Source organism: Silene latifolia, chromosome 5, assembly GCF_048544455.1.
Source record: "Silene latifolia isolate original U9 population chromosome 5, ASM4854445v1, whole genome shotgun sequence".
Taxonomy (NCBI): domain Eukaryota; kingdom Viridiplantae; phylum Streptophyta; class Magnoliopsida; order Caryophyllales; family Caryophyllaceae; genus Silene; species Silene latifolia.
The window spans coordinates 10,239,851-10,311,939 of record NC_133530.1 but is presented as its reverse complement, the minus strand read 5'-3'; positions in this window follow the sequence as shown (position 1 = coordinate 10,311,939).

The window sequence follows — 72,089 nt, the reverse complement described above, 5'->3', positions numbered from 1 at the left end:
GGGCTAAACTAAAAGTTTACATTACAAAATGTGCATTTCATTTAGTTTAAATGATAACCCGACCTTTAGGCCCATTTTACGAGGTCATAACGAGTTTTTTTGGGTCAGGCCTATTTCACATAAAGTTCTAGATCTCTTTCTTAGCTTTCCAACGCCACCGAAATCACCTTAATCCGAGTCTTGTAGAGAAAGTTATGCCTAAAATACGACAGGCTGTCAAACGCGTTTTCTACGCGCAAAGGAACCTACCCGGGAAAGGACGCCGCAGGTGCTGCGCCTCTTCCAAGGGACGCAGCACCTGCTGCGCCTTTTCCCAGGGCTTTCTTTTTGTCCAAGTTTCCGCGTTTAACCTAAGTCGGTTGTTTTCGGATCTTTCCTTCCGTATCCTAGTCTTACCATAATTCCTCCGCGTGATTAGTATAAATAGGAGCCTTCGTTCCTCATATTTCTCACGCGAGTGTCCGCCCTTCTCTTCTCCCTTTGCATTCTAGACTTCGTTCTTACTAATTGGCGCCTACGTGCTTGAACTTTCGACCACGTAAGCTCGGATCCTTCCGGGTACCAGCCTCTCCGTTGCATGACCGACCAATTTGACCAACTACACTCAATCAATCTTAATTAATCAATCGTTTTCCTCTTACGAGGGCACTCTCTTTGCATTCGCGTCGAGCATTCACTAATCGATCTTCTTAGTCCTTCTCGTTCCGTCAACATGTAAGTCTGAGGGTGTAAATCTCTCTTTTATTTATTGTATTTTATTTATCGTATCACCAATTGTAAGATTTATGTCGAAAATACCGATTAAAACCGATTTCTAAAACCGTCTTTAAAACTCTGTTTTTGCGGATTTCCAAAGAGATGACGTCGAGAAAAGACGCAGCAACTGCTGCGCCTCTTCGAAGGAGCGCAGCACCTGCTGCGCCTCTTCGTGAGGCTGCCGCAGTTCCTGCTTCTTTTCTTCGTCCTCCGTCCTCTGTAATTCGTATCAAAATTGCTCCTTTTGTTTTGTTCTTTAATTCTTCATCACGGTAATTTATAAATCATATGTAAATTGTATATAATTCATCATTTACGCTTAATTAGTCATCAAGTCCGACTTAAATCCCTTGTAATCAATATTCGCGGGTTTTCGTCATTAATATTCAATTCGAGTTTTAGAGATTCAATTCGTTCATATTGAGTTTCTGGAATTCGTTGTTGATAAATTTGCATCTGTTTATTTATTGTTAGTCACTAATGCGTCATCAATTCATCATGTTTAGTCTAATTCGTTTAGTTTATTAGTTTTTTTCATTCATTAACATCGACCCTTCACATAATTAACCCGTCTTATTTCCGTCTCATCCATGTTCTACTGTTTTTATGACTTTAATCATATGTAAATAATTCATTAAATCACTTCCATCCGAGTCTATGAATTAATCAATCCCTTAAATTAACAAATAACATTAACGGTATGCAGTTCCGGCTTCACAGCCAGAACTCACCCTTGGAACAGACGCAGCAACTGCTGCGCCTCTTCCAAAGGGCGCAGTGCCTGCTGCGCCTGTTCCAGGGTGATTTCTGTCCCTGAACTCCTATTCTGCCTTGACCTAGTTTAATTAGCTACGTATCAACTAATATCCGTATTATCGCTAATTCCTGTTCGTATTTCTTTATTTTTTATTTTCTTATTTCTTTTCCCAAATCATCCGTTTTAAAGGTATTTCCGACATAAATCGCCTTTTCCAATGTAATTATTGTAGTTTATATTTTTATTATTGTATTTTGTATCATTTGTATGTTTTTTCATATGTAAATCAACATTAAAATCCAACTTCGACATCAATTGTTTGCTAACTTAATTGTCAACCGACTTAGTATTAATTCTCACATGTTAGGATTAATCTATGGATGTTGCATTGCATGCATTATAGCCGACGATATATCGAGTACGAATAACTTCCCTAATCATTAGTAGAGGCCGCTATCGAGGCGGGCGGGATTAGGTGTTCGATCAAAAGAGCTTCCTAATACGTACCCTCACCCCTTACTCCAGATCTCCGTGAGCACCCGTGTTCATTGGCATCCACGAGAGTCATTCTAGACATAGAATGCTAAGGGTAACGATTGCTTAGTGTTCATGTCACTACTTTGTGTCTTGACATGACACGAGGTATTCGAACGGTTCCAATTTCCCATAAAAATTGGTGGCGACTCCATACAAAATGCAAACGCTTGTTTTCGCTCCTTACCAAGCGCCCCCGTGGGCGGCCCGCTGTCCACAAGAGTCACTCGATTATATGCTCTAGAACTCGAGATATAGCCATCTGAACGAGGCTACAATATCGTGAAATGCTTCTTTGCTTGTTAAACTCGTACGCACCCTTGCTTTTGCTATATTTAGGCCTTGAAACGCGCACCAAGCTCATTCCTCGAGTCAATACTCCATGTCAAATGCAATGCTAAGTACTTAGGGACGGATTCGGCTTATTTTCCACTGAAATCTTCATATTCCTACAAAATCACAAGAAAAGGAAGAAATACACGAAACAAGGGAAATAGTAGCATAAACTACTCAATTGAGCTCTGAAATGCGTGTAAAATAGGGTGTAAAACATCATATAAATGACACGCATCAAACTTCCCCAAACCAAACCCTTGCTTGTCCCCAAGCAAGAACTAGACTCGATCCTAAAACCTAATGGAACGAGTTCAATCTCAGAGCGAAATGCAAACTGTCAAGCCTAAACCAATTTAATGCAATAACCAACAATCAATTAGCAATGTGAATCATGCAAACGAGTTATAAAGTCGTTAAAAACTGCTGAACCGTCAACTGTAGAGACTTATCAAATTGGACTCTCACGGGTCGCTCAAATCACTCAAATAAACACAAGGTGAATAATGTATAGATAGAAAAAATTCATTTTGTAGTGACACTCACCTAACTACGACCTATAAGAACATGCCTGCAGTCTAATATGAAAATAATCTCTACAACCGTACATATGCATAACCAAACAAATGACCATGACACATGCTGAGGTAAATATGGATATGTGAGGTAATGGGTAAGAAGGGCAAAACAATTATGGAAATGTGGAGGTATAGGCGGCCAAGCTAGTACCCAAATAAAACCATATGACAACATCCACTTCCCTACTCAAAATCAACAATAAAATCGGTGCTAATAGCAAGCACAAATCTCACAAATTCCATAAATAGTCAACTCCCCATAAGATACAAATGCAACATGGGAGCAAAAATCGCCATTAAATAAAGACTTTGAATTAGGCGATTTTTTCTTTTCTCGGACTTCAGTCGATCGACCAATGAGTCCAGTCGATCGACCATGTATCGAAATTGTTTCTCTTTTTTTTTTCGAATCATTTTTCTTTTCTTTTTTTTTTTTCTTTTTAACCTTCTCAATTCTTTTTCCTGCTTCATTCTTTTTCCAACATCATCTCAATGAGAGCATATAACCAAACCGCAATAGACATATTCCCAAAAACTAAGACTACTAGCTTGACGATGGCAGGCTAAATATAGGATGTAGTTAAGGGACAAAAGGCTAAATTTTGCTATGAGAGGCTCATGGGTAAAATGAATAAAGGGAAACCTCTACCACATATGTCAACAAACCACAAACCGAATGCATGCAGGTATTAAGCAGATTAAGTTCATATTTATGCAAATTAATGTAACATATCTCATAAGGAGTACAACTCACATCCTAGATAAACTGGTCATAGATGTCACCAGTTATAAGGCTCTAAATCTCAGGAAGTGATGTAGTTTGCCAAAAATCTGAGTCAAGTCTCAAGTTCAGCAAGAAATTAATGAAAACTCGTAGATATGCATATATGATTCTACTAATAACATGTCAATTAGCAAGGCTTAGGCATAAACAGCTGCAAATGCAATGTCATCATTGAAAAACTACCGTTCCGACTCGACCTAAATGCTAAAATAAACGTGCAATTTTTTGAAATTTTTTTTGAAATTTTTCGATTTTTTGAAATTTCTGTATATATAAGGGAAATAAACAAATGCAAACTGAAATGCAATAAACGTGAAACAAAAAATGCAATAAAACATGTGAATGCAATGCAAAACCCTTCCCCAAACCAAATCACACAATGTCCCCATTGTGCAAAATCATGTATAAAGAAGCAAAAGGAAATGGGATTTTGCATAATAAAAACTAAAATTGACATAAAGAAGGACTCGGAAACTCACAAGACTTTAAGCGCAGCAAAAGGAAACCTCCCCAAACCAGCGTGAGCTAGGAGGTTTCAGTAGCCAGCAGTGCTACCAATAAGTACCTGAAAAGACAAACAATACCTCACATAAAACGAGAAAACAATGTTGAAGCGCAAAATTATGTGCAAGAATAAGGAAAACAGAAGAAATCAGAAATTAAGCGGAGAATAAAGTGAAGGGAATACTCCCTTGACTTCGCAAATCGACCAAACACAGCAGGGGAATGATCGAAAACAGGTACAACAACTCTGGGCGGTCGATCGACCACATCACCCAGTCGATCGACCAAGGTGAACAGGAACAGAAGCTCCTGGATTTCGCAGCTCAGTCGATCGACCATACTGACCAGTCGATCGACTGAGAAACCTGCTGTAACTTTCTGATTTCTTCGAATTAGCTCAATAACGTGAGCTAATATGGTCCATATACCTGCAAAAGCACATAATAACGCGCCCAAAAATTGCGCCAAACCCAAAGTAACAGTCTAAAGTTTATAAAAATCCTAAGCAAACCAAACTAAGCGAAGCTTCGCGCACACGAAAAACGATAAATAGTCTAAAAGCAATAAATTGTCTTAAAAAGGTCTAAGAAACGAATCAACGGAAACTGCGGAAAATTTCCGACCAAGGCTTCTGTCTACATGAAGTAGCTTCCGCAGTGCTCATCTCAGAAGCTGGACTCCATTGTACTCCGACTGGGATGCTCAATGGATCATCTCTAGCATCTTCCCAAGCATGGCCATCATCTTCTAGCTCCTTACACCCGAGATCCGACTCCGAAATTTTGACGGGCTCCTTCTTCTTGGGCTCCTCATCTGGCTCCTCGTCCGTGCTATAACTAAGACATCCTAGACCGCCTCTCTGAATAATGGAATCCTTCTCTGCTGGAGCAGTGAGCGGTTCTTCCTTCCCCAAACCAGTTCCTGCAACATTCAAAACAAGAGAATTGTCCTCCATATTGCTCCCAATCTGGGGCGGAGGTGTCATAAGAGGAATTGGTACAGGTAAGGAAGTGGGAATGTCAGAAAGCACAAAATAAAATTTCTTTTCAGAAATCATATTACAGCTCATGGGCCACATGTGGTCTTTCCTCCTAGGGGACTGGGCAAACATAATAGAGTGCTTCCCTACCTTAAATCTCAAAGTTCTTTCCCCTACATCAATTATTGCACCAGCAGTGTGCAAAAAAGGTCTTCCCAAAATAATTGGGGTGTTGACATCTTATGGAATATCCAAAACAACAAAGTCAACAGGAAAAAAGAACTTTTCAATTTGAACAAGCACATTCTCTAAGACCCCTACTGGCTGAACTGCAGAACGGTCAGCCATTTGCTCAGTCATGTCAGTAACAGTGAATCTAGTTAATTTCAACTTCTTAGCCAGACTCAAAGGCATAACACTGACACTAGCCCCTAGATCACATAATGCCTTCTCAATTGAGAAGGTACCAATACTACATGGGACAGAAAAACTACCTGGGTCAGACAGTTTATGAGTAGCAGTGTGAGTTAAATACGAACTAAACTCTTCAGTTAAATGCACTGATTCCACAACATTCAAAGACCTTTTCTTAGCTAGCAATTGTCTCATAAATTTCATATATGCAGGTACTTGATTAACTAACTCTAAGAAAGGAATTTGCACGTTAAGACTACGCACGACATCTTTAAATTTGTCGAATGTTACCTCATCTTTGGTCGGCACTAGTCTTTCTGGATAGGGGCTGTCAGAAGTAGCTTTGCCCTCTCCTCTAGGTCTCTCATACCGACATCAGTGGACTTAGGCTGAAAATCCACTACCTTGTCTTTGTTGTAACTTGACTCTTCTTCAGACCGTCTCAGATATGAACCATTAATCGACATTGGGCCATACTTCGGAACCGGGACTGACCCATCAACACTCGGGTCTTGCCATAATATTGTCGGAGTTGTCGTACCCCGAAACAAGTGATCCCTCAAATTATTGGGCATTGGAGGACGAAAACAATCACTTTCAGCAACGATGTCAGTCGATCGACCATGAATGTCAGTCGATCGACTGACCTCTAAAGGAACAGAAGTTGTGTCTCTAGGCGGACTGGTCGATCGACTGGGTATGTCAGTCGATCGACTGACATACCTGTTGATCGTCTTTTTCTTGCCCTTTTTCTTCTTCCCTTTTTCAGCAGGTTTCTCGGGTCCATCGAGAGCAGACCCGCTCCTCGGCGTCATTGCATGTACGGTCTCAATACGCTGATTCAGAGAGTGGAAATGACTCGGTATCTCAGCTGCATTCTTGTCTAATGTAGCAATTTGAGATATCAGCTTCGTGATTAAGGCCTGATTCGCCGCATTGCTTTTCTGTACCTCCACCATAAGCACCTGCACTAGACTCGTCAACTCTGCAACTTCATTTTCAACTCTTGCTGTGACGGAGTGGATGGTGGTGGGGCTTCATAAGGAGGCACATATGGTTGATGCGGTGAAGTAGGAGCGCCATTATGCGGTGTAGAAAATAATAAAAGGGAAGCTAAGACGATTGGTTCACTGCAGCTGCGACGACGGTATCTAAGTAAGTCTGATAAATCACGATAGGTGGGCAAATAAGAAGTCCTCTCGGTCCATTCTTAACTAGTGGCGCCTCTCAGCCTATACTACTGGTCCCTAGGTCTCACTAATACTAGCTCTCGCTCTGAAAAGTGATTCCTAATACCTAAATTACTTATCTTTCGATCTTAGCAATTTAGTCGTCTCAATTTATTAATCTATTTTCCCTCCCCTATCTCTCGATCTTGTGGGTCGGTCAAATACTAAGCATTTAACAAGTCTCCTCTCGGTCTCGTTGTCAAATATTGCAATTAAAACATTGAAACGGTGCTAATCTATCGTGCGTCAGTCGATCGACCACTATAGGCAGTCGATCGACCAACAGGTCCAGTCGATCGTCTGACTAATCCAGTCGATCGACCAAAGGCCGACATCAGGTTTACTAATCTACGTCGTCTTCGCTACATATCCCCTCGCATCTTAGGACGGGGTATTTAGCTACTCATAATAATTCTAACTACAACTACGAAAGCAATTAAATTAGTAAACGAAAGCATGATTAAAACGATTTAACAGTAAATTCGCAATAAAGAAAATTACGGCTTTAGGGAACTAATCTAGAAATTCTAACTACGAAGATAATAAACTTAAAGAATGAAATTATGATTGAGAAATACCGAAACTGAAAGCTGAAAGGAAATCCAGATGCAAAATAGTGAACTTTATTGAGAAACTAAAGTATTTGAATGTAAACTATGCTAAACTTGAGAACTCATGTCTCTCCTCCAAAAACTGATAATTATTCTGAAAACATAGGTTAGTTATATAGGAATATCACGCACTCTTATTCCTAAACCTAAGAATACATTGGGCTTTCTAATTCTCGATCTTTTAATTTGCGCATCAGCTCGCGTGGTGGTCGATCGACCACTGAGGCGATCGATCGACCAAAGGTCTTGTCTAATTGCATTCGACGATTCTGACGCGCACCGATTTTAAAACTGCTGCCATTTCTTCGTTACTTGGTCAAATCAGGCATCCTACGCGGCGTTGGAAATCTAAGAGGATAATATTTCACCTCCAATTAGAGTCACTCGATTATATGCTCTAGAACTCGAGATATAGCCATCTGAACGAGACTGCAATATCGTGAAATGCTTCTTTGCTTGTTAAACGCGTACGCACCCTTGCTTTTGCTATCTTTAGGCCTTGAAACGCGCACCAAGCTCATTCCTCGAGTCAATACTCCATGTCAAATGCAATTCTAAGTACTTAGGGACGGATTCGGCTTATTTTCCACTGAAATCTTCATATTCCTACAAAATCACAAGAAAAAGGAAGAAATACACGAAACAAGGGAAATAGTAGCATAAACTACTCAATTGAGCTCTGAAATGCGTGTAAAATAGGGTGTAAAACATCATATAAATGACACGCATCAGTTGTTGTGTGTCGTTGTATGTTAGCGGAGGCTCCTTTTATAGGAAAATCAGAGGGCAAAACAGAATCAAAAACGTGCTCCTATTAAGCAGCATACAGGTCGAAAAACCAGGAGCATGACTCTCTCCCACTCAACAGTCAGTTTGGCCGACTAGCTGTTACACACAAATGAACTTAGACAGTTTATATTTACACAACTCGGCTCTGGTCTAAAAAGATAGGCACGGCCCGCCGCAGGCGATTGCCAAATCCCAAACCCCAAATCCCGAATCACAAATCCGAATCCGGGCACGAGCATGGCGCGCGCGCGTGTGCGAGCTGAATTAAGCTCCTCGCAAAGCCTCTACAAATGGCTCCCTTTACCCACTAGTGATAGTGTAAGGTAGGAGGAGTTATATAAACACATAAAACTCCCTTTTCCTCACCAATGTGGGACAATTGGAAAAAATAAAAATGGCTCAAGATGCCCCTATTTCCAACAATCTCCCACTAGGGGCGCCGGAGACAAAGAAGAAAAACTCTGGGTAAAGGAAGGATTGGATACTTAGGTATCAATATCTTTCGATTTGAATTGACACTTTAGTGAAATGCGGAAATAACTTACATACAACGATAGAATATATTGCGATTTGAATTCCTAGCTGAGCTTCGGTCGATACCCCCCACAACACATATCATACCTTCACAATAAAGATCGGCCCGCGATTTCAAAGTGCAACGCGCTCCTTTAGAGCTATGCGTTTACCTTGGTACTAGTAGATGTGTTCACAAGACTTCTCATAGTCTTCGGATCACACCTACGTAGGTGGCTCAAGTGCTTATCAATAGCACTTATTGCATAAGCAATTAAGGACATATGTCCAACCTTGTGTATGATTCATCAAGTGCGTCTCAAAAGCACCACCATTTAAGGCTATGAATCATATAACGCTATGGGAATATAAACTTTAGGCCTAGTCACTCTTGACTTAAGGACTTAAGCCCCATTCCCCTCTCAATCCCTTAGTGAAGGGATCAGCCAGTTTGCTTTCGGACTTCACATAGTCCAAAGCGATCACTCCATTATCAAGGAGTTATCTAACTGCAGCGTGCCTGATTCGAATGTGTCGTTTCTTCACTAGATACTATTCTTAGTAGCACCAATAGATGCTTGTGAGTCACAGTGTAAGGAGGCCGGAATTTGTTGTCTTCCCTACACTGGTATATCTGCCAATAGGTTTTTCAACCCATCAGCCTCTTGTCCTGCCAACTCATGAGCTATGAACTCCGACTCCATAATAGAGTGTGCAATACAAGTCTGTTTAGAAGACTTCCACGATATAGCACCTCCACCCATGGTGAAGACATAACCACTAGTAAAATAGATCTCATCGTTACCTGAAACCCAATTTGCATCATAATATCCTTCTAACACAGCAGGAAATTTACTATATCGCCAACATAAATCAGATGTTCCTTTTAGGTACTTTAGTAAACGCCGAAGAGCATTCCAATGTTCACTAATCGGGTTATGTGTATAACGACTCAGTCTACTAACTGCATATGCAATATCTGGTCGAGTATAGTTCATAAGAAACATCACACTACCTAGGATTTTAGCATACTCTTCTTGGGATACACTCTTACCCAAGTTTTTACATAAATGTATGCTGGCATAGTAAGGTGTCCTAGCAGGCACATCATCAAAGCAGTTAAGCTTTTTCATCACTTTTTCCACATAGTGAGATTGACTTAAAGAAATTTCATTTTAGTTTCGAATAACCTTAACTCCTAGGATTACATCAGCTTCTCCTAAGTCCTTCATCTCAAATTGTGAGGACAAAAATTCTTTGGTTTTAATTATTACCTCCAAATTATTACCAAGTATTAATATGTCATCAACATAAAGGCATATAAGCACACAATCAGATTCTATTACTTTTGAATAAACACATGAATCAGAATTGTTAACCATATAGCCATTACTTACCAAAGTGTTGTTAAATTTCTCATACCACTGTTTAGGTGCTTGTTTTAGACCATATAGTGATTTATTCAGTTTACACACCTTATTCTCTTGACCCTTTACCAGAAACCCTTCAGATTACGACATATAAATCTCTTCCCTTAGCTCACCATTCAAAAAGGCAGCTTTGACATCCATCTGATGTATAAAAAGGTTATGAATAGCAGCTAAGGCGACAAGAGTTCCTAATAGTCGAAATTTTGGTCACAGGTGAATAAGTATCAAAATAATCAATATCTTTCTTTTGTGTAAAACCTCTAACCACAAGTCTAGCTTTGAACCTTTCTATTGTATCGTCATGTCTCATTTTCTTTTTAAAGATCCATTTACTCGTAATGGGTTTACTACCTTTAGGTAAATCAGTCAACTCCCAAGTCTCATTAGGCACAATATAATCAAGTTCACTTTTAATAGCATCTTTCCAAAAGTTAGCATCAATGGATTTCATTGCGTTACTATACGTTTTTGGGTCATCTTCTATTAAAAAAGCTGAAACAAACTCATCACTAGCACAAACAGTGTATCCATGTTCAGACAGCAAAGTTGAAACAAAATCAGCTCCAAAGTTCTTTGGACATCTAGGTCTCTTAGTCCTTCTAGGTTCAGCAATATGATCAATAGAAGTGCTACTACTAGCATGTGAAAATATATCATTAGATGTAAAAGGTAAACTAGGAGGTGAATCAACATTCTTCTGTAATGGAAAAACATGCTAAAAAAACACAACATCTCTAGCCTCAGATATAGAAAGATAACTCAAAGACATGAATCTATAAGCAGAACTATTTTGAGCATAACCTATAAAAACACAATTATAGGTCTTTGGTCCAACGGTAGATCTCCTAAAGTCAGGTAAACCCACTTTATCCAAACACCCCCCATACCCTAAGGTAACTCAGGTTAGGAGGATAGCCCTTCCAAATATCGTAGGGTGTCTTGTCAATTTTCTGATGAGGTACACAATTAAGAATGTGACAAGCAGAAAGTATTGCTTCCCCCCACATATCGTCAGACATGCCAGAACTTAAAACCATAGCATTCATCATCTCTTTCCAGGTTCTATTTTTACGTTTAGCTACACCGTTAGACTGAGGTAAGTAAGGTGGACTAGTCTCATGTATTAAACCGTTAGCAGCACAAAAGTCGGCTAGATAACTAGACTTATACTCGCCACCTCTATCAGACCTTACCCTTTTGATTTTTCTGTCGAGTTGATTTTCGACTTCATGTTTAAAGTTTATAAACGATTGTTCTGCTTCATCTTTAGTCTTAAGCAAATATACTCGGGTGTACCTTGAACAGTCATCCATAAAGGTGACATAATAATTCTTTCCACCTTTGCTTGCAACATTTTTGAAGTCAGCTAGGTCTGTGTGAATTAACTCAAGATGACTCGTATTCCTAGTTGTAACAGGTTTACTAGGTTTCTTTGTGAATTTAGCCTCAACACAGCTAGCACATTTAGAAAATTCTTGACTTGATAAACATGGAATTAAACTCATGGTTCTAAGTTTTTTTTAATATAGTCAACATTCACATGACCTAATCTACTATGCCAAACATCAATAGACTCAGTGATATAAGCAGAAGTAGATGCAACATTATTAAAAACTAAATCAGTGTTCAATACAAAAAGAACCCCAGAAAGATAACCCTTGCCCACAAATTCCCCATTACGCGACATTACAATCTTGTCAGCCTCAAAAACAAGTTTCAAACCAGCTTTGTTCAATAAGGCAAAAGACACGAGGTTTTAACGCAATGAGGGTATAAATAAAACATTAGTGAGAGCAAGTGTTTTCCCCGGGGTGGGTTTGAGAAAGATCTTGCCTTTGCCTGTGATCATTGCAGATGAAGAATTACCCATGTAGACACATTCCCCATCAGCTTCCTCCTCGAACTCCACAAATAATCCCTTATCAGCACATAGATGTCTGGAAACGCTAGTATCCCAAACCTATTCAGCAACATTACCCACCAGATTAGCTTCCACAACCACAGCAGCAATGACATCATCAGTCACATCAACATTGGCTTCAGCAGTTTTTCTTTCAGTGCACTGGTAGGCTTTGTGACCAGTTTTCCCACAGACGTAGCAAACAATAGGACCCTTTGGTTTCTGAATCTTAGCAACTAGTTTGGTATGCTTCCCTAGACCATTCTTCTTAGCAGGACCCTGGTTCTTACCCTGACCAACCTTGGCCTTACCCTTACCCTTGAACTTCTCAGTATTCGGACCACCAGACTCAATCAGATTAGCTTTAACAACAGCAACAGAAGCATTTACAGATTGACTAATAGGTTTTTGTTTTAGGCGATTTGCCTCTTCAGTCCTCATGTGTCCTACCAGTTCTTGGAGGGACAAGTCTTTTTTCTTATGCTTAAGGTGGTTCCTATAGTCATACCAGGAAGGAGGGAATTTTTTCAAAGAATACATTAGCCATAAAACGTCATTTAATTTCATACCCCCATTAACAACATCAACACATAAATTCTTATAGACATGCACTTGTTCCATAATAGGTTCCCCGTCAACCATATGAAATTCCAGCCACTTACCCACAACATATTTCGTTTTCCCGCATCATCACCCCATACTTAGCCTTTAAGGACTCCATATCGGTTTGGCATACTTATGAACCATAAAAAGGTAAAACAGGTATCGTCATGTTTTTAGAAGCGGCATCCTACCGTTTTATTGTCCTTATCAAATTTCTTAATAGTCTCTTCATTTGACTTAACGATAGAAATAACAGGAGGAGTCTCCTCAACAGACGCATGTAGTCGCTTCCTTAATGGGAGCGGAGAGTTACTAAACAAAGATATAATCGATTTCTAGTTGCTCAAAAAACATCATAAGTTTTTGTGACCAGCGTTTATAGTTATTACCGTCTAGTTGTTCAAGCTTAGTAAAATCAGGAAGGGTTTTTGATAAGACAGACGACATTGTTATAACAACATCAATAGTTTTCAAATTGTTATTCGGAAAGTGCAGTAACATATAAAGAAGATCAGAAATACCGAACGAGATTAGTAGTGTCGTGGAAGAGAACCAATGCCTTGAAAACTATTTCTGGTACGACCGTGGTGGCAATCAGCAAATGATCGGTAGTTCCCCAAGGATTACAATACTGCTGCATTCCAGACTCGCCCACTCGAGACTGGAGAAGCCTGGAACGAACTTAATCTTTATCCAGAAATATTGAGAGAAGAAAAGAAGAGAAATGGAGAAGAGGCAGTGAAGTGTTATTGTGTGTTGTTGTATGCTGAACTGAGCCTCCTTTTATAGGAAAATCAGAGGGCGAAACAGAAGCAAAAACATGCTCCTATTAAGCAAAGATATCTGGTCAAAAACCAGGAGCATGACTTTCTCCTACTCAACGGTCGTTTTTGATGATACATTTATTACACACAAATGAACTTAGATAGTTCATATTTACACAAATCGACTCTGGTCCAAAAACATAGGCACAACCCACCACAGGCAATTGCCAAATCCCGAATCCCGAATCCCGATCCGGGCACGGGCACGGCGCGCGCGTGTGCGAGCTGAATTAAGCATCACGGAAAGCCTTTACAAAAGGCTCCCTTTACCCACTAGTGATAGTGTAAGATAGGAGGAGTTATATAAACACATAAAACTCCCTTCTCCTCACCAATGTGGGACAATTGGAAAAAATAGAAATGGCTCAAGATGCCCCTATTTCCAACATGAACTGCACCTGTTCTCACTCATTTTTAGTCATATCAAATTACTTTTTGCTTCTGTTTTTTTGATAAATTTTGAATATTTGGAGTCTAAGGATTCCAGAACATCTTTCGAATTCATATTTGAGTAAGAAACGAAGTCACAATCTTCGTTTGAAAATCGCTGCACGAAGTGCCTTTTACGCGAGAAAAATTGTTTTGTTTTTTGAAATTGTTTTCGTTAAATTGTTTCGATTTTTGTTTTACGATCGTCGAAGACGCTCCTTCTATGCAAAACTTGCATACTGGATCCCAAGTGGTGTCTAAGTTTACATGTAATTTGAGGGTGCACAAAATCCCGTCTCTTCCCTTCTCTTTTTGCTCGTGTTTGTCATGGCCTAAGGGCCTTTTTTATCGTCTTTTAATTATCGTCTCATGTTAGTTAATATGTTTCGTAGTTATTATGTTAATAATGGTTTAGTTGTTGTTTAGAATAAATATTATGCTAATCATGTTCGTTTTTCATTTTACGACGATAACATGTTTATTAGAATAATCGCATGTTTAAATTATAAAATGGAGCAATTTGTTAGTTGTATGACGATAACATGTATTAAATTAATTAAAATTAAATTTTAGTTAGTTGAATTCATTTTCACCTGTTTAATATTTTGTTTTAATTTTAATTATGAAATAGTTAAGATTAATTCACATGTTAGACTTGTTTTATTTGATTTATGATGCATGTATGTTATTTGTATCGTTTATCATTGATAAATCGCAACTTGACCAAATTAATGTGTAGAAAGCATGTTAAATGAATTAGACATTCATAGGTCATACAAAACCCGACATAGGACGATTCAAATGAATTTCTTTAAAGAATTTAATGAATTCATATTTTCTTATGACGATTTCTCGCTAGTTCAATTGCGCATGATTAGTATCCGATTCATTGTACTCGATGACTAGAATAGTCAATTTTGACCTACCCTTAGGCCGTGTGTATGGCCGTGTGTTATCTCGGCCTTTGTGCCATTTTGGTTCGATTTGTTTCATTTTATTTAATTATTGCGGTTTTATTTCAATTGTTATTGTAATTTAATCGTTGTAATTATTGTAATTTATTTCAAGTAATATTTTTTTTACTTTAAAATATGGGTCAAGTTAGTCCTTTATATTGAGTCAAAATGGTTTTACAAAACCTTTGTTTTAATTGGTTAAATTGAAGTATTTAATCAATTAAATTGAAGTGAATGCGCAAAACGATGATGAGGCCAAGGACGAAGTCTATGTGAGCCGTGGCCTCACCATATGGCACGAATTCCAATGCCTAAGTAGGATATTTTGTGTCGTGTGTCGCATGTCAGTTTTATCAATTGTATTTAGATCGAGTTGCATCTTTAATTCAATTGTTTGCAAATCGAGTCGACGAGAATCGTCTGGGTTGTAATAGCTAGTTCCCCAACGGCTTCCCATTCCCATCTAAGCCATGTTTGTGAATGCTTGTTAGTATAGTTCAAATCAACCTCAGATGCTAAATCAGTTGGACAAAGTAGATTAGATGCATTAAACGATTAGAAAACAAGCTCACATGATAGGTTTAAAATGGTGTTTTGCATTCTCTTACAACAAATCGTAGTCTTGTCCAATTAACCATCATAGTCCCAAGTAGAGGCCGTTATTGCAACGGGCGGGGGTTGTTGTTTTTATAACGAACTTCCCATCACGTACTTTCAACAACGAACTCAAATATCGTTTTCGAAATGGTTTCCAAATTTCCTTAAATTTGGTGGCGACTCCAAACGATTTTCAAACCTGTAGATATACCGATTTCCCATGTCCACATTTTTGCGATTACGGGGAGTTATAACTTGAAAATGAAAATGATGGCTAATAGGACTAACACTATGATTCGTTTTGCATACATGCATTACCCATTTGAGACTTTAGGAGGACCATCTCACCCATTGGGTCGATTTCAATGGTTAGGAGGTGACGTCCACTATGCCGATTTAAATATCAAGATGGTACCACCGAGATATTTAAGTACTTGCTCTTACCATATTGCACACTTCTGCTTATGAGAGGCTTAACTTTCTTTGATAAGGTGGATCATTGGCATAGACCCAATTAGAGGACCGACCGAGACTTAGATGAGTCTAGGTTCATGCACGATTAATATGTGAATGCTTATGTGCTATCTGATCATCCTTCATGCTTTTTCGAAAATTTCAAGCTGTTTTGTCAAACCGTTTTTTTTTTTCGAAAACCGTCTTCAAATCAAGCATATTTTCAAACTCGGAATGCAGCCGAAATAGATATAGGTTTTTTTTTTTACCAAAATGAGCTTTTTATAGCCGACGTGCTGCCCATTTAAAATCTCATTTTCAAATCAATTCCGAAATGATTTCTCACCTTTCCCGAGCACAGAATATATTTCGAGTCAAGTGTAGTCATGTCTTGGGTTTAAGTGAACCGTGTCAAATACACGACCCTAGCGGGTCAGCCAAGTCACCTCTTGGGTCCAAGTCAAGCGTCTCGACCATTTGGTCAAAGTCAAGCCACCAAAACGTCCAATTTAGGGCACCTTGGGCATTTTCCACGAGCCCATGTACCATGTTTAGTCCAAGTACGGGTTAGTCACTCCGAGTCGATGTCAAGTCTAAGTCAAGAAGTTAGTTGAGTCGAGTCATAACCCTTGTTAGGTCTAGACCCCTCTCCCATGTGACCCCTTACAAGTGAGCCATTTAGCTCATTTTCTGGGTCTAGTTCTGTCTTTGAGTCAAAGTTCCAAGTATATGAGTCGAGTCATAGTTCATGTAGGGTCGAAAGCCCGAGTGATGCACCTCATTCAGATTTGATCCCTCACAGATGAACCATGTGGTTCATTTCCTGGGTCTTAGTCAGTCATCAAGTTCACATGTTAAGCCTAACCCAAGTCCATCCAAGTTCATGTCAAGCCAGTTTGAGTTGAAGACCCAAACCCATTCAAATGAACCTTTCACAAATGAACCACCATGTTCGTTTCAAGTCCACCCACGTTACGTCGAGGTCAATTTGAGTGGGAGACCCAAATCAAACACCAATTGCATTAGATCTTTCACATATGAACCACAATGGTCATTTTCATATCCAATCCGGTCCAGTCCATTTTCATCCCGAGTCGATAGTTTGAGTGAAACCTCTGTCGATTTATAAATAGCGTCGAAACTCTGTTGATTTCTGAACCAGAGTCACGTAGTTTTCTCCCAAAGTTAAAACCGAGTTGCAAAAGTGGGCCAATTTTTTGAAATCGAGCATCTGAGTCGACTCTTAAAAAGAGAAAAGTTCAAAACCGAGGTTGATGATTATGAGTCGGAATTTACATTCGAGTCTTAGTCCGAGTCGAGTCTAAGGTTTGTTTTTTCCTACAACATATCAAACTCCTTCTAGTATCAATGAAATTGATCCTGTTTCCAATCCCGTTTCCATTATCAAATCAATGAAAATGCACAACGCACTCGAAGGGTGCCCTTGGGTAGAAAAATGTATTTCGTTGTAATGGTAGGGTACTTTAGGATCCCCGTGTATGTTTCCTTTACCTATTCCATGTCTGACGGTAGAAAACCTCAATCAGAATCAGTGCTTATGACAAGCTCGTAGATGATTCTATGACAAACCTAGACTAGTTCCTTGTTTCCCATATCGATGACGGAAGGTAAATCCATTCCCCAACAAAATCATCCCATGTCGAAGAGAGAAGAGACCAACCCGTTCTAACAAGGAATTGTTAGTTCTGACCCAATTCAATTGGCGAAGCCCAGTTTTCGAGGTATATCCATTTGTGACTAGGAGAATAAGTAGAAGACCATTTTCAAAGAGAGAAAAAAAAGATGAAAAAGAATGAAAAGATGAGAAAAAGAAGAAAGGACGAAAAAGAAAAAAAAGCAAAAAAAAAAAAAAAGAAAAGAGAAGAAAAAAAAAGAAAAAGAAAAATGAAAAACTGTCGAAGTTACAGCAAGTTGTGGCAGATGTCGAAATTACATAAATGAGTAGTCAAAGATGTCAAAGTTGTAGAAATGAGTAGTCGAAGATGTCGAAACTACAGAAATGAGTAGTCAAAGATGTCAAAGTTACAAGAATGAATAGTCGAAGATGGCGAAATTACAGAAATAAGTGTTCGAGAATGTCGAAATTACAGAACTCAGACGCCGATGTCGAAGTTAGAGAAGCCAATAATCGTGTGCGCGAGCGGCCGAAAAGTACCATAAGGCTCGTGGTTGAATGTCGAAGTTACAAAAGTCAAGAGTCGATATGTGAAGCAGAAACCAAGTAGTCAAAATTAAGGGGGCGAAGCCAAAATAGTAAGTTAGTGCCATTCGTAACCTTTCTACCCCTAAGTCCTTCTCGAGACAGTTGCAAGGGAATAGTCAGGGATTTTGAGGATTCATCTAGCTTGTTTCATTACACCCAAGCCTTTAGGGTCCAGACATGAAAATTTGAACCCACATCGTTTTCCTACCCATTTGCACTCGGGTTTCATCAAACCCGAGACACCATTTCCAACCACATTAGCAGCCATAGCCCTCGGCCTTAGCACCACAAAACAAACCTTCAGAATGATGGTTAGCCATTCAAACTTGTTATTACCAAGCTCCACATCCCAAAAGATCCAAGGCTTTTACACCTAACCCCAGACACGGGATTTGACGGTACCTTACAGGCTAGAACAGGACACGACATGATATCTTAGGTGAAACCTTCGAATCTGTACACACAAACAAGATGTCAAGTTTATGCACCACAGATCGAACTACGTCGGATTTGATTTAGCTCCACGCGAATACATAGGCAGTTCTTCGGAATAAGGGATTCAACCCACCCATCATCCAAGTTGTCATCTTACGGTTTCTTATGGGTCTTGACCAAGTCCAAATGAAGCTACCTATATTTAAGTTAGTCTTACACTCGTTTTAGGGTTGGATAAGAATCTAGATTAAGGTGAGTTGATAGTTGGTCCACGTTTCAACAAAGACTTTGATTAGGGAGATTATGATACCTTCTTCCCGTGTCTAGTTCAAGCCACATGTCATCTATTTCGAAGGATCCATCACATTTATGAGTCTGTCCGTCGATAAGATTTTGTCTCAGATCAAGTCAGTCATGGTCAACGTTTAAATGTGAAATCGTTCATTTCACATTCGAGCCGTTTATGTCACATTCCAATCGCATTCATAGTCACACTCGAGTCACATTGGAAATGCACGGTACAACATGCACTATAACATGTCTTAAATTAATTAAAATGAAATTTTAGTTAGTTTAATTGTTTTCACCTGTTTAATGTTTTATTTTAATTTTAATTATGAAATACTCCCTCCATTCAACTCCACTTTACAACTTTCTATTTTGCGCACTATTCACAAGCGGACATTCAACTTCAATTTTCTCTCGATACATAAGTGAAAATATATTCATGTGGGATCTTATTTGATTCGTCTTTAAGAGTACATTAAAAATATTTTAACTTTTATAATTTTTGCAAATACGCAACTAATGATATTTATCGTGTAAAAGCTGCGTTGACAAACGTGATAAAAGAAAGTTGTAAAGTGGAGTTGAATGGAGGGAGTAGTTAAGATTAATTCACATGTTAGACTTGTTTTATTTGATTTATGATGCATGCATGTTGTTTGTATCGTTTATCATTGTTAAATCGCAACTTGACCAAATAAATGTGTAGAAAGCATGTGAAATGAATTAGACATTCATTGTAACACCCGCGAATATCTCATTTTGACATTTAAAATTTATGTAACCGTTTAATTACTTTATTTTATATTTTTAAGTTATTTAATTTAATTAATTCATTTTAAACATAATTTTTATTAAAGCTATAATTTTAAAGCTTAATTTATAAAAAAAAATACGTATTTTAGTCGGATAATATTAATAGCGACAATAATAATAATAAAGCTCCGTCTTAAATTATAGTATGTTTAAGACGAATTTCCGTCTAGCAATAGACCGTCACATTTTCATATATGAAACTTTTTTTTTAATCTTGACCAATCATATATCGACAACACTCACTCTCTTACACTCTTACTAAAACAATCCTTTATTATTATTATTATTATTATTATTATTATTATTATTATTATTATTATTATTATTATTATTATTATTATTATTATTATTATTATTATTATTATTATTATTATTATTATTATTATTATTATTATTATTATTATTATTATTATTATTATTATTATTATTATTATTATTATTATTATTATTATTATTATTATTATTATTCCTCTCATACACTCACCAAGAGCATATCACTCATGTCCCCACCCCCCTTACTCTTTCTTCTTTCCTTTCGAAAAGTAGCAGCAACAACAATATTACAGCAACTCAAATAAACAAGCAGAGCTTATAAAACACCATTTCCATCTACTTAAAACCAAGATTTCGTCTCCATTCCTTCAACATTCCTCTTAATTTTTGTACCTTTCTCTTCCTCTTTCGTTCCTCTTTCTTTCAAGGTATGAAAGTCTCTGTTTTGTAATGGTTTCGTTTTTCGCCGTCCTATAAAAGTTGCGGTTTTTGCCTCAATCACTTCGTGTTCTTGCTCGTTGTTGAAGGTTTCAAAGACCCGATGGAAGACTCAAGCTCTTGGGACCGTTTATTCGAATAATAAGGAGCGTTTAAGGTAACGGTGATAGGTTACTCGACAAAATGTCGGGAATCCGTCCTTCCTACTCGTTTTTACCTTCGTTTATCGTAAAGTTTAAGTCTTTGTATGTACCTCATGAATGGGGTTGATTTTGTGTTGATAATGGTCATTTTGCACGGTTGTTTGGAGGTCTTGGACTCGTTTCGAACTGGAATCGGGTATGGGGGTAGTTGTTGAGTTCATTGCTCATTCCGTGTTTGTAAGCTGCTGCCATTCCCGTTTCTGCCTTCTTTTTTTAGTATTCTTGGATGATTTTGGTACTGGTTATTTGTACCGTAAGTGTGTTTGATCCGTCTTGCCTTGTCCTCGATTTTCCATCTTGAATTTGGACAGAAAAGAGGCTGCTAGAACCCTGTTGTATGCCGTGTCTGGACTGTTTAGTCCATGTTCTGGGATGGACGAGTCAATCCCTCGGATTGGTTTTTGTGTTTCTTTTGGTTCATGGTTATGTCTGCGGTTTCCATCTTGCTTGCACCCCTTTTGTCTCGTGTTTAGGACTGTTTTTATGCAGTCAGATGGAGGTGCGAGGTGCTTGTATGGCCTGTTTTGTCGCGGGCTCTAGTAGGTTGAGCACGGTTGGCATGGGCAGTGGCCTGCCTCGCCTGGACACCAGCCTAGTTGGGCACGGTTGTGGCCTGACAGCGTGGCCAAGGCTGGCTGGATGCGGCCTTGAGCACGGCTGTTAGTGGGGACGTGTTTTTGCCTGCCCAAAGTCCCCTCTTTGTGTCGTATTAGGTAGTTTGTTGGCATTAAGTGTGTTTGTTTTGATTATTTTAATATCTGTCTCGTGTTTTATATAACGTGATTCGTTAAATATCGTTATTTTACATGTTTATTTTGTTGGACTCATTTGTTTTGTTTGTTGGGCTCAATTGATTTTAATTGATAGGATTTATGTGAGTAAATGGTTGGACTTCTTATGACTAAACTTTTGGGTTGTACATGATTAAATGTTTGGGCTTGTTGTATGCCAATTATTGGATTTTATATAAATCTTATGTTGGGCTTCACATGATTATGGTGTTAGGTCTAATAGGTTCCGTGTAATGGGCCATGTATAGTTTGTGTTTTAGGCTCGTAAATGAGTCACTTGAGTTGGTCACATTTTATCTTGTAAATTATTCATTATCGCTCGTTATATTTTATTTAACCGGAATCGTACATTATGAAGTGGAATATTTATTAATATAATACATGTATCAAATATCTATTATAAATAGTTACTTGTAGTGAGTCGTATTCTAGATAATGTCTTGTATTGTTCGGTTGTGAGATTCTTGGTCCTATTTGATACTAGAGGTGAGCTATAAGCCCTCTAGTTGCGATATGATCGCCGGGATTGATATTCCCATCCGTACTTATGGTGAGATGCAAGCCATAAGTATGAATGTGACATTAATAATCTCATCCCAGATACTTGTTTCTTGTGCCTCGGACATGTTTTAAAGGTAACCTCTGAGTCGGGCATTTGTTTGTTATATTAAGCCATGTTTTAAAGGTAACCGCTGAGCCAAATACTTGTTTGTTGTACCTCGGACATGTTTTAAAGGTAACCTCTGAGTCGGGTACTTGTTTGTAGTATTTGGACATGTTTTAAAGGTAAACCGAGCGGATACTTTATGTGTTGTACCTCAGACATGTTTTAAAGGTAACCTCTGAGTCGGGGACTTGTTTGTAGTATTTGGACATGTTTTAACGGTAACCGCTGAGCCAGATACATTATGTGTTGTGCCTCGGACATGTTTTAAAGGTAACCTCTGCGTCGGGCACTTGTTTGTAGTATTTGGACATGTTTTAAATGTAACCGCTGAGCCAGATACTCTAGAGGTCGTGCCTTGGACATGTTTTAAAGGTAACCGCTGAGCCAAGGTACTTAAGTATTTGTGTCTTGGACATGCTTTAAAGGTAGCCTCTGAGCCGGATGCTTTGGTTCATATGTGATGTTAGTAGTCTCATTTCGTGTATTGTATGATATTTGGTTTTCAAAGTTCATGAGTAAGGTTTCTATTTACATGTATTATGATGTTAATCTTGTTTATCCGTGACATAGGATATTCTATCGTGTTTATAGTTGTATCATCATTTATAACGTTTTGGTTGGATTGTCTCATATATATGTATCATAGGCTTTATCTACGATTGACTACGCATGTTTTGAATGTTAGTCTCATGTCTCAGTGCTTGCATCAAATAGTTATATTTATGATGTTCTAATATGTTCATGTTTATCTGTGTTTCGACATTTTGTGGCTGAGAGAACCTTGAGTTACTCCCCACTGACTGTGGCATTCATGTTTACATGAATAACAGGTTGTGAAGATGCTTACGTGGGGAAGACGTATGGGCTGGCGAGAACTAAACCTTGGACAAGTAGTCGGTTATTAGGATTGCTTAGACTCACCATTTATCATCTTGTTATTCGAGGGATATACTTTCCCTCACCTTTGGCTATCACGTTTGTATAAACTTAACTTTATTTCCGCATTCTTTATTTAAGTTTTAGATTTTAATGAACCCGCGCTTTAAACTTTAAAAGTTTCAAAAATTCCCTAAAATTCCGCATTTGATTATTGTTTTTATCTTACCGTTATTGCGGGGGTTCACATTCATAGGTCATACAAAACCCGACATAAGACGATTTAAATGAATTTCTTTAAAGAATTTAATGTATTCATCTTTTCTTCTGACGATTTCTCACTAGTTGAGTTGCGCATGCTTAACATTCGATTCATTACACTCGATGACTAGATGGTCGGACTCACTTGGAGATTTAGTTTTCGGTTACTTGTCGTTAAGAGCACCTAGACTAAAACAATATTTATAACTTCACAAACAACTCTATTATTAGTAAAGAGGCAAGTAAAGGTCGGATCCCAATGGACGGGTATTGGTGTAAGATTTTCGATTGCAAGTAGCGGTGTCTAGGGGTGTCACGATTTGGGGTTGAGATGAGAAGATCACTAAACTAAATAGCAATAAAAGTAAACAAGCAAGATGATTAAAAAGAGATGTAAACAATTGGTTAAAAGCACTAGGGTGTCATGGGGTCATAGGGGATTCATGGGAATTGATCATACAAACATATTCTCAAATTATAAGCAAGAAATTTTTGTTGTGATGGATCGAGTTGGTTTATATCTTACAATCCTAGGAAGGTTTGGCTCCCGGAGCCGAATCGATTAGATTGTACAACACCTACAAGTCGACTTAATCCTCCCTACTTAACTATATGCATGGTCTAATGAGACTCGAGTTGGTTTATGTCTTACAAGTCTCATTAAAAAGGTAAGTGATGGGTAAAAAATGCAAGGATTCATAGGCTCGCATTTCATCAAACATAACATGTGCATAAGTTGAGATCACAACAAGAAAGCAAATAAACTATGAAAACATATTAAATTAAGCATGAATCATCTCCCATGTTGGTTTCCCCTAATTACCCATTAACCCTAGTTAAGGAAACTACTCACTCATTATCAAGTTTAACATGTTAACAAGGTTGTCAATCATATTAACAAAGCAAAACATGATGAATAAATGAAGATGATTAACAATAATTAATAAGGGATTAAGAGAATTATATCTACTAATGATTCCAAAATAAAGAAAAGAATAATAGAAGTACTTGATGATTGATTGGAAGGTTGTCTATCTCCCAATAATAACCCAAATAATCTTCAATTACCCAAAATAAAAGATGAACAAAAGAGAAATTAAGGAAATGAGATTTGTATTAATATTTGATTAGAAGTTGATTACAAGATTAAGAAGAGATTAGAATGATATAAACTACACTAAGGATTGATAAGAAGAACATGATTCATCTAATTAGACTAATGGGGTATTTATAGTGGGGATTAGGTACACAAATTAGGGTTTACTAAGGGCTTAAATGACGATTAAGTCCTTGAGGAATCGCTCCTCTCAGAAAAGATGCGAGTCTTCTTTTTGCCGGTCTTTCATAAATATGCGCATCTTTCATGGAGGGAAGAAAAGGTCGTGTGGGCTGTAAGAGAATCAGGCGTCAAGGTGTCGGGACGGGCGGATTTCTGTGTCTCTGGACGGGCGTCTTGATGGTAAAGACGCCCGGAATGTGGCATGGTTGGACGGGCGCCTTGATGGCAAAGACGCTCGGATTCCTCACGTCTTGGACGGGCGTCTTGCCTAGTTGGACGGGCGGATTTTGTTCCAGCCTTCTTTTCTTCTTCCAATAATCCTCCGGGATTTAGTCGGGGATGCAAGGATTTCTTCATCATTGCCCATCTACTATAATATGTACAAAGGCCTTCTAGTCTTGTCTTCTCTTTGATGCTTGGTCATTAAATTCGATCAATTTAGCTCTATTTTGCCATGAAAATGCAAGGTTTGCACTCCTCTCCTACCAAGGGAACAAAACCTCAAAGAATAAGCAAAACAAATAGTAAATGACCCAAATATGCACTAAAAAGCATAGGAACGAGGCTAATTCGGGGACTAAATATGCTCAAATAATGGTCACATCACTAGAATAGTCAATTTTGACCTCCCCTTAGGCCGTGTGTATGGCCGTGCTTAGCATCCTTATGTTTAAAGCTGCGTCATGGAAACCACGCCGGATTTCGTAAAACGTGAAAATAAGGAAATGTGAGTGTGAGAAAACACAAAAAATTCCGGATACGCCTGAAGAGGCGCGAGCCTTAAGGAGAGAATATCTATGTGTCAGGAAGAAACACAACTTGATAGGTACAAATGAAGGTGCGGATCTTGAGAATCAGCCCAAAGAGACGTTTGTGCTTCATTGTTTCATCATCCGAAACAAGAAAAACATCTCTACGAAAACCTTTCTTCTTCTTCCACAAAATTATTCATGGATACTTTCGAAAATAGGTTGTGACATTGGTGTCGGGATTTGTCGCCTCCCGAGAAGTATCAACTCGTTGTAATGGGAGTTGGTCAATTGTTGGTGCTTCGTCAAGTCAAGGTGCAATCCTCGTTCCTTAAAGCATGCTCTCGGTTTTGGGATTCGAAACATCATGTTTTCGTTTTCCCGAAAGGTGAAATTTGTCGTCTTGCTGAAGAAGTGGGCGCCATTGGAGGGTGGTCTGGTTGTATTCCGGTGCTTCTTCTGACTCGGTTATGTTACAAAGAGAAGTTTCGTTCAATGTTGGGCTTGTCAACGAGCCAAGTGAACTTTCTCCTTCCTCCCCCATGGTCTGGATATGTTGGCTCTCATCAACATCTTCTCAAACCAGTTAGATGTTAATGTTTCGGAGGTGGCTAGGGGAAGGGTTCTTGCCTTTTGCCTAGTGCATGCGTACCTCCTTGTCGATGCTTTGAAGAAGGAGGGGTCAAGATGGTATGGTAGAATGACCCTTGTTGTTGATGTAAAAACAAATCTTATTTTTAACCTTGCAAGTGTACAAGTAATCGTGTAGTATTACAAGGGTCGAACCCTAGGGATGGGATTATGGCTCTAGAATTGTTTGCTTAACTACTAGTTTAGTTCAAGTCAAGAATTGGAGTTGGTTTAGACTAACTAAAGATAATAGACTAATATAATTGAAAATCAAATAAGTTCTTAAAATGGTGAAAGACAATAATTAGGAAACTAAGATATCGGGTTCACTCATATAGATAGGGAGGGGCATGCATAGAACGACAAAGTCAAGAGCAAAGGCAAAGGAAAGACTCCATCTCTCAATGCGAGACTAACCCCTAAGTTAAGATTGATTAAGTCCTCATTTAATTAACCAAACCACAATTTTATCACATTAATCCCATGTACTAGTCAAATTCTCACCCAACAAGTAGAAAAGATAGTGAAAGCACTTAAATTCTCATTCAAGCATTATCACAAACACCTTGTATGCATAATAAAATTGAGAAGCTTAAACTCAAGAATTATAATCTTTCTATGCTAAGATCCACTCCTACAATCTTGTATGAGATCCCCCTTCATCCTAGTAGGACACTACTCACACATGGCAACAACAATAAACACAAAAGATGAAGACTTTAACATGTAACATGCAAGAGAAGACATATTGCAAAGATAAGCTAATTAGATAAACTTGAAATGTAAAAAATTGAAAGATGAATAATAATAAGAAAGGAATTATACCAATATTGAAGACAACGTTGCAATCTTTGATTAAATTGAAGAATAATCTTCACCAATTGTAATACCCCGTATGTTGATAATAATTTATGTAATTTAATAATTAATTAAAGGCATTACTAATAATAATTGCAAATAAGACGTTATTTAAATAATAAATTAAGTATCCAAGTCGGGAATTGGGCTTATCTAATAATTGAGCTTTAGGCGGTGTGCCATAGTTATGTGGACCGAGATTTATTAATCTAGTATGAGTGTGATCGGGAATTGTTTCGGGATTTAATAATAATAAGATGGAAATAATAATAAGTAAAGGTAATAATAATTATAATATTAATAATCCTAGTAACGTTAGTTTATGATAATAATAAAATTAGTAAAGGGAGTATATGGTAATCCTACTTTTGGAGAGACTAATATAGTGTGTAATAATAATAATTATATAATGGTAATAATAATTGAATAATAATAATAAGGTAATAATAATAGTTTCCTAATTGGTATGTCATACACCCTAAGCATAGACTATAAATACAATGTAATTGTGAAGGAAATAATTCATAAAAAGAAGAAGGAAGAGATCTAAAAGAAAGAAGAAAAGAATTAAGGAAGAGAAAAGCAAAAGAATTAACTTTTATTATGGCGTCAAGGTAATACTTTAAGACCGTCTAATATATACACTTCGCTCCATTATAACTTGTTATTTACACCACCTCTAGACTAGATATGACCGTGACTGTGACCGTGGACCAGCAGGGACCTTTGTTGACCTCCGTTGACCACCATAGACTGGCGGGGAAGGGGTGTTTGAAGGGGGTTGTTGTGGGTGGTCGTTATAAATGTTTTTATGATTTATGGACCCATACTCGAGGCATGACTGACCTAGCTTGGGTAGGATAGGTCGTGGTGGATGGGTCGACCATGGTGGTGGTGTTAGAGTGGCTATAAGCGGTGGTTCGTGCGGTGGTGGCCGGAATTTTCGCAAAACAGAGGAAGGTTTGCTCGTGTTGTGCTGCCGGTGTAGAGTTGTTGCTGGGGTGTTGTCGTTGGGTCGAGTGTGTGAGGGACCACCCCTGGAACCACCATAGGTCAGTGGTGACAATGGTGGTGGCCAGAGGTGGAGAGGTAATGGAGGGTGGTTGTGTCGGGTTGGTTATGAACACGGGTTGAGGGAGTAATGGCAAACCTGACCGTACACCTGGGAGGTTAGGGCGAGGTTTATTGACTGGTGGTAGGGATAGGCTGTGGTGGTGGTGTCAGAAGAGGACCACCGTGGTGCAGGTGGCTGACCACGGTGTAGCTATGGGTGTCGGGTTTCGGTTTTTGTTTGTTTAACATTGTTGTTGGTGTCGTGGGCAGTGGTTTCTAGGGTAAGATATGGGTAGCCGTGTGGGGGTGGTTGCTGTTGGTGGCTCACGGTAGAGCCTAGGGTGATGGTTGCGGTGCTAGTAGGTGGTGTATAGCTTGTTGTTAAACCGTGTATGTTATTGGATGATGAAGGCGTGTTTGGCGTGGGTGTTGTATGAAGTTTCTCATGTTGCACGTGATTTTTCCATATTTTATTATTAGTATTGTTAGTTGGTTTAATTAGTGTAGAACGAGTTTTGGAAGACGGGAATTCACGGGTTTGGTTTGATTTAAGACGGATTTATAATTATTAAATTACGTAATAATATAATTAATATAACTAGTTTATAATTAGTTTAATTATTTTATAATTTGAATAATTAGCAATTTCAATTATAGTATTTTGGTTAGGTGACAATTGTGAAGAAATTATACTCGGGTTTGGATTGCTTTATTATTGGATCGCTTTGAGCTGCTTGATTGGATTTGCTTGCCAGGTAGGATAGCTACTCAATCACTTTAATGTTTACTTGAATGATCTTAGCTGATTGTATTGGTTGAATTAATTGGAATTGTGATGGATGATATATGGTTGTTGGTTGGTTGCTTTGAGATGATTTAATTATTTACTACCTCAGCTCGTGACTGAGATGATTATATTGATTTGGTTTCCCCAGCCTCGTGTCTGGAATGGAAAGTATAATATTGTTTGCATATCATATCATGAGCACTTGCATTGGTTTCCCCAGGCTGGTTCTGCAGGACTTGTCTCTGGGATGTTATTGAGATTATCCCGGCCAGAGATTGGCGGGATGAACGGGAGCTTCGGAGGATTGATCATTAGCATGCATTGCATTTGCATTTAGTATTGTTCTTGTATCCATTTATGGTGGTTGTTTGGCTATTCCTACTCAACCTCGTGGTTGACAGTGTATTCGTGAACAACTATGGTGAATCATAATGGGGAGCAGATTTGACAGGTACTAAAGATTAGCTGACTTGCGAGCTTATGGGAATGCGTGAGGACTTCTCCAATTTACCTAGAAGTCTAGACCACATAGAATATTTAATCACTTTATTTATTTTCGCTGCGAGTGGTAATTATTTTATTTTAAGTTTTAGTTGGTTAAGTTGTAATGAACATGTAATCACTAAGTTTTAATTTAAGGAACTTTGGTGAGTTGGACTTTGTTATTCACTACCTCGGGATACCGAGATGGTAACAGTCCTATTTATTTGGGAATGTCTAGCTAAAGGCTCCTGAATAAATGGGGGTGTTACAAAGTGGTATCAGAGCAAAACGATCATCAGGCCTAACTAATGAATAATAATGAACTTAGGATGTGTCTAAATAAAATGAACCCCGGGTAGACACTGTTAGGAGCCCCTCTTAGTGCGGTTAAGAAGCTAGCCTTAATTCGTACCATGGCCCTCTCAGTTTTGGACCGGTTACCTTGAGAGATCTTACAGTGTGAGGTAATTTAAAATGAATATCGTTTATTATCTTAGGGGTTTTGTTTGCCTTGTTTGAATATTGTATTCATGATTGCGGTTACGGGGACGTAACCTTGCTTTTAAGGAGATAGGAATGTGATATGATTTTAAGCATTGGGATATGCGTATGAGAAAAGTGTGTAGGTATGGATTTGGGATGTGGAATTAGGATTAACATGTGAAGTATTACGTAAATTGCGTGGAACTGTGAAAAATGTGATTTGGTTGATTTCTAAAACTTTTATCCTTGATTGTTTTCGCTGTAATTTACTACCTGTTTAATATTCTTGCACGAAATTTTATTTGTGATAGCCTTGTGAGTTAGCTTTCATATGCCGCTCGTCTAATGCCTAAATACTATCCACTTTAGGAGAAATAAATATTTTAGCGGACAGTGGTCAGAATATTCCTGTACAGTTATATTTTCGTCTCAAGTTTTTGTAAAATTTGCCATTTAAAAACTACTTATTGATTAGGTATGATTCTAACTCCACTTTTTAAAAGATTCATATATGTTTCAAAATTGATAAGCCACGTTGTAAGAGAATATTTTGACAATTTATAGTGATTTTTACAAGTTGACCTAAGTTTCTGACAAGTTGCTGTAAAATTTCTAGTTCGACCAAGTAGTTTGTAAAATGCATTATGAATTGATCTTATGAGTTTTTTACTTGATTATTTCTCTCATAAATTTTTAACTCTCTGTATTTTCTAAAAGTATAAGTTCTTAATAAATAATTATGTAATTATTTATTAATGATTTTTGGAAGTTGTAACATGTTTTCTTAGCCTTGAAAAATGTAAGTTTTTTTTTCTTATCTGAATTGTGTGAAGTAGAATAACATGTCTAATGATATGCGGAATGTGTTGCCCTAAGCCTATATATATATTGCATCCATGTTTAATTTAGATGTCATTAGTAGGAAATAAATGCGCAAGTAATAAATCTAAATTAATTCAAAGGTTGTAGTTATTAATTTTCCGTTTAGTAACTTTTATAATATCATCAATCAATATTATGTTGGAAATAATAGTTGTCTTGTGTTACAATGTATATTACATGTTTTGTGATGTTACGACAAATGATTTGCTTATTCCTGTTGCTTGATATTCCGAACTTCGAGAATGAAGTTTATTTTTAGGGGGAAGGAATGTGATACTATAAAATATTCTGAGTTATTATTGTGATAAGATTGGTGGAGTTGTAATTGTAGATGGATAATTGTGTGATCATAAGTTGGATTGTGCTCGGTTGTGTGGATATTTATAGATGTTGTTACAGTAGTTATGGGCGAACTTCGGGTGGAAGTTCATTTTAAGGGGTGGAGACTGTAATACCCCGTATTTTAATAATAATTTATAATAATAATTTATGTAATTTAATAATTAATTAAAGGCATTTCTAATAATAATTGCAAATAAGACGTTAATTAAATAATAAATTAAGTATCCAAGTCGGGAATTGGACTTAGCTAATAATTGAGCTTTGGGCCGTGTGCCATAGTTATGTGGACCGAGATTTATTAATTTAGTATGAGTGTGATCGGGAATTGTTTCGGGAATTAATAATAATAAGATGGAAATAATAATAAGTAAAGGTAATAATAATTAATATTAAAAATCCTAGTAATATTAGTGTATGATAATAATAAAATTAGTAAAAGGAGTATATGGTAATCCTACTTTTGGAAAGACAAATATAGTGTGTAATAATAATAATTATATAATGGTATAATAATTGAATAATAATAATAAGGTAATAATAATAGTTTCCTAATTGGTATCTCATACACCCTAAGCATAGACTATAAATACAAAGTAATTATGAAGGAAATAATTCATAAAAAGAAGAAGGAAGAGATCTAAAAGAAAGAAGAAAATAATTAAGGAAGAGAAAAGAAAAAGAATTGACTTTTATTATGGCCTCAGGTAATACTTTAAGACCGTCTCATGTATACACTTCGCTCCATTATAACTTGTTGTTTACACTACCTCTAGACTAGACGTGGCCGTGACTGTGATCGTGGACCAGCAGGGATCTTTGTTGACCTCCGTTGACCACCATAGCTGGTGGGGACGGGGTGCTTGAAGGGGGTTGTCGTGGGTGGTCGTTATACCTGTTTTTATGATTTATGGACCCATACTCGAGGCATGACTGACCTAGCTTGGGTAGGATGGGTCGTGGTGGCTGGGTCGACCATGGTGGTGGTGGTGTTGGGGTGGCTATAGGTGGTGGTTCGTGCGGTGGTGGCCAGAATTTTCGCAAAACAGAGGAAAGTTTGCTCGTGTTGTGCTGTCGGTGTAGAGTTGTTGCTGGGGTGTTGTCGTTGGGTCGAGTGAGTGAGGGACCACCCTTGGAACCACAGTAGATAAGTGGTGACAACGGTGGTGGCCGGAGGTGGAGAGGTAATGGAGGGTGTTGGTGTCCGTTGGTTATGAACACGGGTTGAGGGAGTAATGGCAAACCTGACCGTACACCTGGGAGTTTGGGGCGAGGTTTATTGACTGGTGGTAGGGTTAGGCCGTGGTGGTGGTGTCAGGAGAGGACCACCGTGGTGCAGGTGGCTGACCACGGTGTAGCTATGGGTGTCGGGTTTCGGTTTTTGTTTGTTTAACGTTGTTGTTGGTGTCGTGGGTTGTGGTTGCTAGGGTAAGATATGGGCAGCCGTGTGGGAGTGGTTGCTGTTGGTGGCTCACGGTAGAGCCTAGGGTGGTGGTTGCGGTGCTAGTAGTTGGTGTATAGCTTGTTGTTAAATCGTGTATGTTATTGGATGATGAAGGCGTGTTAAGGCGTGGGTGTTGTTCGAAGTTTCTCATGTTGCACGTGATTTTTGCCATATTTTATTATTAGTATTGTTAGTTGGTTTAATTAGTGTTGAACGAGTTTTGGAAGTCGGGAATTCACGGGTTTGGTTTGATTTAAAACGGGTTTATAATTATTAAATTACGTAATAATATAATTAATATAACTAGTTTATAATTAGAATAATTAGTAATTTCAATTATAATATATTGGTTAGGTGACGATTGGGAAGAAATTATAATCGGGTTTGGATTGCTTTATTATTGGATCGCTTTGAGCTGCTTGATTGGATTTGCTTGCCATGTAGGATAGCTACTCAATCACTTTAATGTTTACTTGAATGATCTTAGCTGATTGTATTGGTCGAATTAATTGGAATTGTGATGGATGATATATGGTTGTTGGTTGGTTGCTTTGAGATGATTTAATTATTGACTACCTCAGCTCGTGACTGAGATGATTATATTGATTTGGTTTCCCCAACCTCGTGTCTGGGATGGTAAGTATAATATTGTTTGCATATCATATCATGAGCACTTGCATTGGTTTCCCCAGGCTGGTTCTGCAGGACTTGTCTCTGGGATGTTATTGAGATTACCCCGGCCAAGGATTGGCGTGATGAAAGGGAGCGTTGGAGGATTGATCATGAGCATGCATAACATTTGCATTTAATATTGTTTTTGTATCCATTTATTGTGGTTGGTTGGCTATTCCTTCTCAACCTCGTGGTTGACAGTGTATTCGTGAACACCTGTGGTGAACCACAATGGGGAGCAGATTTGACAGGTATTAAAGATTAGCTAACTTGGGAGCTTATTGGAATGCGTGAGGACTTGACCAATCTACCTAGAAGTCTAGACCACATAGAATATTTAATCACTTTATTTATTTCCGCTGCGAGTTGTAATTATTTTATTTTAAGTTTTAGTTGGTTAAGTTGTAATGAACATGTAATCGATAAGTTTTAATTTAAAGAACTTTGGTGAGTTGGACTTTGTTATTCACTACCTCGGGAAACCGAGATGGTAACAGTCCTATTTATTTGGGAATGTCTAGCTAAAGGCTCCTGAATAAATGGGGATGTTACAATGTGGTATCAGAGCAAAGCGATCCTCAGGCCTAACCAATGAATAATAATGAACTTAAGATGTGTCTAAATAAAATGAACCCCGGGTAGAAACTGTTAGGATCCCCTCTTAGTGCGGTTAAGAAGCTAGCCTTAATTCGTACCATGGTCCTCTCAGTTTTGAACCGGTTACCCTGAGAGATCTTACAGTGTGGGGTAATTTAAAATGAATATAGTTTATTATCGTAGGGGTTTTGTTTGCCTTGTTTGAATAATGTATTCATGACTGCGGTTACGGGGACATAACCTTGCTTTTAAAGAGATAGGAATGTGATATGATTTTAAGCATTGGGATATGCGTATGAGAAAAGGGTGTTGGCATGAATTTGGGAGGTGGAATTATGATTAACATGTGATGTATTACGTAAATTGCGTGGAACTGTGAAAAATGTGATTTGATTGATTTCTCAAAATTTTATCCTTGATTGTTTTCGCTGTAATTTACTGCCTGTTTAATATTCTTGCACGAAATTTTATTTGTGATAGCCTTGTGAGTTAGCTTTCATATGCCGCTATTCTCATGCCTAAATACTATACAGTTTAGGAGAAATAAATATTTTAGCGGACAGTGGTCAGAATATTCCTGTACAGTTATATTTTCGTCTCATGTTTTTGTAAAATTTGCCATTTAAAAACTACTTATTTATTAGGTATGATTTTAACTCTACTTTTTAAAAGATTCATATATATTTCTAAATTGATAAGCCACGTTGTAAGAGAATATTTTGACAATTTATAGTGATTTTTACAAGTTGACCTAAGTTTCTGACAAGTTGCTGTAAAATTTCTAATTCGACCAAGTAGTTTGTAAAATGCATTATGAATTGATCGTATGAGTTTTTGACTTGATTCTTTCTCTCATAAATTGTTAACTCTCTGTATTTTCTAAAAGTATAAGTTCTTAATAAATAATTATGTAATTATTTATTAATGATTTTTGGAAGTTGTAACATGTTTTCTTAGCCTTGAAAAATGTAAGTTTTTGTTTCTTATCTAAATTGTGTGAAGTAGAATAACATGTCTAATGATATGCGGAATGTATTGCCCTAAGCCTATATATATATTGCATCCATGTTTAATTTAGATTTCATTAGTAGGAAATAAACGCGCAAGTAATAAATCTAAATTAATTCAAAGGTTGTAGTTATTAAGTTTCCGTTTAGTAACTTTTATTATATCATCAATCAATATTATGTTGGAAATAATAGTTGTCTTGTGTTACAATGTATATTACATGTTTTGTGATGTTACGACAAATGATTTGCTTATTCCTGTTGCTTGATATTCCGAACTTCGACACGAAGTTTATTTTTAGGGGGAAGGAATGTGATACTATAAAATATTCTGAGTTATTATTTTGATAAAATTGGTGGAGTTGTAATTGTAGATGGATAATTGTGTGATCATAAGTTGGACTGTGCTCGGTTGTGTGGATAATTATAGATGTTGTTATAGTAGTTATGGGCGAACTTCGGGACGAAGTTCATTTTAAGGGGGGAGACTGTAATACCCCGTATTTTGATAATAATTTATTATAATAATTTATGTAATTTAATATTAATTAAAGGCATTTCTAATAATAATTGCAAATAAGACGTTAACTAAATAATAAATTAAGTATCCAAGTCGGGAATTGGGCTTAGCTAATAATTGAACTTTGGGCCGTGTGCCATAGTTATGTGGACCGAGATTTATTAATCTAGTATGAGTGTGATCGGGAATTATTTCGGGATTTAATAATAAAAAGATGGAAATAATAATAAGTAAAGGTAATAATAATTATAATATTAATAATCCTAGTAATATTGGTGTATGATAATAATAAAATTAGTAAAGGGAGTATATGGTAATCCTACTTTTGGAAAGACTAATATAGTGTGTAATAATAATAATTATATAATGGTAATAATAATTGAATAATAATAATAAGGTAATAATAATAGTTTCCTAATTGGTATCTCATACAACCTAAGCATAGACTATAAATACAAAGTAATTGTGAAGGAAATAATTCATAAAAAGAAGAACGAAGAGATCTAAAAGAAAGAAGAAAAGAGTTAAGGAAGAGAAAAGCAAAAGAATTAACTTTTATTATGCCCTCAAGGTAATACTTTAAGACCGTCTCATGTATATACTTCGCTCCATTATAACTTGTTATTTACACCACCTCTAGACTAGACGTGACCGTGACTGTGACCGTGGACCAGCAGGGACCTTTGTTGACCTCCCTTAACCACCATAGACTGGCGGGGAAGGGGTGTTTGAAGGGGGTTGTTGTGGGTGGTCGTTATACATCTTTTTATGATTTTTGGACCTATACTCGAGGCATGACTGACCTAGCTTAGGTAGGATGGGTCGTGGTGGCTGGGTCGACCATGGTGGTGATGTTGGGGTTACAATAGGCGGTGGTTCGTGCGGTGGTGGTCGGAATTTTTGCAAAACAAAGGAAGGTTTACTCGTGTTTTGCTGTCGGTGTAGAGTTGTTGCTGGGGTGTTGTCGTTTGGGTCGAGTGAGTGAGGGACCACCCCTGGAACCACCGTAGGTCAGTGGTGACAACGGTGGTGGCCAGAGATGGAGAGGTAATGAAGGGTGTTGGTGTCGGGTTGGTTATGAACACGGGTTGAGGGAGTAATGGCGAACCTGACCGTACTCCTGGGAGTTTGGGGCGAGGTTTATTGACTGGTGGTAGGGTTAGGCCGTGGTGACGGTGTCAGGAGAGGACCACCGTGGTGCAGGTGGCTGACCACGGTGTATTTATGGGTGTCGGGTTTCGGTTTTTGTTTGTTTAACATTGTTGTTGGTGTTGTGGGTTGTGGTTGCTAGGGTAAGATATGGGCAGCCGTGTGGGGGTGGTTGCTGTTGGTGGCTCATGGTAGAGCCTAGGGTGGTGGTTGCGGTGCTAGTAGTTGGTGTATAGCTTGTTGTTAAATCGTGTATGTTATTGGATGATGAAGGCGTTTTAAGGCGTGGGTGTTGTATGAAGTTTCTCATGTTGCACGTGATTTTTGCCATATTTTATTATTAGTATTGTTAGTTGGTTTAATTAGTGTAGAACGAGTTTTGGAAGTCGGGAATTCACGGGTTTGGTTTGATTTAAGACGGGTTTATAATTATTGAATTACGTAATAATATAATTAATATAACTAGTTTATAATTAGAATAATTAGTAATTTCAATTATAATATTTTGGTTAGGTGACGATTGTGAAGAAATTATAATCGGGTTTGGATTGCTTTATTATTGGATCGCTTTGAGCTGCTTGATTGGATTTGCTTGCCAGGTAGGATAGCTACTCAATCACTTTAATGCTTACTTGAATGATCTTAGCTGATTGTATTGGTTGAATTAATTGGAATTGTGATGGATGATATATGATTGTTGGTTGGTTGCTTTGAGATAATTTAATTATTGACTACCTCAGCTCGTGACTGAGATGATTATATTGATTTGGTTTCCCCAGCCTCGTGTTTAGGATGGTAAGTATAATATTGTTTGCATTTCATATCATGAGCACTTGCATTGGTTTCCCCAGGCTGGTTCTACAGGACTTATCTCTAGGATGTTATTGAGATTACCCCGGCCAGGGATTGGCGGGATAAACGGGAGCGTCAGAGGATTGATCATGAGCATGCATTGCATTTGCATTTAATATTGTTCTTGTATCCATTTATTGTGGTTTTTTGGCTATTCCTACCCAACCTCGTGGTTGACAGTGTATTCGTGAACACATGTGGTGAACCGTAATGGGGAGCAGATTTGACAGGTACTAAAGATTAGCTGACTTTGGAGCTTATGGGAATGTGTGAGGACTTGGCCAATCTACCTAGAAGTCTAGACCACATAGAATATTTAATCACTTTATTTATTTCCGCGGCGAGTTGTAATTATTTTATTTTAAGTTTTAGTTGGTTAAGTTGTAATAAATATGTAATCGCTAAGTTTTAATTTAAAGAACTTTGATGAGTTGGACTTTGTTATTCACTACCTCGGGAAACCGAGATGGTAACAGTCCTATTTATTTGGGAATGTCTAGCTAAATGCTCCTGAATAAATGGGGGTGTTACACCAATCTTCAATTAACAAACCAATACTAAATGTAAACTATTGATAAAAACTAATTATAAGCTAATTTATGAAGTAATTAAGGTTTGATTAAGGAAAGATTAAATTTTGATTAAGGGTTTGCATAAGATTAAGGAAATAATTTTAGATATAGGGTTATGCGTCCAAGGGAAATTAGTAATGGAGTATTTATATTATCCCCTTAGATTAGGTTTCAAGAGAAAATAAGGAAGCCCAAATCTCATCTGATGCTCCCCTGCCGGTCCACCGGCTCCCGGCCTCCCTGCTGGCAGCGAGCTCTTTTAAGCTAAATGCAAAGAATTCATCCTCAGAGGGTTCTCTGCCGGTGAGCCGGCTGCCGGCCTACCGACAGAGAGTCTTTCTTCCTTGGCTTTTTCTCCCTTTCTTCATAGTGCAGGGTGCCTGTGCCGGTTGACCGGCTGTCGGTTCGCCAACCGACAGCAAGCATTTCTTCAATTTGCTTCATTTCTTCTCTTCAAAATGGCTAAGTCATTGGGAGGGGTTCCCTGCTAGTGAGCCGGCTGCCGGTCTGCCGGCAGAAAACACTTCTTCAATGCTTCCTCCTCTTCTTCCTCTCATGCTAACACAAGCTATCATCCGTGCTTCCTCCTTATTCTGTCTTGCCTCTTCCTTGGCCTATTCCCTACAAGATAAGGCGGGAATTCATAGTATGGGAGAACATGGAATAAAAGGGGTAAAATGCAAGCGAATCAGAGCTAAAACCATGTTAATTTTTTAATTTTTAAAACTTATATATATATATATATATATATATATATATATATATATATATATATATATATATATATATATATATATATATATATCATTTGATTTTAATTTCAAATATTTATGTGTTTTTCAGGTGGTATGACTCGCCGGTCAAGAAATATCTTACTTGGTCATTCACCCGTAACCTCGGAGATGAGTACTTCACTAGGCGGGGTGAAGCGAGCCACGCACAATGTCAGAAGATGTGGAATTACTTTGCGGTAATTAATTTGACACTTATCTATAATTATGTATTTCAATAATAATTTTCTTAAGTTTATAATAATTTTCTTAAGTTTTATATAACTAATTTCACACTTGTTTTTGAAACAGAGTCATGTAAGATCCATCGATCGTGGATATGATCCTAGGCCTGAGTGGCAGTCGAGGGTAACGAGGTGGATTACCACTCTTATTAATGGACTGAAATATATATAATAAGAAAAAGCCAAAGTGGGTGCCTGATACTTGGTGGGAGAACCTTAAGACTAGGCCAGAAGATCCCACTTTTGCCAAACATTCGAAAAATTAACACGGCAAATAGGAAGTCGGGTGGTAAAGATGGAAAAGCATTGGGCACCCACACTCTTGGTCGGAAGAGTTGCTCTGATGCTTTTAAGGAATTGGTAAGTATTGTTTATATTGTTTTTAAAAAGTGGTTAATATATATGTGTAGATACCCGTATCCGTCGATATTGGAATTTATAGAGAACCCGACAAACACCCGATGATGATAGGACACATGTATTCTTTAGTTGTCATTGTCATTATTTGGAGCTCGTTTTACGATGTAGAATGAGTGTCGTCGATGAAGTATTTTATTAATTTAAATGATATTTAAATTAATGTTTTTTTTAAGTGAGTTCGTTTTATTAATTTAAATGATATTTAAATTATGGTTTTTTTTAGGTGAATTCAATTTATTTTATTTTATTTTGAATTTATTTTCCCAAGTTTATTTTATTGAAAATAAAATAAATATTGATTTGAAAAATCATTTTATGAATATATTTGATTTGAAAAATCATTTATTTTAATGTGTTAATTGATTTGAAAAATCGATTTAAAAATCGAGAAAAACTCGTTTTTAAACACACGTTTTTGAGCTTGATTTTAGCTCGCTTTTTGAGCCCGTTTTCTTTACGAGTTGGCACGAATATCGAGTACACTAACCAACCTAAGCCTCTACCCATCCACCCTTGTTCGAACCCCCTATCCACGGCCCAAATTCCATCCCCAAACACCCCCCAACCAGCCCGCGCATACAAACAGCCCCCCTGTTTTGGCAGCTCAATCCCGAGCCCAAAACCCGCTCCAAACATCACCAAAACCCGTACCCATTAACCCTAACCCATACCCTAGTATCCTAACCATATTATCCTAGCTTAATCACCAAGAAAACCCCCCTCAAACCCTCACAAAAGCTGCTGGACAGCAGCTATGCGTGAGCAGGCCCGACTGCCTCTCCCTCTTCTTTGCCCTACTTTAACTCCTTATAAATACCCACCCTTCACCATACATTCATTCCTCTAAGTTCTCCCCACATCCTACCATCACTTACAAGCTTTGAACCTCAGAAACAAACCCTAATTGCCTCTCAAAAACCCTCCACAAAACCGACATACAAACTGAAACTGTTTGTGTGTCCTCCTCGAAAAACAATTCGTTCCTCCCTCAAACCTCCATCAAAACTCGATTTTCTTGTTCCTAATTAACCACATAACATCCATCTACACATTAGACAAAGATTTACGAGCCAAATTTCCCTTGAGAGTACACGAAATCCCTCGAAAAACAGAGTGTTATACACTCTGTTTTCGCGGTTTGTTCTTGTCTGTCCAGTTCTGTTTGTGCTCGTTTTTCGTGCCCAATAACTCAAAACGAGCAGGGGTTGCTTTAAGATATCTGTTCTCCTCTCTTTCTAGTTTTCAAAACATCTTTTAAATCGAATTTTCGTCGTGAAACGAGGGAGAAATCATCGTTTGAAAGTTGCTGTCCAGATTTGTCAAAAAACGCGTGTTGCTTTGTTTCTTCGTCGACGACGGCCTCTCGAGATAAAATCTACCATCGATTACGACCCAAGACGGTGTCAACGATACATGTAGGTTGAGGGTGCATCAAATCCTCCTCTTTCTCCTTTTTTTATTTCGTTTTTATGTTTGTTTTTCTTATAGTTTGTTTTGTTTGTTTATCGCTTTTTATTTATCGTTTAAATTAACTACGAAACTAGTTTAGTCCGAGTATGAGTTAAAGTACCACCATGAACACCCGCGTTGACTTGAGATGGGAAAAGAAACCGCTACATCAGTCGGTCGTACACCCCCGTCTCATTTACATATCCCCGTGTTCAAGGTAGGACATAAATAAAACGAACTTCTAACTTCGCTCCTCGTTTTTGACCCTTTGTTTGTTTCGGCCAATTCGACACACCCTAGGACCATTCACATGTTAGTATGACTTCTGATTGTTAACATATAACTTATTTAGATGACATTAGATCAATTTAATAACCTAATTAGACACGATAGGTGGCTTCGACATAAGCTTTAAAATCAACTAACAATTCTGTAATTCAATCGAATGCATCTCTCTTTCACATAATTTCTCGCTAGTATGAGAGTGCGTGATTAGCACCTTCTTATTGACACTCGATGAGTTAACTTAATTAGCAAACTTGACCTAATTTGACCCATTTTAGGCCGTGTAGAATACACCTTTGCGCGACATCCTTCCAATCGATCAACGTTGTTTCTAATTCGTTTTCTAACTTGTTTCCTATCCCGTTTCGCAATCATCTATCTAACCTAATGAACCTGACCTAGGACCTAGGTTTGGCCGTGGCCTTTGGCCTTTCTTGTTTCGTTTGTTTTTGCATCGTTCGTTCTTTATTTGTTTTGTCGCTTGTAATTTATCGTTTGTTAGTTTGGTTGTAATTTTCAAGTTAGTTTTCTTTTATCGAGTCAAAACCTCTTTTAAAAAACCTTAGTCTTGTTTGGTTAGATGGTTGTGCCCCAATGCAAGTAAGAGCGTAGTAAATCGCATGTTGTTTAAAGCAACATGGCCCGATTTATGCTAATGCATGCTTTGGTGTGTGACCCAATGTCTAATTCGATAAGATTAAGTGAAAGCACGCATTACGAGGAGTGACCCAAGGCCGTGAGTCATGTAGGCCGTGAGTCACCCCTTTGTGCATGTTTTCCTAGGCCGAATGGCCATGTGTCGTGTATGGTGTCGTGTATAGCGTTGTATTTTAGATCGAGTTGTATCTTTAATTTATCGTTGCGTCGGCATGAAATGCCTGGGTTGTAATAGGGTAGATCCCAACGGCTCCCCCATTCCCCTTAGCCTTGTTGGCTTTGTTTTGTATGTTGTTAGATCAATCAACCCACATGCTAAATTACAACTTTGACAAAGTTAGTTTAGTTGCATCTAAAACGACATAGAAATTGTTGTCACATGTTAGGGTTTTAAAACGATGTTTGCATATCATATATCGTAGTAGCTATGACCTTGTTTGAAATCCGACACTTGACTTAGTAGAGGCCGTTATTGACGGGCGGGGTTAGGTGTCCTTATGGGCTTCCTAACACGTACCCTCACCCCTTACTCAAGATCTATGGTTTGTGGATCCGTCTAAATACCATTGGATTACGAGAGTCATTCAAATCGAGTGATATAGGGTACAAGTCTTTATCTTTAATCACTCGTAGTCGATTGGCTTTATGCTTTTAGATGAAAGGTGTAAAGTTGACTTGAACGGTTCCAAGTTCCCAAAAAACTTGGTGGCGACTCTAATATGTCTTAATTCGATTCGAAAGAACCTCGAGTCGATTATGCCTAGTGTGGATCCCGCGGACGCAGTTCCCGCGGGCGTTGTCCAGATTTGGCGACTCATTGGGGAAAAGAGGACTAGTTACACTGTGTTTCTAGGGTCTTTTCCTCCGAGGTGAAACTTGAAAAGAAAGTGTTGGAAAGTAAAACATTACTCATAGTGCTACGATTCATGCATAAACCCTTAAGGACTTGCCCGGGCCGTCCCAGCGTTTCTTCGTGATGCGTGGGGGGCGACGTCCCACTATGCTAGGAAGCTGCACATTGCTCGCTTCCACTTCACCTCGCGTGGTTCTTGATGGTGGGGACGATCTTCTAGGTACTCTACCTTAAGACACCTTGCTCTATAAGACCGCAAAAGGATGGAGGGCATAGACCTTCTTGTAGAAGACTTGCCGAGACTTAGAGATGTCTAGGAGCATACATCCTTGTAACATGAGAATGACAATGTGCAAATTGTTTTCCCGAGTCTTTTCGAAATTTTCCATGTCCATTTCAAAACCGAACTTTTGAACAACTTACTTTCAAAATTAGCATGGTTTTAAAAAAACGCGGAATGCTGCCCAAATAGGACTACAATTTCGGCCCAAAACAAGCTTTTATAGCCGGCATGCTGCCCATTTCAAATCTCATTTTTCAAATCGATCATTCGTTTTTCAAAATCAATCCAAAATGTTTCTCGAACCTCAATCAAGCATGAAATGCGTCGAGTCGTGTCCGGGTCATGGCCGTGTTAGGCCGGGTGTGTTTCGTTCTAAGAGTCTAGAACACGACCTTGTTGGGTCACCCAAGCTCACCTCTTGGGCCTTGAGTCATGTTGGTCGACCATTTGGTCTAGGATAGTCCACAAAAACGCCTAAGCTACGCCATTTAGGGCGTTTCACTCGAACCTAAGGACTATGTTGGTCCAATCACGGGTTTAGTCACACCGAGTCCAGTTTATAACCGATTTATGACAGTTTGAGTCATGTCGTTTTGTCGAGTCTAAAATGAACCAAGGTCTAGATCCAACCGTGAGTCGAACCTTTGGTTAGTCAATCTCAAGTCGAGTCTTTGTTTGAGTCAAGTTGGGGTCGTGTCCTTAAGTGTGCAGGGGCTCTTACTTTAAATTTTGACTCAGTACGGGGTTTTCTTGTAGAAAGGCCGCCAAAAACCCGACGTCAAGCAATGGAAGATGTTAACAAGCTTACCGAGGCCGTGAACCTCATGATGACCCGAATGGATGCAATCGAATCTAAGCTGGGTGAAGATTCCCCTCCACCTCTAACTGATCTGGAGAAACGGTTCAAGTTCATCGAAGACCGTTTGAAACTCTCCCAGGGGAAGAACATCCACTATGAAAATGCTAGGGCCTATGCCCCAGTTCAAAATAAGTTGCCCACGAACATGGTACTCACTGACATCCCAAAGTTCAAGGGCACCGAAGATCCAGTCCACCATGTTAAGGCCTATAAAGGGTACTTAGCATCGAAGGAGTACCCGCCGACATGCTCTCTGAAATTTTCGCTCAATCTCTGGATGAACACCCGAAGGCGTGGTTCTACAATCTTGACCTCAAGAACTTCCCCACTTTCGAAGATATCACGGTGGAGTTCTGCAAGCACTATGCGGATAATGTCGAGATTCAAACCAACATAAGAACATTGGAGGTGATGACACAGAAAGACAAAGAAGGCTTTACTGAATTCCTTGCAAGATGGCGCGCTGAAAGCGTGAAATTAGCCAAGAAGCCCTGTGAAGTTGAAATGGTAGATAAGTTCGTAAAGAATCTACGACCTATTTACCGCAATGCTCTGAAATACCAGAATTTTGGCTCTTTCAAAGAATTGATAAGAATCGGGATAAAGGTAGAAGACGATGTCATAAGGGCAGAGGCTGAAAAGCCGAAAGGGTACCAAGGGGCCTCATCGTCTAAGGGCAAGGCCCCAGCAACGACCCATAGTGATGAAGCCATCAATCTCTTAGAAGGGCAATCGAAGAAGTCGCAGCGCCAAACACCTAGGGCATTCACCGATATCGGATGCACTTATACATACGCTCTCCAAAGGCTCATAGCCCAAGGAAAGCTGAAGCCTATTGGTCCAACTCCGGACCCTCCCGCTGATCAACAAGGTAAATGGTATAAACCAAATGCCTACTGTGCCTTTCATCAAGGGAAAGGCCATGATACTGAAAGGTGCTATCGACTGAAACACGAAATTCAAGACATGATTGAGAGTGGAACACTCCCGATCCCAACTATTAAACCCAATAACATCACCAATCCATTTGGCGATCACTCTAACTTTGTTTCTGTCGAAGACAATGTCGATTACTCCCATCTTATCCGCCCATGTCACTTAAAAGGGATGTTTATCGGGAAAATATTTGTGGATTGCTTTGAATTCTTGCCAAACCCGAAGAATGAAATTCGAGTCGGGAGTCTTGCTCTAGAATGTACTCCTCTCGTTAACGAAGTTAATAAAAGACAATTAGGTTCACCAACCTTTATCACTGGCGTAGATCCTCAGAGGACTACCTCGGGATGGAGGCAGACCATCAAAGGGATCAAGGACCAAAGCCGAGCATCTAAGTTGACAACTGAACAAGGGAAAGCTCAAAACTAGATTTGAAAATTATGAGTCGGGATCTGTTTTCTTATCTTAGTCGAGTCGAGTCTAGGACTTTCTTTTCTTGAAGTTGAGTCGTTTGTTCCACGATGACCTAGGATGTGTCCTAGGAATCGTTCTTTCGAGTCTGTTAAGCATGTGTCATTCCAATAAAAGTCGCAGTTTCGTTTCCAAATATGTCTTGTTTTCAATCCTCAATCATTCTGAAAGCATGATAAAAGGCACAACACACTCAAACGGATCCCTGGGGTAGAAATATGTCCCGTTTCAAAATGTAAGGTACACTAGGATCCTGTGTTTGATTCCTTTACCTATTCCATGTCTGGTGGTAGAAAACCTCCATCTAAACCAATGTTTGTGACAAGCTTTTAGATGATTCTATGACAAACCCGGACTAGCTCCTTGTTTCCCCTATCGATGATGGAAGGCAAGCCTTTTCCCCAACAAAATCATCCCATCTCGAAGAGAGAAGATATCAACCCGTTCTAACAAGGAATTGTTAGTTCTTACCCAAATTAGTTGGCGAAGCCCAGTTTTCAAGGTGTATCCATTTGTGACTAAGAGAATGAATAGAAGATCATTTTCAAAGAGAGAAAAAAAATGAGAAAGAATGAAAAATGAGAAAAAGAGAAAAATTGGAAAAATGAAAAAAGAATGAAAAAAAAGAAAAAATGAAAAAAAAAGATGAAAGAAAAAAGAAAAAAGATGTTGAAGTTATTGCGGAATGCTTTTTGGTTGAATGTCGAAGTTACGGAAGCCAGAATTCAAGTCGAGTACCCATAGTTGAAGTTCAATGGGCGAAGCCCAAAAGCTTAAGTAGTAACCTCTTTACCCTCTAAGTCCTTCCTGAGACAGTTACAAGGAGAAAGTCGGGAATTTTGAGAATCATTCCGCTTGTGTTGTTACACCCAACCTTTAGGGTCCAGACATGGAAATTTGAACCCACATCATTTTTTCAACCCATTTGCACTCGTGGTTCATCAAACCCGAGACACCCATCCCAACCACATCAGCAGCCATAGCCCTTGGCCTTAGCACCACAAAACAAACCTTCAGAATGATGGTTAACCATTCCAACTTGTTATTACCAAGCTCCACATCCCAAAAGATCCAAGCCTTTTACACCTAACCCCAAACACGGGATTTAACGGTACTTTACAGGCTAGAATGGGATACGACATGATACCTTAGGTGAAACCTTCGAGTGTGTACACACAATCAATATGCCAAGTTTATGCACCTTGATCGAACTACGTCGGATTTGATTTCGCTCCACGCGAATACGTAGGCAGTCCTTCAGAATAAGGGATTCAATCCACTCATCAACCAAGTTGTCATCTTGTCGATTTCTTACGGGTCTTAACCAAGTCCAAATGAAGCCACCTTTGTTTGAGTCGGTCTTAGCACTCGATGTAGGCTAGGATGAGGATATAGGTTCAGATGAGTAGTGTCAAGTCTCGGAATGAGCTTTATCTAACAGTGCAGGCAAAGATGCTCAGTCAGATAGATGTGGGTTTTGTTGGGAATAGAAAATATGAAAAACCCGCTGAAAAGAAAGAAGGCGTGGAAGAAAAATAGTAAAAGCCCGCTGAAAAGAAAGAAGGCGGTGGCAAGAAATGATGAAAACTCGCTGAAAAGAAAGGAGGCGAGAAGAAGAGTGACAGAATGTTCCCAACAAGAGTGACACGTGATGTCTAAGTGTTCTCATAAAATTAACCTGTGTTTAGTGTCTGGGCGAAGCCAACGTTGTCCCTCTGTGAGTTTAATCCACCTTGTCAATGCCAAGTGATCTTGATTCCCATGTGCCCTCGGGAGCACGCCCATGCCATACGATATCTCCGTCCCAAGTTCGACGACCTTGTGATTCCCATTTGCCATATTTTAGCGCCGGAACGGCCAATTTACTTTTTCTACCCTCGACAAGTCCATATTTGAATTAAAGCCCGTGCACACTTACGGTTTTATTTTCTTTTTTTGTTTTGCGGTAGCGGGCTACGCCCACGTTGTTCACGAGTCATATAGAATGTCTGAGTCGCATTTTATGCTCACCCACCAAGGGTCGACAATCCAATCTTCCAAAATTCAAAAATTTCAAAAACTTTTTATGATTCGTTTCAAATTCAATCTTTTGGGTCGATAGCCCAATTACTCAAAATTTTCAACATGTTCAAATTTCGGGTCGATGACCCAGTCTTTCAAACTCAAGTTTCGGGTCGACGACCCAACATCCAAGTGATTCATTTCAAATTCAAAATTGTCAACATGTTCAAATTTCGGGTCGATGACCCAGTCTTTCAAATTCAATTTTCAGGTCGATGACCCAATCATTCAAAATTTTCAAATTCAATTTACGGTCGATGGCCCAATCATTCAAAATTTTCAAATTCAATTTTCGGGTCGATGACCCAGTACTTCAAAATGATCCAATTCCAAGATCGATGATCCCAATGTGCTTATGTGATGATTATTGCTAGTACATTTTCTATGTTTCAAATGTAGCAGGATATGCTTCAACTGGGGGCTCTAAAGTCTTCGACTTTAGAGCCATTGCAAACTGGGGGCTCTGAAGCCGTTGGCTTCAGAGACCATTATCAAGATGTAGAGGATGACATCCACCAAGAATTCAATTCAATACAAGAGTATGAAATGGAAGAATTCCGTAGCTGAAAGCAAATGATGAAAGCGGCGGCAACCTCCTTGGAAAGTCCCGTCCCATCCGGACAAGCGCCAGCAGATGATAAATTTTGGGCAAATGTCAGCAGATGATGAATTTTGGACAAACGCCAGCAGATGATAAACTTTGGGCATGTGTCGGATTCTTGCCGAACTACGACGCGGGTTTGATTCCGTCAGAAACGGATACGTAGGCGCCTAAGGATAAGGCTCAATCCACCATATATGCAATTTATGGGTCGACGACCAATGATGACAATTTGACGCAACAGAAGCAAGAGTCAATCCCCAACGAAGTTTCAGGTATGATCTCTTCTTATGGCTGGCGAGCTTATATACGCAAGTCTAATGGACTATAAACGACCCGAAGAATCCTCAGGTCGAGAGGGACCTGGGGTATACTTTGACTTTCGCCTTGTCCAAGCCTCGGTCAAAGTGGGGGCTCAGAGATACCCGTATCCGTCGATATTGGAATTTATAGAGAACCCGACAAACACCCGATGATGATAGGACACATGTATTCTTTAGTTGTCATTGTCATTATTTGGAGCTCGTTTTACGATGTAGAATGAGTGTCGTCGATGAAGTATTTTATTAATTTAAATGATATTTAAATTAATGTTTTTTTTAAGTGAGTTCGTTTTATTAATTTAAATGATATTTAAATTATGGTTTTTTTTAGGTGAATTCAATTTATTTTATTTTATTTTGAATTTATTTTCCCAAGTTTATTTTATTGAAAATAAAATAAATATTGATTTGAAAAATCATTTTATGAATATATTTGATTTGAAAAATCATTTATTTTAATGTGTTAATTGATTTGAAAAATCGATTTAAAAATCGAGAAAAACTCGTTTTTAAACACACGTTTTTGAGCTTGATTTTAGCTCGCTTTTTGAGCCCGTTTTCTTTACGAGTTGGCACGAATATCGAGTACACTAACCAACCTAAGCCTCTACCCATCCACCCTTGTTCGAACCCCCTATCCACGGCCCAAATTCCATCCCCAAACACCCCCCAACCAGCCCGCGCATACAAACAGCCCCCCTGTTTTGGCAGCTCAATCCCGAGCCCAAAACCCGCTCCAAACATCACCAAAACCCGTACCCATTAACCCTAACCCATACCCTAGTATCCTAACCATATTATCCTAGCTTAATCACCAAGAAAACCCCCCTCAAACCCTCACAAAAGCTGCTGGACAGCAGCTATGCGTGAGCAGGCCCGACTGCCTCTTCCTCTCTTTTGCCCTACTTTAACTCCTTATAAATACCCACCCTTCACCATACATTCATTCCTCTAAGTTCTCCCCACATCCTACCATCACTTACAAGCTTTGAACCTCAGAAACAAACCCTAATTGCCTCTCAAAAACCCTCCACAAAACCGACATACAAACTGAAACTGTTTGTGTGTCCTCCAAAAAAACAATTCGTTCCTCCCTCAAACCTCCATCAAAACTCGATTTTCTTGTTCCTAATTAACCACATAACATCCATCTACACATTAGACAAAGATTTACGAGCCAAATTTCCCTTGAGAGTACACGAAATCCCTCGAAAAACAGAGTGTTATACACTCTGTTTTGTGATTTGTTCTTGTCTGTCCAGTTCTGTTTGTGCTCGTTTTTCGTGCCCAATAACTCAAAACGAGCAGGGGTTGCTTTAAGATATCTGTTCTCCTCTCTTTCTAGTTTTCAAAACATCTTTTAAATCGAATTTTCGTCGTGAAACGAGGGAGAAATCATCGTTTGAAAGTTGCTGTCCAGATTTGTCAAAAAACGCGTGTTGCTTTGTTTCTTCGTCGACGACGGCCTCTCGAGATAAAATCTACCATCGATTACGACCCAAGACGGTGTCAACGATACATGTAGGTTGAGGGTGCATCAAATCCTCCTCTTTCTCCTTTTTTTATTTCGTTTTTATGTTTGTTTTTCTTATAGTTTGTTTTGTTTGTTTATCGCTTTTTATTTATCGTTTAAATTAACTACGAAACTAGTTTAGTCCGAGTATGAGTTAAAGTACCACCATGAACACCCGCGTTGACTTGAGATGGGAAAAGAAACCGCTACATCAGTCGGTCGTACACCCCCGTCTCATTTACATATCCCCGTGTTCAAGGTAGGACATAAATAAAACGAACTTCTAACTTCGCTCCTCGTTTTTGACCCTTTGTTTGTTTCGGCCAATTCGACACACCCTAGGACCATTCACATGTTAGTATGACTTCTGATTGTTAACATATAACTTATTTAGATGACATTAGATCAATTTAATAACCTAATTAGACACGATAGGTGGCTTCGACATAAGCTTTAAAATCAACTAACAATTATGTAATTCAATCGAATGCATCTCTCTTTCACATAATTTCTCGCTAGTATGAGAGTGCGTGATTAGCACCTTCTTATTGACACTCGATGAGTTAACTTAATTAGCAAACTTGACCTAATTTGACCCATTTTAGGCCGTGTAGAATACACCTTTGCGCGACATCCTTCCAATCGATCAACGTTGTTTCTAATTCGTTTTCTAACTTGTTTCCTATCCCGTTTCGCAATCATCTATCTAACCTAATGAACCTGACCTAGGACCTAGGTTTGGCCGTGGCCTTTGGCCTTTCTTGTTTCGTTTGTTTTTGCATCGTTCGTTCTTTATTTGTTTTGTCGCTTGTAATTTATCGTTTGTTAGTTTGGTTGTAATTTTCAAGTTAGTTTTCTTTTATCGAGTCAAAACCTCTTTTAAAAAACCTTAGTCTTGTTTGGTTAGATGGTTGTGCCCCAATGCAAGTAAGAGCGTAGTAAATCGCATGTTGTTTAAAGCAACATGGCCCGATTTATGCTAATGCATGCTTTGGTGTGTGACCCAATGTCTAATTCGATAAGATTAAGTGAAAGCACGCATTACGAGGAGTGACCCAAGGCCGTGAGTCATGTAGGCCGTGAGTCACCCCTTTGTGCATGTTTTCCTAGGCCGAATGGCCATGTGTCGTGTATGGTGTCGTGTATAGCGTTGTATTTTAGATCGAGTTGTATCTTTAATTTATCGTTGCGTCGGCATGAAATGCCTGGGTTGTAATAGGTAGATCCCAACGGCTCCCCCATTCCCCCTAAGCCTTGTTTGCTTTGTTTTGTATGTTGTTAGATCAATCAACCCACATGCTAAATTACAACTTTGACAAAGTTAGTTTAGTTGCATCTAAAACGACATAGAAATTGTTGTCACATGTTAGGGTTTTAAAACGATGTTTGCATATCATATATCGTAGTAGCTATGACCTTGTTTGAAATCCGACACTTGACTTAGTAGAGGCCGTTATTGACGGGCGGGGTTAGGTGTCCTTATGGGCTTCCTAACACGTACCCTCACCCCTTACTCAAGATCTATGGTTTGTGGATCCGTCTAAATACCATTGGATTACGAGAGTCATTCAAATCGAGTGATATAGGGTACAAGTCTTTATCTTTAATCACTCGTAGTCGATTGGCTTTATGCTTTTAGATGAAAGGTGTAAAGTTGACTTGAACGGTTCCAAGTTCCCAAAAAACTTGGTGGCGACTCTAATTGGTCTTAATTCGATTCGAAAGAACCTCGAGTCGATTATGCCTAGTGTGGATCCCGCGGACGCAGTTCCCGAGGGCCTTGTCCACAATATGATTGACAAATATATATACTTGATGTTACTTGTTTCCATACTACTTTCAGGGTGAAGAGGCCACTCCGTACAAGTTGTTTATGAAGACGAAGAAAAATAAGAAGGCCGAGTGGGTTAATCCTCGAGCTGCTGAGATAGACGTAAGTTTTTGTATTCAATTTAATATTTATTTTTATTACAAAGAACGGTAATATCTTTCTTATAAAGATAGGTATATATATATATATATATATATATATATATATATATATATATATATATATATATATATATATATATATATATATATACACACTATATAGGGGCGGGTTACGATCGAACTACCTTATCGTACAAACCACCTAAAAAGGGAAAGTTAACGCGTTGTAATAACTCACAACTCACCTAAAAATCCTACAACAAAAAAAAATTGTTCGAAGACACGCGAATCTCCATTGCTGCAAATCATCCTACTTTCCGCCATTTTTCTTCCTGTCCATGCGAATCTAAGAGGTAAGCTTTTATTCAGATTTCTATTTTGATAATCGAAAAATTAGGGTTTGAACAAATTGAAATTCTTAAAATTAGGGTTTACAAATTTTAATCGTAAATTGTATTTTGGGATTTTGATGGTAATTTAGTTTGTGTTTTGATATTATTTTTAAGATGGTTATAATTTCATCATCTTCTACTGCTTTAGGTATGAATTATTGTTGTAAATACATTTTTGGGAACTATTTTTCGATTGAATTTGGGATCCATTTCTGAAATTGCTTAAGGTGTTGTAGGTGATAACGGAAAAGAGGATGATTCAATCACAGAAGAAGTTATAGGTACACATTACTATTTTTTCTTATTGGGGGGAAGTCAGATACATGCTTTTAGCTAGAACTGAACGAGTATGTATCTACAAACTGAACTAGTGTATCTAGGATCACAAAGATGTGTATCTCTGTATAATTTTTCTACCTCTGGATAATTTTTTACTTTGTTTTTGTATTTTTTTTTGTTTAATGGGGGTATGACAGAATAAAATTCTTAGCCAAATACACATCTCTTCAAGCTGTTAGATACATGATTCCAGCTAATTTGAAAAAACATGTATCTGGCTAGCTAAAACAGTGTATCTGAGGCATGGTGTTTATGTATTTGTAAGTATCATGTACCTAATGTGGCGTTTTGTGGAATATTAACTCAACCATATTGCTCTCATCTATTTTTTGGGTCGTAGCTAGCATGGTTGCGGCTTGAGTGAGAAAGTCTGTGCTCCATATTTGATAAATACTCGTATTGATTATGGTTTTGTGCACTGTAGAGCAGACTTTCAAAAAATTGAGCTAGTATAGCATTTGAAAATTTTTGGATGAACCTTTAGCAGTTTGAAAATCGCAACTTCTTTTTCTCTGCAGCAAATTGTTGATGTATAGTGACATATGAATTATTGTATCTAATTTGAATGAGATGTGTACCTGTGCAGATAGTATACCTGCTACTAATGTCCATGCCTCGGATATACTGGTTGTACTTGATGGAAATCGTGTTTTAAATATCACATATTTTAGTTTAAAGTTTTAGTCATAAAAACTTAAGGATCTTATGCATGCAAAACATATAAATAAGTGTAGAGGAAAACCGGTTCCTTACATTGAATATTTCGGTGTATGGGCACAAGTAAGGTCTCCTACCTTCACTTGTTCTTGAGCTATGATGAGTAATAGGATGATCCTCCAAAGACTTCAAGTATAGAAGCCGCTCCTCTTGATTGCACCCAAGATTATCCCTTATCTCTACTAAATTATATGTGCTAGATATTTGTTTAGTAGTTTACCTTAAAATTGATTACTAATACTCATATATTACACTAATAATATTAGTAATATGATTTGAACAATTTTGATCATGATTTCTCTAATTTTGGAGAAAGATGAACAAGGTATGAGAGAGTTTGCATGTTAATTTTGCATATGAATAATGAATGAGTGATAAGAGAACAAATTCTCATCTAAAAGGGGCATGGAAAACCGGTGGGTAGGGGGTCTATTAGGGGACCTATGCACATCTATTATCACAACTGTTCTATTCCATGTGATAGGTATGCATACCTATTAGGCTAGGTAATCATATTGTTTATTTAGTCCCAATAAACAAACAACCCACTAACTCCTACTTTCCTCCACCATTTTCGGTCCATATACATAAAATGGACTACCATTTTATTTTGTCAATTTGTCATTTGTCACACAATATGTCACATGTACTATGTTACATGTTATTAATTAATTTAATGCATATTTATCACACAGATATCATTTTATAAATTAATTAAATTACATACAACAAATTGACTTGTGATACTTGATCACATAAATAAAATGGGTCATATAATTATAATTCACAACATCTTGTAATTATAATTAATCATTCATTCTTATCTCTATTGTTTCTCAAACAAGAAACAATTTTAGTAATAAAGCATTTTTATTACTAAAATAAATCTTATTTAATCTCATTAAAATAAGAAATAAATTTCTCTCTCACAATTGAATTGTGGAATTTTAAGGAATTGATCAACTTGTATCGTCATACAATTAATCAACTTTACAGATAAGGGCATCATCCCTTAGGTGTGACTGATGTGACCATAATTAGCGCATATTTAGCCCCCGAATTAGCCTTGTTCCCATGCTTTTTAGTGCATATTTGGGTCATTTATTGTCTTTAGTTCTTTGTTTTGCATATTCTTTGAGATTTTGATCCCTTGGTAGGAAAGGAGTGCAAATCTTGCATTTTCATGGCAAAACGAGACTAAATTGATTGAATTCAATGACCAAGCATCAAGGAGAGATAAGATTAGAAGGCCTTTGTACATATGATAGTAGATGAGCAATGTTGAGAAAGGATCCTTGCATCCCCGAGGAAATCCCCAAGGATTTTATGAAGAAAAGGGAAGAAAAGAAGAAGAAACCATCTTTGAGCTACAATCCGAGCGGATTGCCTTGAATCAGCGTGACATGACGGCCATATGGTCTACTACCATTACTCGCAGAACAGGTTTCTGCATCAACTTCCCATCGAATTAGACATAGGGCTACGCATCTAAAGTACGCATTGTGATAAGAGTGGGCACAAGCATGTCGCTCAGATAACATGCGCACTGCCGCCTCCACAAGCATTGGGGAACAACCGTCTAACCAAAACAAGATCAAGGTTTTTGAAGAGGTTTTTGACTCGCAAAAAAGGAAAACTTAAACTCGTAAAATTACAAACTGCATAAACCAACGATAAATTACATAAGCTATCAAACGGCAGAAGAACAAATTGATGTAAAATAAAACTAGACAAGGTAAAGAAAATGCACAATTTACCCGCTCGTCACAAAGCCACGCTCCCATTACTACGGTGACGAAAGGCCTAATTTAGTCCGTAGGCTAAGTGTCCTATTGCCTAGATCAGCGATTTGGCAAAGGACACGGAGCCGTTGATTAGACGAAACGATGATACAAAGCGGTCGACACGCGTCGCTTTAGAGCTTCGAATACTACACGGTCCAAAGGGGTATGCACTAGTCGTGTTTGGCAGAATTGCTAACGCCATCGCCAGCAGCAGTTGAAGAAGGTGCTTAATCACGCACACTTAGCACTAGCGAGAAATTCGGTGCGAGAGTAAAGATGCGCCCAATTATTATATAGTAATTGTTAGTTGATTTTTAAAAGCTATGTCGATGCACTCCTGATCCGTCTAATTAGGTTATTAAATCAATTCAATGTCATCTAAATACGCTATAGGTTACCAATCGTGAGTTAAACTAACATACAACGGGTCCTAGGGTATGCCGATTTGGCCACAACAAGTGGGGCGCCAAGAGTAAGCAGAGCACGGTTGCTTTATTTACGTTCCTACCTTGAACACGAGGATATGGAAATGAGACTGGTGTACGACCGATTAATGGTAGCGTGGTTTTTTCCCATCTCAGTCAACGCCAGTGTTCACGGTGGTACTTTAACTCATAATCGGATCTAATCTAGTTTCATAGTTAATTTAAAATAATCATATAAACAAACGAAACAAAAACAAAAAGACAACAAAATGAGCATAAAACAAACGATAAAAAGGGAGTAAGAGGAGGGATTTGATGTACCTCAACTCTATATGTATCGCTGACACTACGCTTGGTTTGTAATCGGTAGATTTTATTCGAGAGGCCAGCTATTAAGACAATAAGCAACACGTTGTTGAAACTTTCTGATATAATGATTTTCAAACGATGATATCTCCTCGCTTCTACCATCTAAAATTCAGATTTGAAAGATGTTTGAAAACTAGAAAGAGAGGAGAACAGGATCTTAAAGCAACTCTGTTTGTTTTGGGTTATTAGAACGAAAATGAGCACAAAGCAGAACTGACATATAAGCAGAATCACAAAACAAGAGTGTTATTTCACTGTTTAGGGATTTGTGACTCAAGGGCAATTTGCTCACAAATTCTTGTCTAATGTAGATGGATGTTATGTAAACTAGGAATCGACAAACTCGAATTTTTATGAGGGTTTGATGAGGAACCAACGGGTTTTGAATATATCACAAACAAATGAGTTTCAGTGTTTGTGTTGTTTAGGTTTTCGAGTGATGTTTAGGTTTGTTTCTGAGGTTTAAAGCTTGTGGGTGATGTTTGGATGTAAGGAGAACTCATGAGGATGAATGCAAGTGGTGAAGGGTGGTATTATAATGAGTGTAAAGCATGAGGTGTGATAAAGAGAGGGGAGGGCAAGCAAGCTCCATCTCCGTACGGCGGTCACAGTCCAGCCGGTTTTAGTGGAGGGGTCATGGCGAGGGGGTTTTGGTGTGATTGGTTAGATAATAGCAGTAGGATGATTAGGCGCGGGTTAGGTTAATGGGTACGGGTCTGGGTAGTGTTTGGAGTGCCGGTTTGGGCTCGGGAACGAGCCAAAAACAAAGGGGCTGCTCGGTTGAAAAGCGGCTGCTCCAAATTGCTTTGACGAGAATTTGGGCCAAGGGGTCTGGAACAAGGGTGGCGGCATGTTTTGCCAAGTAATGCACTCAGATTCACAATCTTAGAAGGAACGTGGCTCAAAAACTGAGCTAAAATTTGTTTCAAAAACAAGTGTTCAAAATCTAGTTCTTTTCGATTTTAAACTGATTTAAATCGACAACCTATTGGGGGCCAAATGACTTTTCAAATCAATATATTTCCATAAATGATTTTTCAAATCAATTATTTATTTTATTTTCAATAAAATAAACTCAAGAAAATAAATTCAAATAAAATAAAAAAGAATGTTTGAATTACCTAAAAACCATAATTAAAATATCATTAAAATAAAATGAACTCAAGCCTAAAAAACATTAATCTAAATATCATTTAAAATAATAAAATGAATTCATTTTAAAAAATTAATTTAAATATCATTTGAACTCAAGAAAACATCATCGATTTAATGCTTTATCTCACTTCGTAAATCTAGCTCCAATTCAATGACAACACAATGACAAATTCAAAGAATACATGTGTCCTATCAATACCTAGTGTTTAGTTTCCAAGTTCTCTATAAAATTCCAATAATGATTGGATACGGTATTCATGCAGCTTCCCACTTGACTGAGGGCTTTGACAAGGCGAAGCCACATACCCTGTGTCCTCGACCTCGAGGATTCTTCTGTGTCGTTTATAGTCCATTAGATCTCTACGAGCATAAGCTCACAGCCCATATAAGAGACTACACCTGAAACTTCGCTGGAGATTGACTTGAGCCTGCTAAGTGCTTAAATATCATCATGGTCATCGACCCAAACCTGTATAAACAGACGAGCCTTATCCTGGCTACCACGCATCCAAGCCACGGAATCAAACCTGCCGGCCGAGTTCCGGCAATCATATGCCTAAAGCGACATCATCCGCCTCGGCACGTCCAGAATTCATCATCCACGGCACTTGGCCCAAAGTCATTATCTATTGTAAAATTCTGTCCGAATGGGATCAACCTCTGGCGAGGCTGCCGCTTCATCATTCGCTTCTCAGCCTACTTAAATTCTTCCATCTCATACTCTTGTATTGAATTCCAAATTGTGGATGTCATCTCATATCTGATAATGGTCCCCGGTCTACTACCCAGAGCTCCCCAGCTTAGTAATACTAATTGAAGTCAAGACTTTCAGAGCCCCCTAACAGCTTAGCAGCATATCCTCATATTTCAAGACAAAAAACTTACTTCAGCAATAATCATCACATACATTTGGATCATCGATCTTAATTGATTATTTTTTGTGATTGGGTCATCGACCCAAAATTGAATTTGAAAATTCTTGAATGATTGGGCTAGTCAATTCAAGTTTGAATTGATATCACTGAAACGTCAGCCATCACCAGCTCGGGCCGGGCTGGAATGTCGGGTCGCCGACCTAAAAATTAAATCAATGATCGGCCATCACTCCAATTGAACAAGTTGAAAATTTTTGAATAATCGCTTATCACCCAAATTGAATTTGAAATGAATTCCTGGATGTCAATGCCGACTGTGTACCTGACGAAAGTTTTCAAATTTCTGAACAAAACTTGCATTTTGAAATCGAACCTGATTCAGAGCAAGAACATGATCAGACACTGTAAGATGACTCAGAATAATTTGTAAGGAGTCACACTGCAAAAAAACAAAAAGAAAATAAACTGTATGTGCACGGGTTTAATTCAAATATGGACTGGTTGCAGGGCAGTAATGTAAATTCAGCCGCTTCTCGGGGCGCTCCCAAAATAAAGGTAGATGAAATCACGATTGCATAAAGATCGTGGATCACACGAAGAGGCTGTTACCCAAGGCCCATACTGGCCGGGAAACGGTACTGAGGGCCCTCTCAGGTTGTTTCTTCCTTTATACTTTATATATGTTTAAGAGCCTAGACAAGCAAATTTATTCGTTTCCAAATCAAAAATAATATAAATTACGTCAGGAATAATCTAGCGAAAAGCAGCAGCGTGAGATAGATTTCACTCAAGTAGAGAGACAAGAATTAAAGACCGCCACCGCGCACATTCCCCTTACGCCAGATCCTTTCAACCTCGGCGTTGTTGGAACACCGCCAGCCATTGGGACCCTCCTAACCATGCCCTTGCTTTTCCCGAGGGAGATGCGCCTACTCAAGAGTTTTTCGCTTGAGGATGGATGCTGAGGCTAGATACCGCCATAATGCTAAAATTTCCATCTGAGGCGGAATATATCTAGACGCCTTTCTGGTGACTGAGTCCGGGTGAGTTACCGTGACGGGTTAACCTTTTGCTATCCATCGAAATTTTGTATCTTGCAAACAAGATTTATCACAAATATTGCCGCAGTAGGCCTTGATTGACCATGCTTCACCTTATGTCTTCAAGGTAGAATGAACAAGATAACTTGTGTAGGACAAGCGAAGCTGGAGCTCATCAGGCCCTAGTAGATGGAGATGGACATGCCCTCTCGGATTATTCCTTGCTGAAACTCTCCGGCTTCAGATGCTAAGAAAATGAACCTCGGCATTGGTCGGATGCCGCTTCATTGGTAATAAAAATCTATTCTCCCGATTTTGATCCTTGATTAATCCTTATCACAATTTTGCCACGCTTTTGTTGCATTTCGCCACGATTTTGTCACGATTTTGCCGTGATCTCGCCACAACTTTGGCCGTGATTCTCGCAACGATTTTGCCGTATTCCCGCCACGATTCCTCGCCACAATTCCGTTTTTTTTTCCTTCTTTTTCTTCTTTTCTTCGTTTTATTACGTTTTTTCCTTTTTTTCGTTTTTTTCTTTCTTTTTTTTTTTTTCTGCCTCTCTCTTATGTTTTTTCTTTTTCAGTGTATTTCTATGCAGAGATTTTGGTTTTGCCCCGCCGCGCGTGAGCCCAGCTCGTATCTCGCTGTGATGCTGACTATGCGATGGCGACATGAAGACGAGCATCAAAATGACTTTGCCCATTGGCTTAAAACAAACTGATGGCGGGAAGGTCGCCTCTTTGGCCGGGTTCATGCCTTGGTTTACTAATCTCATTATCCTTCCGGAAGATGACAAGACTCGCACGTCATGGAAATGCATCGGGTTTAGAGGAGGTTCATTCACATTTACCCCCGACCGAAGGCTCCGCGGCCACCGGGGCCGCATAAATAATTCTCGGCGCGTAGGTCAAGCCCCGACGGCAAGAGAGCTAATTCTCTATATGAAGCGATTGGCTCAAGAGGTGGCACCAAAGGCGCTTGGCACGACCGCGCCGTACTACCTCCGGCATCTCTGCCTTATACTAAGTGGCTTAAAGAGAAGATCAATCGTGTAAGGACTCAGGTTTTAAGGATGAGTCATTGATATCAAGACAGTGACAGTGCCATATGCACTGCGTACTTCTTTGTTGCGATCTTTCGCCCGGGATTCTGACTCAGCTAAGATCGAGGAGACTCCTAAGATCACTCACAAAAGCATGTGTGTGAAACGGCTGGGGTTCAGCACACTGCCACCTCAAGGAGTACCGGCCCCGCTGAGTGTAAAGATAGGTCGCTCCTCGGAGGAAAACAATATCTCCCAAGAAGGGCTGCTTAGACAGTAACACAACCACCCTCCCGCACAGAGCTTCCTGGTCACGTGACCCAAAAGGCAAAGGAAAAAAAGAAGATGTATGGTTTCAATTTTAAACATATTATTCATACTACTACTGCCATTTGCCAAGAAGTTATTTTTCTTTTCTTTTTTTTTTTCAACATGTAATGGCACGCCTTTATCTTTTAATAAGACTTCTATCTAATAAAATCTACCGTGATAAATTTCATTTTATTCAAAGAATAGAATTATTGTACTTTTTAAAGAGTCAGCCAATGGGATCTGCTATCACTGCACAAACCGAGTCGTAGTTCCACAAAAACAAACAAGCATGGCAATCATCGATTTATAACGCACAAAAAGTAATGTACAAAGGTGCCGCGTTTGTGATTTCGCTTACGAGCATCAGAATTCAAAATTTTATTTTACTACATCGTAGAATGAGTTCTGTTTTGATAGTGATTTCTTCAGCTTGATCCAACTATTATCTGCAAAGTCATTTCCATCTAGATCCTGCCACCGAATGCGCCTCTCCCATAATATCTTCTTTACCGTAAGGACTGCCCAATGTCAATTTTCCACGTCAATTGGTAGGTAAGCTACCGACTTTAGGATCAAACCCTGTCTATTCCTTCTTTGCGTTTCACCTTCTTGTTAAATGCTTTGGTATCTCTTCGATAGATGAACACGGTAATATTCTAATCGCCATTGCCGTAGCATGACTAAGGAATCATACTACCAGCTTGGTGCTCGGGCCACCAGTAGACCGACTTTCTACAGGATCCTTAAAGAAGGTACTCTAATTATAGGGTCAATCAGTTTCATCCTATATGTTAAATAGAATTGAGTTGCTCCAAAGGTCGTAAGTGGATAGATGTCAGATCCTCACAAAGGCGAACGTATCTTTCTCGCCACTCATAATTGTCAGCCATCTTCCGAGAACTGGCGTGGATTTGCCCCGCTACGTGTTTCCACCGCACTACTAATTGGAGGCTTCCATACGCGACGATCATGGTGTTTAATTCTTACATTTTCACATTACTAGTCACCGAAGTGAGTGCATGATCGCCAATGAGCTCATGCGTAATTCTCGGCATTCGCAGAAATGATTTCATTCGACTAACTTGCCACCGCTGTTTCAGAGAACCTTGTACGATTTCACTTACCTACTGCGGATAATCGGCGGCTTTACCAACATACAATGCCCACCTGCCCAGATGGGTTGATCTTTCCTAATAATGTCAATTTCACGTTGAGAAAGGCCGCGGTGATGTCAAAGTATATAACAGTTGAAGGCGACGTACGACGCTTATGGAAGATTTGACAATTATGGCAATGTTTGACATATTGGTTGTTAATCATTTCATCGTGGTCCAATAATAATACCCTAATCTCATGATTTTACGAATCAAAGATAAGGCATTTATGTGTGGGTTATACTTCACGCGGACTTCTTCCATGACTTTTCGCAGCCTGGTGAGTCTGCTGACGCAGTATGATATTTTACATGGTTTGTGACAATTGTCCGCTATCGTTATGATTTAATCGAAAGGCTAGCACCAATAGCGCCGCTTCGCTAAGTATCCATGTTTAGTGGATATTTCCGATTCTCTTTAAATTTTAATAGCATGATACTGGTTCTATTTATTTTCCCCTGTGGTTCCGATTACATTAACATAAGGTGTGATGATTTTCGTCATACATATATCGTGTATATATCCATAGCGGATCGTGTATGTTGATTTAGAGCAATGAAGCTTTGATAGTGCATCAAAGAAACTGCTTTTGCCTCTCTCGGGGAGGTGCACGATTTATTCTTGAACAACTTTTCTAGGTTCTTCGATTTGCTGCACTTGAGCCAAGCCATCACTCGGTTTTCCACGCCCCGGCTACTTGATTGATCAACAATGACTAGTCCCCATGTACTACAGCTTTTTGATGCCTAACCCAGAGCACCGTGCAAACCTAGGCATGCTTCATATTCACCATACATAGTGACGGGAAGTAGTTCCAACACCCCATCAAATAGAGTCATGTTCTGGCCTTCCAAGAATGAGAGAAATCTCTATCTCAGATCTCCCTATAGTCTGGATGCCCATCAAATAGAGGTCCTACGTATCATGGTTCTGTGAATTGCATTCAAAGTGGAAACGACGTATCCATAACCTCGCTTTCTTCGACGATTATCCGCTGTGCAGAAGTTCCAGAATCGCTTCTCTTCCCTTTGATCACTTAGCTGTACCGCATTTCTAGTGTCAACTTCGGAAAGCATTAGAGTCCATCTCGACACCGCCTAATAGAACAATCGGGTTTTCAAACAAGTATTTGATTGGGTCCCATCTCTCGAGTGGATGCGCATTATGACGAGCGAAATGAGTAGTGCCGTAACTTCTTCTTACGCTACACTAAAGCTGTAATATGCTCCTTGTTCGACAGCCGAGTATACTTGATTTCACATCTAAGAACCTTTACCAATGTAGTAAATTGCTCTTTCCTCTTTATCGACTTATCCGCTGCCAAGATCGCCCCATCGCGTGATCTCGTGAATCGCGAAGATGGCTAACAATGTGCGCGGTAACTCGCCTGCGCTGGCAACAGCATCGGGAGGGAAGAGAGCATTTCTTTGATCTTACTCGAACGCGGCCTGAGCGTGGCATCACACCACAGCACGGTTATCGCGAGTCTTCGACCTGCAATTTCTTGAAAATTGGCTCGTATATCATACGTTGGCCTCTGCCACTTCTTACCGATTTGAGACACTGATTCTTTCCCGTGAGAAACCTGGCTTGCCTCCTTTCTGCCGTGAGTGTATTTCGCATTACGGCCTTTATTTTCGATGTGGTCCACCTGGGCATGCCACGTGGTCGACGGCGTGGCCCAGTCAGCTTGCCGGATGTGACTCAATGCGCATTTTGTGGGATTCAACTCCCATGTTATATCACTGCTAATCATGTTCAAGGCACCTGCTGTGAGTGTACCAAGGTGGCCATCACGCCCTTTTCGACTCGGTTATAATCGCAGTCACATTGATATAAACCCCGGATCTTTGTGCCACAAATCATGTCGCGCGTCGCTGTCGCGGTCCTCCGCGGTATGCGGCCCCGGTGCTTATCAACCCGGAAGAGGGGAGCACACCGCAGTAACAGGTTCCCATCGCGGCCTGCAACGCAGCCACGATGCTATCTTTCGCCATCTTTGACTGATGATGGTCCTGCAGATTCATCCAGCAAAGGATAGTAACGTTGATTTGGCCGTGGCTGTTCAACCAGGATGTTCGGTGGAGGTAATGGGAAATCGCCCTCGGACTTGCACTTGTTCAGATCCTCGGTCGGCGACAAATCAGCCTAAACTCACTATCTTTCTGGGCAACCGGAACGACGCTAGCCACCACTCGAAAGTATGTCCGACACCTTTGATGAACCCGCCTTTGATGCTGCTTTACGCTCCATTTCTTCCTCTTGACTTTCAAAGACCAATCTGCGGTGCATTTCTATGGAGAGCTTCGGCTTGACCGCTTATATCCTGGCTCGATCTGGGGTCCTCGGTTCGCACTTCTATCAATGCCCCCGGCATAGTCTTCAGAGGGACCTACGCAAAACATCTTTGAACCCGCTATAACAAACCTAACGAACTCCCTCTGTCTTCCGTGGGACTTGTAGTAGTTCCTACGTTGCTCCTGGTCCCTAAGGTTGCACTTGCTATCAACATGGTGTTAGCTTCTGGCGATCGTCGTGGTCAAAGTTTTCCCTCAGATTTCTTCCAACCCTTTATCAATCTGTAGAGGTTCCATGGTCTTCTTCTTCTTCTTCTTCGACTAACCTGTCACCACCTACCTGGGCTCGCCCCAATGCTGCCAATTAATATTCGTGCTCGATTCGAATTGCAAGTGGCAGATGGGTCAGAAGCAAATCGGGCGTTCGCATTATTGTTGATTTGGAACTGCATGATTGCGCTCAACATTTGAGCCAATCGCCTGAGCTCTTAGCGGGCGTAGATGCGGGTATTTTGATAGGCCCTTAATACCACCGCTAGTGAAAAGTGCGGCAGAGGGTTGAAAAGCTCAGGGAGGGGTATTTAACACCCGACTCTTAGACTCAATCTTATGGACCTAACTCGCACTGCACTCAATTTTGACTCCATTTCAGACTCAGACCGGTAACATCATCCGCTTGAAGATCTCTCCCTTCTCCTTGTCAACTTGATACGAAGTCCTTTGTCGCTGCAACCCACTCTTGATGAGTCGTCCATTATCCGCGTTGGTCCGGAGAGGATCTACATCGGCAGGTAGATGGGTCATTTAACCCGCCGCGTCTCAGATCATGCTTACTAAACCTTCGCTTGGTATTGGTGCATTTCTTCTTCACGAAAAGGAGACTCCATAGCTTTCTGCCATTTATCGATCCATGGCCATCCACCAATCGCTGCCAATGAAGATCTTCAGGATGGTATGTTCACCCTGGAATACTGATATCCCGTGACCATAAGGTCTTTCTTTTTGGGCCAAAAATGAGGTAGGTTCGGGAAGTCCATGCACAGGAGTTCTTCCTGGCTTCGCGCTGTGGACCGCTGAGAGTTAGGGGTGGACACCTGGTCCCATTTTAACATCCTCGAACTCTCGATCGTTCTTCCCCTCTTTCCTGCAGTAGATCTTTTCCTGGCTCGGCATCCAAGCCCTTACAGCTACTCCTTTACGCGTGGCTCTAACTGACAGCCTCTCCTTTCTAGGATATAAAGAGAACCGAAGTACTTCCCTGGGGCTCGAGAATCACCTCAGATACAATGCATTTCAGATATGTATCCACATTTTTGGAGTTCACTTCACTCATGTTGGATAATCTCAAACCATACGCGCCATTGGTAGCTTCAATTTTAATGGGGCGGTAACGTTCTCCGCCATGGGCAGACTACAAGGCCAATGGTGACCGGTTTCTATTATCGATGGACCTTGATTTTTCAATATCAGCGCTGATGTTACGCCTCGTAGCATGGATCCAAGGCCCTAACAATAAAGTTAAGGATGATAAACGTCAATGACTTGCAATCACTTTCTTTTCCACTTGCCTACCCTCAGATTACTGTGTCGATAAGTCCACTACCTGACGCATGCTACCGAATGTTCAATCAATCGCAGAGCGGGATAAGCCATTCTTCTCTCCAAGCCTGCACATGCCTGCCAGGGAGACGTTGGATACCGATCCGTCGTCAACCAAGGGCCATAGGATGCTTGCTGAGACACACGGGGAGCAATATAGAGGCCAAAGCAGGGGCCGAGGCCCAATCTGCAAGGTATCTTCACGGAGAATGTCACAAAGAAGCAGAATCTGAGCGATTCTGGCGATGAGTGGACCATGTCCGGCAGGAGTAGCATTTGATTTACACGGTCATAAGTTCATCGTTTGTAACAAAGCTTGACGATGTTCGAAAAAGAGTTTAGGATGTCGTCGATAGACATCACGGCCTTAGTCTTTGGAGTTGTTGATGGTGCTCTCGAGGCCTACCTCTCTTCATAAGTATCTCAACACCACCTACTTCTTTTGAGAGGTGGTTCTGCTCGGGGTATCTTAGCTTTTCCGTTGACGATACGCAAGGCCTGATCTAGTCAAATGGTTTGACTTAGGGTATCTTGCCTCTACCTTTTAAGATTTTCTTCGGTGTGAGGAATTGCCGCATCTTTCGATGAGGTAAATATCATCTCGCTATCACCTGCAAACGCCATTGATTTCATTTTCAAGCGCTTGAGTAATGTGGCGGAGTACAATCGCATAACAAAACTCGAATGTAATCTCGCTTTAGCCAGAATTCGAGCACCGAATATTCTTCCGATTAAAACCCTTGTATTTAAGGGCGGATCAAGGAGAGTAATCACACTATTCTCGCAGAGATAAAGTTAGTGTGGCTACCAAACGGATTGGTGACGTTTGTTTGGTCATGGCCGATTGGGAGCGCCTGGCTTCAATCATATCTTGAATTTCGCATTTTTATTCGTAAAGCACCTTTCAAGATCGCGGTTCCTTTGATGAGCGTGCCAGAGGTAATCTGCTTGTAATGCATTTGCTTACATTCAGCGTTATGGATCCTGAGTTGACCAACGGGCTTCAAATTCTTCTCGGGGCCATGAGCCTTTGAGAGCATAGCGAAGTGCACCCGGAGACGTGAATACCCCCTGAGCCATGCTGGAGGAAGCCTTTTTTGATCGCTCCATCTAAGAGATTGACAGCTTCAACAAAAGCGTCAGTCGCGCGCTTGCCAGGATTGACGGCTCTCGTATCCCTTTGCTTTTTCAAACTTAAAGCCTATTCGCTGACATCGCCCTTCACTTTATCCTGATCCTTATCAATTCTTTGAAAGAACCAGAATTCTTTCGTATTTCGTAGCATTATGTAAACAAAGTCGAATTCTTCATAACTTATTCTTACCATTTCAACTTACCAGTTTAGCTAACTCTGACGCTTTCAGCCACATGCATCCTATGCAGGAATCCAGAAGTCTCTTCTTTTGTGTCATAACTCAAAGTTCTATGCTTGGTTTGAATCTCAACATTAGCAGTGCTTGACAGACCCTAACACCGTGTAATATCTTCAAAAGTGGGGAAGTTTCTCTGATATTGAGATCAGAGGAACTACGCTGGTGTTCTCCTTGCAGATTAGTAAAATTTCGTAGAGCATTGTGTTATGTACTTCCCTTCACATAAGTACTCCTTTATAGGCCTTAACATGGTGGATCGGATCTTCGGTGCCTTGAACTCGGGATGCGCGGAGTACCATGTTCGTGGCAGCTTGCATCTCTGAACGGGCATAGGCCTCAGTGATTCCCACAGCTGAATGTTCTTCCTCTGAGAGCTTCTTTAAACGGTCCCCACGAACTTGAACCGCTTTCCTGTGACGCTCGAGGGTGTGCAGATGAAGCGGAGGCCTCACCTAGCTTGGATTCGAGCAGGCATCCATCTCGGGCTCATCATGGAGGTTCACGGCCCGTAGTTTGCAAAGTAATAAAAGATCTTCCATTGGTTTCAGTCATTGAGCTTTTGCCGCCTTTCTACAAGAAAACCCTGCATCGAGTCAATATTTGTGAGTAAGAGCCCCCCGCATACTTAAGGACACTCACCTCAACTTGACTAAACAAAGACTCCTCACTTGAGATTGATTAAACAAGGTTCACCACGGTTTGATTTTAGACATCGGTTCATTTAGACTTTACAAAACGACATGACTCAAAACTACCATAACTCGATTCTAAACTGGACTCAGTGTGACTCAAACCGCGATTGGGCTAACATAGCCCATGGGTTCGAAAGTGAAACGTCCCCAAAGGCCTAGCTTGACGCTTTGTGGATCATTCTAGACCAAAGGTCACTAACATGACTCAAAGTCAAGAGGAGTCAGGTGACCCAACAAGGTCGTGGTTTCTAGACTTTGAAGAAAAACGCTCTGTATCCCACGGCCAGATCTGATACGACTCCTCGACGTGATTTCACGCTCAGGTGGGGTTGAGGTCTGAAACATTTTGATCGATTTGAAAAACGAAGGATTGATTTGAAAATGAGATTTGAATGGGAAGAGACGCTATTTATAAAAGCTCATTTTGGTCAATTTCTAGTCCTTAGCTCAAGCGCATTCGCTGCTTTTAAAACTAAGTTAGTTTGAAAGCAAGTTGTTCAAAAGTTCGGTTTTGAAAAGGACATGGAATTTTGAAAAGATTTGGGAAAACAAATTGCACATTGTCATTCTCATGTTATATGGGATGTATGTTCCTAGATACCTAAGTCTCTGCAAGTCTTCTACAAGGTCTACGCTTCCATCCTTTTCAAGGGTCTTATAGAGCAAGGTGTCTTAAGGTAAAGTACCTAGAAGATCGTCCCCCACTATCAAGAACTACGAGGCGGGCGGAAGCGAGCAATGCACCCGGCATAGTGACGCCGCCCCACGCATCACGAAGAAATGACGGCCTGCAAGTCTCAAGGGTTTATGCCTAATCAGAGTACCCAAGGAGTAATGTTTTGATTTTCCAACACTTTCTTTTCAGTTTCCACTGGAGGAAAAGACTCTAGAAACATGAAGCATAACTAGTCCTCTTTTCTCGCCGGAGCGCTAAATCGTGGACAAGGCTCTCGAATCGCGTCTCGCTGGATCCATACTAGGCATAATCGATTTCCAGGTTCTTTTCAATCGAATCACACAATGAGGTCACGTACTAAGTTTTTTTTGGAACCTGGAACCGCTTCGTCAACTTACACCTTCACTGGTGCTACAAAGCCCATCGATTTCAGTGATTAAAGATAAAGACTTTACCCTATATCACTGACTAACGACTCGATCCAAATGCAAAATTTTAGACGATCCACAACCAGATCTTGGAGTAAGGCGGGTGAGGGTACTTGCTGTTGGGAAGCCCATGAGGACACCCAACCCCGCCCACAATAACGGCCTCTACTAAGCCGGGCGTCGACTCTCACCAAGGTCAGCAGCTACTACGGCGCGAAATGTAACATCGTTTTAACTCCCTAATACGCTAAGTTTCTATGTCGCATTTAGATGTGCAACTAAACTAACTTGGTCAAAGTTGTAATTTGCACGTGGGTTGATTGATCTAAGCAACATACAAACGAGAGCAAATAAGGCTTAGGGAATGCGGAGCTGCTGATCTGATTTATTATAAACCAGCTTATGCCGATACAACAACAAATTAAAGATAAGGAACCTGATCTAAAATAAAAGTTACATACGGAACTATATGACGATAGCCAAAACCACGCCATTCGGCCCAGAAAACCGCGGCACAAAGGGGTGACTCACGTCATGCGACACACGCCCGGTCATCTGCACGCGCGGCTTCACTTAATCCATCAATTAGAGCATAGATACGACCAAAAGCATGCATTAGCATAAACTGCATGGTGTTGTTTGTGACAAATATGCGTTTACTACTACTTCCCAAGCGAAGCATTGGGGAGTCAAACTGCCTAACTAAACAAGACTAAGGTTTTTGAAGAGGTTTTGACTGCAAGAAGTAAAACAAAACTTTGAAAATTACAACTCTCATAAACAAACGTATAAAATTACAAGCTAATAAACGGGCAAAGAACAAAAGATATAAACAAACGAGATGTATGAAAGACGGGTTAACCCACGTGCCCAAAGCCACGGCCTTTCGCACACGAAGCACCAATTCCTAGGTCGGGTCTAGCGAAGAAGGATTTGCAAAGCGATACGGAGATATAATAGAAAATCGAAGATAAAGGCTGTAGCTTCGCTTTAGAGCTCGAATATTCTATACTGGTCCAAATGGGGTTGAATTAGGCCTGTTTGTAAATTGGGTTAACTCCATCGAAAGTGGTTAATAAGAAGGTGCTAATCACGCACTCTTACTACGCAGAAATTAGGTGAAAGAAAGATGCGTCTCCAATTATTTATTAATTGTTAGTTGATTTCTGTGCTATGTCGATGCACTTAATATGTCTAATTAGGCTATTAAATTAATTTAATGTCAATTCAAATACGTCAGTAGGTTAACAATCAGAGGGCAACTAATATACAACGGGCTCTAGGTGCGTCGAATTGGCCAAATAACAAAGGGCTGCGCGGAAGAAAGTTAGATAATCAAGCTGACAGTTCTACCTTGAACACGGTTTAGGATATGTAAATGGAGACGTACGACCGACTGATGGAAGTGCTTCTTTCTCCTAGATCTCAAGTCAATCACGGTGTCTATGGTGGTACTTTAACTCACTTTGACCAATCTGAAGGTTTCATAGTTAATTTAAAATAATCGATAAACAAACGAAAAAACAAACAAAAAAGACAATAAAAAACTATATAAATAAACGTTAAAAGGAGAAGTGATATTTGATGCACCTCAACCTACATGTATCGTTGACACCGCCTCTGTCGTAATCGATGGTAGATTTTATCTCGAGAGGCCGCCGCACGAAGACAAACACAAAGGCTGGAAACTTTCTCGACGGCATTTTCAAACGATGATATCTCCTGCTTTCACGCACTAAAATCTTGACGTAAGATGCTTTGAAAACTAGGAAAAGAGAGTGAGAACAGGTATTAGCTAAACCCCTGCTCGTTTTGGGTTATTAAAGTACCTAAAAACGAGCACAACACAGAACTGGATATATTTAAGAATAAACCACAAAACAGCATTTATTTCACTGCTTTTCGAGGGATTTCGTGTACTTCAAGGCAATTTGGTTTCAAATCTTTTGTCTAATGTGTAGATGGATGTTATGTGGTTAATTAGGAACAAGAACTCTAGTTTTGATGTGGCTGGTTTGATGGAGGAACGAAAGGGTTTGTATTATGGATGCACAAAATGGGCTTGAGTTTGTGTGCTCGCTTTGTTTAGGTTTTAAGGATGTTTAGGTTTGCTTGAGGTTTAAAGCTTGTGGTGATGGTTGAATATAGAACTTTTGAGGAATGATCATGGTGAAGGAGTGGGTATTTATAAGGAGTTAAAATAGGTTAAAAGAGAGGAGGCAACTGGTTTCCATCCCGATGGTTGCCAGTCCAGCCGCTTTTGTGAGGGCTCGAGGGGGTTTTCTGGTGATTGCTTAGGATAATATGGGTAGGATACTAGGGGTATGGGTTAGGTTACTGGTATCGGGTCTTGGTAGTGTTTGGATGGTTTGGCTCGGAACGAGCCGCCAAACAGGGGCTGCTCGGTTTAGTGCGGGCTGTTTGGGGCCTGTTTGACGAATTTGGGCCGTGGGTTAGGGTTCGAATAAGGGTGATGGTATAAGCTTGGTTATTAATGCATCAGATTCGCTGTGTTAATTGTGGTGCCGAAACGTGGGCTCAAAAAAACCGAGCTAAAATCGAGTCTTTACGTCATGTCTGAAACGCAGTTCTTTCGATTAAACCATTTTTCGAAATCGACAACCCATTAAAATAAAAATGACTTTTCAAATCAAATATACTCATAAAAATTAATAGTAGTTGAATTGGGCATATTAAATGGCTAATGGTGCACTAAGATAGTTTTTGAGACGATGCTTATCACTTATTGTGTAGTGTACATGACATGAGTATTATGTACAAGGTATAAACAAGGTAGAGGAGACTTGGATTGTAGCCACTATAATAGTGTTATTGGAGTAGTATAATAGTTAGTGATGGAATTGTCATTTTTGCAATAATGAGATGAATAGCTAAGACATTATTTGTTGGAGTAATTATACAATTTTCTTTGTAATATGACAACTTAGCTTTGATGTGTGCCTTTTATATGCGTTTATTCACATGTTTGGCACACATTTCTATTTACTTATATGATTATTTCATTCTATTTCCTCCCTTATTTGCTACTTTGGATGTATTTCATGTCTCTTGCAGGTTTGAGACTCTTTTGTGCATTTAAAAGCCAAACCCGTTCGGTAAAGGAACAAGATAGAAGCTTGGAAGAGTTTAGACGAACTTGAGAGAGCAAGGAATGGAGTTTTATACATGATGTCTATTGACGTTCTGCTATTGTCGATAGACTTGCCCCTCTATGTCGATAGACAGAGTGCAATGTGTCGTTAGACATGACCATTAGACACATATATCGATAGGCACTGCCATTCGACACAGGAGTCCATTTTGGTGAATTTTCAAACGATGTCGATCGACATCTCTGCATTGTCGATTGACTTCTATACACATTGTCGATCGACACTCTGCTTATGTCGATCGACTAAGTAGACGGACAGACGTGTTTTTGCTCGGTTATTTCCTTTATTTGAGCCTAGTATAAAAGCTCTTGTAATCTTTTAATTAGGTTACACTTTTACACTTAATTTTTATGCAAGCAGACAGTTAGAAACATTACTACGTAGAAACTTTCTCAAACTTTTGGATCTAGATTGAATTCTCCTCTGTACTTTGCTCGTACTCGGATTTATTTTGGTAATTAATTAAATCTCCTCTTTCGTTCTTCTTATTTAGTTTGAATTATTTCTTTTGCATTCATCGTTAGTTTTAGTTTATGTTTATTTCTCTCTTGATCAATTTAATTATGAATCCTCTATATTTCTCATCTATTTTAACTATTGTTATCAACTTCAAAATGAGTAGCTAAATCTCTTGTTAGGATTTAGGGGATCCATGGAAAGTTAAGGGTTGTTAATTAAGCGATTAAGTTAATCAATTTTATTAGTCTTTATTGTTAATTGCAACATTAAATATACGAATAGTTAATTAAAGGCCACAATTGGTTATTTGATTTGGTAAATCTTGACCTAAGATCGAAAGCCTGGTAAGGATTAGACATGTTGTAAACATTAGAGTGCCCTAGTAAGTTGCGAGAGCCCGTTGGGAGCATTTTAGGGCGAATTGTGATCCGAGAGGATCTTTTCACTGCCTTTTAGACCAGTAATTGAGACTGACCTATGACCCTACCTTAGACCCGCGATAATCCATGGTGAACCGACGATCCTAGTC